Source organism: Pteronotus mesoamericanus, unplaced genomic scaffold, assembly GCF_021234165.1.
Source record: "Pteronotus mesoamericanus isolate MK-2021 breed Mesoamerican mustached bat unplaced genomic scaffold, CSHL_Meso_final contig_166, whole genome shotgun sequence".
NCBI classification, from domain to species: Eukaryota; Metazoa; Chordata; class Mammalia; order Chiroptera; family Mormoopidae; genus Pteronotus; species Pteronotus mesoamericanus.
In genome coordinates this window covers 2511034-2583122 of record NW_026555066.1, presented here as the reverse complement: position 1 = coordinate 2583122, position 72089 = coordinate 2511034, and the positions used below count along the sequence as shown (strand labels likewise).

Below are 72089 nucleotides of genomic sequence, written 5' to 3'. Positions count from 1 at the left end.
TTAAGACCTCCCTAGCATCTCTCTCAAAACACTCTGAAATGCATGTTCATGTTCAAAGATACTCCACAGTTACTAGAATGGTACTGCCTTGGAATAGCTGAGCATGAAGGAAATCCTTAGGCAAACCAAGCTATAGCCATTGATCGAATAGCATGTGGGCACAGTTAATCTCATCCAGGCTGAAATCTGAATACCTGGGTGGGGGGAGCCAATACTATAATGTGGAAAAGAGGAGAGCCCAATATATGGGTGGGCAAAAGTAAGTTTACAGTTTGTATGGAAAATAATATAATAGTTAATAAATAACACAAGAATAAACATTGTGTTTTGCATACTTACAACTGCAAGCCTACTTTTGCCCATCTCTCTATTTGTTAAAGGATGAAGTATCCTGAAGTGCTGGCCTTTTAAACGTGCTTTTCCTCTGCAAATTTTGTATAAAAGCCCCTTTTGCCGACTGCTCTGCTCTTCCCCAAGGGTTTTGGCAGGCCCTGAGGTCCTGTCTTCCTATAAATCTTTCCCTTTGCTGGTACTAAGGGTAAAACTGAGAATTCAGTAGTGCTGGTGTTAAACAACAACAAAAATGTCACAGCTGGAAGCTTTTCTGAAGAAAGGGTTAAAATGCTGGCTAGAAAAGACTAGGTCCTGGGGCACACAGACTGAACCAGCAGAAGCAGGGCTTGGTGAAAATGATAAATATGTCCTCTGTCCTGGAGTTCACGGGCACGTTCTTGCAAACAGTTTGGGGAAGAAATAGGTAAGTTGTTTTGAAAAAATTTACATTGGCTATAGAAGGGGAGTGAGAGAAAATGAAGGCTAGTTCTGGGATAGGTGCATAGTCCTTAAGGAAAACATTTTTGTTCCTTTGGATTGGCAATGGGCAACAGTCTGGAAAGTTCATGTGCAAGCAAGAAGTTGGGGTACATGTTGGTCAGTGGAGCTTGGTTATTCTCTTTAGATAATGGAGGAAATAGCCACCTGAAATTAATTCAAAACTCAACATACAGGGATGCAAGTAGGCTTTTGTTGGATCTGCCCTGCAGTTTCTAAATTGTAATTTCAATTACAGTTGACATTCATTATTATTTTATATTATTTTTGGTGCATAACATAATGGCTACACAATGATATACTTTACAAAGTGTTCCCACTCGTATTTCTAGTATCTACCTGGCACCACACATAGTTATTACAATATTAGTGACTATATTCCCAATGCTGTACTCAACATTCCCATGACTTTTTGTAATTACCAATTTGTTAATCTCTTCTTCACCTTTTCCACCCAGTCCCCCAACCTCCTTCCCCTCTTTCCATGCACTTTTTAACTGCTAACTTCTTGTTTCTTCCTTCCACCCTCTGGCCTGCTGTAATTTAATTTAGGACATCTTGAACTTTTCTCCTTATCACTTGGATGGTGGCTACCAGCACACTTCCACCAGGGAACCTGAACTTGGGTGAAATTTGGGCCTTCAATATGGGTAGGGATTACAAAATACCCTTAACAAAGGCAAAGCAGAATAGTATATACCTAAGAATGGGTGTTTTTAAAATAACAAGCTCCAAATTTTCACTGGGTATTTTGAAGAAGCACTTATGCCCAGAGTGAGGACTAATAAACTCACTCATATTCTGACTTTTCCTGGCTTTATTTTTTCAATTCAGAATCACTGAATTGAAAAAATAATGTGGCCCCTAGATTTGCCCCTGTTGAACAAAGTAAAAATGTCTGGAGGCTTTGCTGGAAATAAATGATACAATTTATTCAAGGGTTTTAGGGTTTGCAAACTGGAAACACTGCTAGGCTATAGTGAGAGTCTTATGGGGGAAAAAAGAGAAAAAACAAACAAGAAGAAAAGAAAAGCTAACAATTCTTATAGTAAAAAGTACGTGGTTGAGAAGTCAGTCCTGCATTATTAACCTCTGGATTGGTCCAAGATGGTAATTCTCTATATGACCAGCAGTCTGAATACTGGATGTTGTGTTGTCTGGACACATGAAAATTCTTTCCTTAATCCTTCAGGGGTTAACAGAGGGTCATCTAGAGGTGTGATACATATACAGGCATTGACACAGGACTGGAAAGTTTGTAACTAAGTTTTCAGCCTAGTTAAAACAAGAAAAGAATAGTTTCTTCATATCTTAACCTTCTTGAAGTTAGTAATTTAGGAGCTTGATTATAATGACTCCATTTTATTTCTTTACTCAGTTCCTAATTTCCCCTTTTTGATCAGAAATTTTTCTCTCGGAAATCATCACAGATCAAACAAAACATCTTTAAGTCCCTCTATGCCAAGGTGACAATGCCTTTCTTGGGTTCATTATGCCTCTTGGAGGAGGGATATAGGCAAGAGCTATACTTGCAGTGTATGAGTTTATGTTCAGCTCAATATTTGTGCCAATTTTCATGTTGAAACCTTAAGCCCAATTAGGACATATTATCATATATAAGTTTTAAAACCAGTCTCAGTCTTGAAATAGGTCAGTTCAGTTAAACAGTTGTCTCTCATTTCAAGAGGTGATGATGCAGGTGGTTCCCAAAGTTAGGCCTATTAATATAAGCAATCAGGTATTTACTCAGAGACATCCCTGTGGAAATGAAAAGATAAGCAATGGTTAATGATTGATGCAGACTATTATCCCAGTTTCTCATTTCTGAAGGCAGCCAGTTGAAAAGATTTCTAGGTGTCTGGGTTGAAGAATCTTCAGGTGGAGTAAAGGAAGAAAGCAACAATCTGATAGATTGCAGCTTGAGTGTGCCTGGTGATTATTTTTCTTCAAGAGGCATTGAGATTGTCCATATATGAGGTGTTGTGATTTCTCTGAAGTTTACATTAAGTTGTCCCACTTTAGCTTGCATGGCTTTTGGAAAAGGACAGTTTTAATTTTCATGATTGTAAGTCAGAAGTGTGGGGAAAAAATTGGAAATGTTAGTTTGGAGAGTCAGCCAGATGTTGTAGGAAACAAGAATAATTCTGGATCCAGTACAATTTACAGGTAGGAAAAATACCTCAAAAGATAATGAACACCACTAGAATTTAATATTCAATAAGGGTGTATTACTGAAACATATTTTTTTCCAAATTCACCCTCATTTTTTGCAAAAGATTAGCCAAATTAAAACTAAGCTGTTTTTGAAATAGGTCTATTTTTAATAAACTTTTTCTGCTATTTACATTGAACCAGCAAAATTAGTAATTATAGGCTTTTAAAAATCTGCTTTGCTGGAATTTTTCATGAAGTATCTTCATACTGAATTTTAAAAGGCTCCCTGAAGCCAGAAAAGTCAAGGCAAGGACTTGCTATTAGACTTTACCTGTAATACCTATAAATTTGGGTGAGTTCCTTTCCTCTCATGGTCCCAAAGTATCTTGAGTTTCCTGTACCTGCCAGGAAGTGGCCTTCCTTACTCAGCTGGTAAGACTGCTGGGGACCCTGTAAGGAAGGTACAGGCTGATATTTGCAAGGGTTCTACTGGCCTATGTAAGTCAAACCTAGTTCCTTACAGCTGTTTGGTCATATCTGAGTCTATACATGTCTCCTTTAAATATGACATTCCATTGTCAAAGCCTTTGTAATATATAACCAGTTTCCAATTGTGTCCTGTTACAAGGAAAATAGATTCTTATTGAACTTATATAAGTAACAATATTGCCATGAAAAGAAGAATACTCACATAGAGTTTCTTAATTCTGGAGGAATCAAGTAAGGAAAAGACTATAAATGTTTCAATTCTGCTCACAAAGGTATAATTTACCAAATTGCTCTAAGTCATAGGTAGCTTAAGAGAAAGGGTTTTCTAATATCTGGAAAACAAAGGATTAAATAATCAGTAATATTCCAAACAAAATTCAAAGAAATTATAACCATTCTTATCAATTCACTCAGTCCCTTGTTACTAATTTTTGTTCCTCTTGATATTTTTGTTAACAGCACTTTATGAATCCAGTTTTTCCATTAGTTCTCTTAAGCATACCTGATGATTGAGGATATTATGGCTAGTGAAAGATAATTTCAAGAAGTTTTGAAGGCTTACCATCAAGGTTTGTATGACTTGCTTAGTAAAATGGATGCCTTGAATGCTAGAGATTGTGGAAGGTGTACCCCAACTCAGAAACACATTTTCTAACAGTTTCTTTGCCACTGTGAGCGCATTAGCCTTTTGGCAGGGGGAGGCTTCAACCCATCTAGAAAACATACATATAACAAGAACATATCAATAAGCCATAAGGAGTGGCAGTTGAATGAAGTTCAGCTTAAATGCACTAGAGAGAATGAAGGAATGCAAAAAACAAATAAACAAAAAAAGGGCTTTGTCCAGGGAGGCTTGAAAAATGAAGTGGCTGTCTTGTTTTTTCCATAGTCCTATTTATTTAGTTTATAGGCATTGTTTACTCATCATAGTTTCTCTGGTTTAGGAGCAGACTGTTGCCATGTTACAAGGCAATTCAAGTTGGGTACTGTGGGATCATTTTTGCAGGAGCAGAATAGACTTTATCTACATGTGCCACAACCTTTAAAGATTTTGTCGCTGCTGTCTTTACATGAAAGGGCATTTACTTGATACTCAGATTTGGTCCTTTTAGAGTAGGCCTCAATTTTTAAGGCAGACAACATCTTATGCAAGAACATATTGGACTTCCAGGAATTTCACACATTTTCTGGAACACTTATACACCTATACAGATACAACATATAGAAGGCTTAATATAGATAATTATGAAACAATGCTTAATACATTGACCAAAGTAATAATAAAGTATTTTCAAGACAAATACAGAAGGTTAGCTCTTACTATTGAGATGATTCAGCTTTATTAAGTAATCAAAGACCTGATAAAGATAACATAAAACACTAAAAATGATTTTGATAGAACAGGGAATCATTGTTTTCTTGGCAGAGAACTTTTTACAAAATATAATTAGGAGCAGTCTGAAAAAGCTCTGTTCTTCTAGAAGATGAAATGGTATGCTCACCACTTCTATTAAACATATTAGTAAAAGTCCTAGACACAGCAATTAAGCAAACATATATTATTTAAATTGTGAAAAAAGAAGTAAAATGTCCCTGTTTGCAGATGACATGACTTCATATGTAGAAAATCCTAAAGATGCCACTTAAGAAATTGTTAAACCTAATAAACAAATTCAGTAATGTTGCAGGATACAAAATCAACACACCAAAGTCATACCAAAGTCACATTTTTATACACTAACAATGAACTATCTGAAAAAGGAATTAAGAAAACAGTGCTATCTACAGTAGCACCAAAAAATGGTAATAACTTAACCAAGACACTGAAAGATCTGTACAGTGAAATTTTTAAAACTGTGATGAAAGAAATTGATAAAGGCACAAGTAAATAAAAAGGTATCCCGTATTCTTGGATTGAAAAAATTAATATTGTTAAACTGTTCATATTACCCAAGTGATCTACAGATTCAATGCAATCCCTATCAAAATTCCAATGGCATTTTTCATGGAAATATAATAAACAATCCTAAAATACATATGGAAATGGAAAATACCCCAAATAACTCTAACAATTTTGAGAAAGAAGAGCAAAGCTAAAGGCTTCACATGTTCTGATTTTTAACTATATCACAAAACTATAGCCATCAAAAGAGTATGGTATTGGCATAAAAACAGGTGCACAGAGCGATGAAATTGAATAGAGAACACAGAAATAAACCCATGCATATATGGTCAACTATTTTTGACAAAAGTGCCAAAAACACACAATGGGGAAAGATAATATTTTCAGTAAATGTTTGATAAGCAGAGTATTCCCATACAAAGAATGAAATTTGACACATATTAAACTATACATAAAAATCAAATCAAAATGGGTTAAAACAAACATAATACCTGAAAACATAAAATTACTAGGAAAACACATAGGTGGAAAGTTCTTTGACATAAGTCTTGGCAATTTTTTTTAAATAAAATACAAAAAACACAGACAACAAAAGCAAAAACAAACAAGTGGGACTACATGAAACTAAAAAGTTTCCACACAGTACATGGAACAAGCAACAAAAAAATGAAAAGACAACCCACAGAATGAGAGAAAATATTTGTTAACTATACAAATAATAGGGATTAATATTCAAAATATATAAGAAACTCTTAAACTCAATATAATAATAATAATCCAAATTAAAAATGGGCAAAAAACCCAAGAAGACATTTTCCCAAAGACATAAAAATGACCGTTTATATCAAAAGATGTTTAACATTAATAATCATCAGAGAACTACATATCAAAACCACAGTGAGATATCACCTCTCACCTGGTAAAATGTTTATTAATAAAAATACAAAATTTAATAAGTGTTGATGGGATTGTGGAGAAAAGAGAACCCTTATACACTGTTGATAGAAATGTATAGTTATACAGCCATTTTAGAAAATGGTATCAGGTTCCATAAAAATTAAGAAAAAAAAAAAGAATCCCCTGTGATCCAGCAATCTCACTTCTGGGCATATATCCAAAAGAAATAAAATCACTATTGTGAAGTAATATCTGCACTTCCATCTTCATTGTAGCAATATTCACATTAGACAAAATATTGAAACAACCTAAATGTCTAATGATGAATAAATGTATAAATAGCATGTGAATATATATATATATATATATATAACGTTATTAACCCATAAGAACAAAATCCTACCATTTGCAACAACACAAAAGAAACTGGAGGACATTATAACAAATGATAAAAACCAACTCAGAAAGACAAATATTGCATGATCTCTCTTGTAGGTAGAAGGGATATACATATATATATATCACTTACAGTAACAGAGAGTAGAATATTGCTCATTAGCAGCTAAGTTGTGGGGGGAAAAGGGAGATGAAAAAAATTAGAATGATGGTTTTCTAGAGTCTAGGTGGGTGGAGCCAGGAACAGTTATTGAATGAGTACAGAGTTTCAGTTTTGCAAGTAAAAGTATTCTGCAGATAAATGGTGGTGATGGTTGCACAACCATATGAAATTTAATATCATTTAACTGTAACTTAAAGATGGTTAAGATAGTAAGTTCTGAGTATTTTACCACAATAACAAAATGTAACTATGTGAAGTAATAGATGTTAATTTATTTGATTGTGATAATTGTATAAGATGCATACATACATATATTAAATCATCATCATATATACATTTTGTCACTTTACCTCAATAAGCTGGAAAACCTAAAAAATACATTTTAAAGTAGATGTTCCTTTGAATATATTATTAAAATTTATAAGCTTCTAGCCAGGCTAATTGAGAAAAAAGGAAAGAGGACACAAATAACTAATATCAGAAATGAAAGAGAGGAAGTCACTACAGAGCCCACAGATATTACAGGGATAATAAAGGAATACTATGAACAACTCTACTCACATAAATTTGATAAATGAAGTTGACCAATGTCTTGAAAGGTACTATTTGCCAAAACTCACGCAAAAATAGACCATCTGAGTTGGCCTGTATCCATTAAAGAAATTTAAATAATAATTCATAATCTTCCAAAAGAGAAAGCACCATGTCCAGGTAGGCTCATTAGTGAAGTCTGCTAAATTTTTAAGAAAGGAATTATACCAGTTGTCTAAAAGCAGAATACTTTCCAACTCACTCTACAAGGCCAGCATTATCCTAATAATAACAGCAGACAATGACATTATCAGAAAGAGAATTACAGATCAATGTCTCTTGTAAACATGATGCAAAAATATTCAACAAATTATAAGCAAATTGAATACAACATATATTTAAAAATTTACACCAAGATCAAGCGGCATTTATCCCAGATATGCAAGTTGGTTCAACATTCAAAAATAAGTTAATGTAATCTATTACATCAACAGGCTCAAGAAAAATATATACATATTCATATCAATAAATTCAGAGATAAAGTATTTTACAGAGTCTAATACTCATTAAGAATGATAAACCTTCTCAATAAACTAGGAATAGGGAGGAAGTTCCTCAACTTGATAATGAATATCTATAAAAACAGACAGCTAACATCATGCTTAATGGTGAGACACTCAAAACTTACCCACTAGTATCAGGTTGACCCCTGTCACCTCTCCTTGTTAACACTGTACTGGGAAGTACTAGTTAATGTAATAAGACAAGAAAATGAATATATTATTTGGAATGAATACATAAAGCTGTCTTTGTTTGCAGAGGACATAATAGTCTATGCAGAAAATCTGAGAGAACTGACCAAAAAAATCCATCTGGAACTAAAAAGTGATTATAGCAAGTTGCAGGGTATAAAGTTAATATACAAAAGTCAACTCCTTTCCTATATATACCAGCAATGAACATGAGGAATTTAAAATTAAAAACAGAATACCATTTACAAGGCAGAAAAATTAAAATACTTATGTATGAATCTAACAAAATATGTCCAAGATCTATATGAAGTATACTACAAAACTCTAATAAAATCCAAGAACTAAATAAATGAAGAGATATTTCATGCTTATGGACAGGAAAACTCAATATTGTCAAGATGTCAGTTCTTCCTATCTTGACCTATAGACTCAATGCAATCCCAATCAAAATCCCAGGCACTTATTTTATGTATATCAACAAACTGATTCTAAAGTTTGTAAAGAGAAACACAATACCCAGTGTAGCCGACACAATTTTGAAGAAAAACAAAGTTGAAAGAATGATGCCACCTGGCTTCAAAACTTATAATAAAGCTACAATAATCAATACAGTGTGATATTGGCAAAGGAACAGACAAATGACTCAATGGAACAGAATAAAAAGCCAAGACATAAATCCACATAAATATAAGGAAGTGATCTTTGACAAAGGAACAAATACAATACAATGAATCAAGAAAGTTTCTTCAAAAAATGGTGCCAGAAAAACTGGACATCCACATGCAAAAAAATAAATGATTCTAGACACAGTACTTACACTCTTCAGAAAAGTTAAGTCAGCAAAGATCACAAACCTAAATGTAAAATGCAAAATTGTAAAATTCCTAGGAGATCATACAGGAGAAATGCTAGATGACCTTGGGTTTGACAATGATTTTTTAGATGCAATACTAAAAACATGATTCATGAAAGAGATAATTGATAGGCTGGACTTTGTTAATATTTAAAACATCTGCTTTGCAAAAGATAGTTTCAAGAGAATAAGAAGACAAGCAACAGATTGAGGAGAAAATATCCATAAAAGGACTGTTATTCAAAAATATACAAAGGATTTTTAAAATACAACAATAAGAAAAACACCAACCTGATTTTAAAAATGAGCCAAAGACCTTTACAGACACATCATTAAGATGATATACACAGCAAAGAAGCATGTGGAAAAATGCTCCACATCATGTCATCAAGGATATACAAATTCAAGCAACAATGAGATACCACCACACAACTATTAGAATGGCCAAAATCCAGAACACACAATAGCTAATGGTCAATGAATATGGAGCAAAAACTCCCATTCATTGCTGTTTAAAATGCAAAACGGTACAACCACTTTTGGAATACAGCTGGTGATTCCTTACAAAGGTAAACCAACTCTTACCCTACAGTCCAGCAATTGTGCACATATTTAAACAAAAAATATGAAAACATGTTCACACAAAAATCTGCACATGGATGTCTATAGCAGTTTTATTCATAATTGCCAAAACTTGGAAGCAAACAAGTTGTTTTTTAGTAGGTGAATGGATTTATAATTGTGGTACATTCATATAATGCAATGTTATTCAGCATTAAAAATAAATGAGCTATCAAGCCATGGAAAGATTAGGAGGAAGTTTAAATGCACATTACTAACTGAAAGAAGCTAATCTGAATAGGCTATGTACTGTATGATTCCAACTACATGGTATTCAGGAAAAGGCAAAACTATGGAGATAGTAAAAAAATCAGTGGTTTGGTTGCCAGCAGCTGGGGGTGAACAGTGGGGGAATGAATAGATGAAAGAGATGATTTTTAGTGCAGTGAATATATCCTGTATAATACTATAATCATGTTCATATGTCATTATACATTTGTCCAAACACTTAGAATATAAAACAACAGCTAGTGCAAATTGTGGAATTTGGGTGATTCCAATTGGTCAATGTAGGTTTATCAATTGTAATAGACTACTCTGGTGGGTGATGTTGATAGTGAGGGAGTCTATGCATATAAAGTACAGAACTCTGTAATTTACACTCAGTTTTTCTGTAAAATGTTTCTAAAAATATTTTTTAATTTTATTTATTATTTATTTTTAGAGAGAGGGTACCGAAGGGAAAAAGAGGGAGAGAAACATAGATTGTTTGCCTCTTGCACACCCTCAATGGGGGACCTCGCCTGCAGCCCAGGCATGTGCCCTGACTGGGAACTGAACCAGCGACCTTTCAGTTTGCAGGTCAGTGCTCAACCCCCTGAGACATACCAGACAAGGGCCTAAAAAATCTTTAAATAAGAAAATTCAAAAAGGGAGGAAAACCTATCACATGCTCCCTTGAGAACATTATGCTAAGTGAAATAGGACAATTACAAAACGACAAGTATCGTATGATTCTACTTATATGAATTATTAGAGTAGCCAAACTAAGAAACAGAAGGTAGAATGCTGTCTGCCAGTGGCTGGAGGGAGAAGGAAATGAGTAGCTTAATGCGTACAGAATTTTAGTTTTGCTAGATGAAAAGGGGATAGGTTGCACAGTATGAATCTACTTAACACTATTGAATTGTATAGTTAGAAATGGTTAATATAGTAAATTTATGCTGTGCATTTTAGTGAAAAGAATATTCTGGAAACAATTCTTTTTCAAATATTATCCCTTATCCTCCCACATACACTTTCCTGATATTTTCATACTACAAAGTATGAGTATATGGCCATTTGTAGGAAGATCATGTTTTGACACCAATTTTAGTAATATTTTATATTTATAGTTATTATGAGACATTTACTGAAAATTCACAATTTACTTGATAGTAGTTATACAAAACTAACACAGCAATGAGAGACAAATTTATTGTGACCATAATGGATTTATAGAAATTCAATTTCTATAGAAATTCAATTAGAATTAAAGAAATTCTAATACATCACTACAACACAAACACAGTTTGAAGATGCTATGCTAAGTAAAATAAGCTACACCCCCCAAATATTGTATAAATCCACTAATACAGGGTACTCAGAGTAGTTCAATTCATATAAACAGAAAGTAGATTGGTGGTATTTGGGAGATGGGGGAAGGAAGAAATGAGGAGTTGTTGATTAATGTGTACAGTTTCAGTTTGAAAAGATGAAAGTGTTGTGGAGATGGGTGATGGTGATGATGGTACATTACGTAATTGTGAATGTGCTCTTAAAAATGGTTAAAATGGTAAATTTTATTTTATGTATATTTTATTTTATATACAATAAAAAACCTTTGGTATAAAGTCTAAATTCTGTGACACAATTTTAACTATATCTCCTTATGATCTCCTGTACATATTTCTCCTGCTTGAGCTCTCACCACTCCATCTACTTTTTTAAATTTGTCAAATATATAATGTTTTCTCACCTTTGGGCTTTCACATGGCTGTTCTGATTGACACCCTCTTTCCCCTTCTGTTTGCCTAGTTACTATTTTTTAAAGATTTTATTTAGTTATTTTTAGAGAGAAAGGAGAAAGGGAGGGAGAGCAACTTCGATGTGAGAGAGAAACATCAATCAGTTGCCTCTTGTACATGTCCCTGACCGGGGACTGACCATACAACTTAGGCATGTGCCCTGACTGGGAATCTAACTGGCAACCTTAGCTTTGTGGGATGACGCCCAACCAACTTGAGTCACAGCAGTCAGGGCTGTCTAGCTATTATTCACCATTCTTTACCTTTATAGTGGACATATTACTTTGCAGTCTGTCCCATTTCCCTTCATTTTAGGAATTGTCCCTCTCTGATTCAGTATGACTCTTGTGAGGCTGTCAACCAAGGAGCCTCATCTTTCTCTCTCTTGTGATGAGCATACAGTCTTAGACTGTCCAATAGGAGCACCTACTCTGGTGGATAGTGATTCATCCATAAATTGATATATGATTCAAACAGAGTCAAATAAAGTATTTTTTGAGCCAGTTATATGTGGGGATGGAAAAGAGACCACCTCTCCTTCTAAATGTGTGAGCGTAATGTAATATAATTCTGAAGGTGCTGGGGTGCCATCTTTCTCAACATGAAAAGATGACCTAGCTAAAAATAAAGTAAGCAAAGGAAAGTTGACCTAGGAGGTAAGGAGAAATGTCTGAGGGCAACTTGAGCATGTGGATCCAGCCATACATTGTAACTTGTTTAATGATATGCTCTCCCTGATAGACTAAGTTATACTGATTGCTGTCTTACCATGATATTCCCAGTATTTGGTATAGCATTTGTCTCATCATAAATATTTAATCAATAAGTTTTGAAGGACTGAATTATTGTTATCTATGGGTTTATGTCCATTCCACAAATATTTATCAAAGTTTCCTTCTAATATTTTTGTGACTTGATGTCTCATTTAAATTTATGGTACAAGGAGGGAGATGTGATTTTTTCCCACATGATCAGCTAGATGTTCTTAACGCAATTTAATGAATGATTCAGCCCTTCCCCACTATTTTGAAATGTCATCTTTAAATTCTCAGATAAGCCTATATTTATTTCTGGATTTTTATATCTTGTTACACTGACTTCTGTACATATTGCTATCACAGGAATATACAGTTTAATTATTGTACTTCTACTGCATAATTTCATGTAAAGGTCCCCCCAAAATTAACTTTAATTCTTCATCACATTTCTGAAAAATTTTGAACTATATGAAATACTGAAAATTGCTGACTAAGGTTTTACGATTCTTGTATTTTCCACCATAATTTTTATTAATGCTTTTGATAGATATTCTATTTATCTGTTTTAGAAATGAAGTAGAAAATTACAAATAATAAGCATACCAACCATCTTGACCAGGAAAACAGTTAAGATGTAGAATAATGGATATCAAAGAACACATACATAAATATCATAGAAAAATTGACAGTAAAGTGAAAAGAATATTCTGGAAACAATTCTTTTTCAAATATTATCCCTTATCCTCCCACATACACTTTCCTGATATTTTCATACTACAAAGTATGAGTATATGGCCATTTGTAGGAAGATCATGTTTTGACACCAATTTTAGTAATATTTTATATTTATAGTTATTATGAAACATTTACTGAAAATTCACAATTTACTTGATAGTAGTTATACAAAACTAACACAGCAATGAGAGACAAATTTATTGTGACCATAATGGATTTATAGAAATTCAAAGTTATATAGTAAGGTCTGGGTGTCACCAAAAGAGAACACTGATAGGCTGCTGCAGGGCCATCTCACAGGCATTGTTTGCTTTGGTGAGTTCACCACGATCCAGGCCATGGTCTTCAATCTTAGAGGTCTACATATAGCCTGATCTTGGTCATGTCCCAGAATTCATCCAAATCAGGAAATGGTACTACACTGATTATATCATAATACTGAAAGATATAAAATGAGAAGGATAATTTATTTATCATATATTGAGAAATGCAATTATCATACATATCAGATATATCTGTTATGAGGATAACATCCCACTTTTTCTTCTAAGCAGATTACAATGGAAGCAAAATTACTAGAGCATTTCTTCTTAAACATAATCAGAGTCATAGTATGCTGATAACTGACTTCATGATTTATACTGATGTAGCTGCCCACACCATGAAGTTATATCTGTCATGTAGACCAGATATTTCCATCATCCTAGACATTGTTCACTGAGAAAAGTGTTGGTATGTCTACCTCTGTGTGTTGATATTTTTAGGCTTCCATAATTGGTCGCTAGTCTCATTCTGCTCCCATTAGCCCTGAACACATTATCATATTATTTACAACATCTATATTTACTTATATATACAAACAATACATGGGTATAACTTAACTGCATATAATCCAAACAACAGAGACAAAATTACTCTTGCCACCAATTCTGTCTTTCTTCAGTCATCCTATATCAAGAAGAAAACTCAAGTATCAGTTCTTTTTAGACCTTTTCCTATTTATTTATATCTATACAGAGAAAGTACTTAATATAGTTTTAGACAAAAGGTTTTTGAATATAAATTATATCATACCATATACACTATTCTGCAATGTTTTAAACCACTTAACAATGTTTTAAATTTTTCTATTTTAAAATAGATCTATCCTAATGTTTTAACTGCCTCATGACATTACATTGTATAACAGAATACATTTTCTCGAAAGTTCTGTTTTATTCATCTTTATGTTCTCAAACCTGAAGAATGCCTTTGTATCATAGCAGGTGTCCAATTAATAGTTGGTTAATTTAATAATTACTTTACTGAACATTCATTACAAACAAAACATTATTCTTGCCATTAAAGATAAAAAGAAACATAAACAATGCTCCGATTTCAGAAAGTTTGCAATCTGCTTTAAAATGCAAGGTACAGAAAATAATAATGACAAAACAACAGAAAACACTTATATAACAACATATACCAAGGGCCATTCTAAGTGATAGTTTATTTAGTTATTCCTTTGTTTAAAAGTATTCAGTAATCTTGCAATGTTTTTATTGCATACAAAGAAGCATTTGTGTTCATATATGGGAGTATGTCCATAGGTTCCATAAATCAAATATGCATCAAAGGGTACACACTTTACAAATTTCTAGAGAAATATAATCTTCCAAAACTGAATTGAGGAGAAGCAGAAAGCCTGAACAGACTGATTACAGCTAGTGAAATTGAAGTAGTAATCAGAAAAATCCCAGCACACAAAAGTCCTGGACAGATGGTTTCACAGGAGAACTTTACAAAACATTTAAGGAAGAGCTAACCCCTATCCTCCTCAGACTATTCCAAAATTTTAAAGAGGAAGGAAGACTCTCAAGCTCTTTTTATGAGGCCAGCATCATTCTAATCCCAAAACCAGATAAAGACACAACTAAGAAAGAAAACTACAGGCCAATATCGCTGATGAACATAGACTCTAAAATCCTCAATAGAATATGGCAAACCGCATCCAGCAATACATTAAAAAGATCATTCACCATGATCAAGTGGGATTCATTCCAGGGATGTAAGGATGGTACAATATTCACAAATCAATAAACATATCACATAAAAGGAAAAATAAAAATCACATCATCATATCAATAGATGAGGAAAAAGCATTTGATAAGGTACAGCATCCATTTATGATAAAAAACACTCAGCAAAGTGGGAATAGGGGGAGCTTACCTCAACATAATAAAGGCCATATATGAGTAACCTACAGCAAACATCATACTCAACAGGGAACAACTAAAGGCTTTCCCACTAAGATCAGAAACAAGACAAGGGTGACTGTTTTCACCACTACTATTCAACACAGTATTGCAAGTTCTAGCCACAACAATCAGACAAGAAAAATAAAAAGGCATACCAACTGGAAAGGAGGAAGTAAAACTGTGACTGTTTGCAGATGACACGATGGTATACATAGAAAACCTTATAGACTCCACCAAAAAAACTACTCGACCTAATGAGTGATTTTGGTAAAAGAGCCATATACAAAGTCAATATTAAAAAATCAAAGGCATTTTTGTACACCAACAATGAAATGTCAGAAACAGAAATCAGGAAAAAAAACGTCCTATTTGCTATAGCAACAAGAAAAATGAAGTACCTAGGAATAAACCTAACCAAGGAGGTAAAAGACCTGTACTCAGAAAACTACACAACACAAGAAAGAAATTAAGGAAGACACAAATAAATGGAAGCACATACTGTGTTCATGGATGGGAAGAATTAACATCATCAAAATGTCCATACTACCCAAAGAAATTTATAGATTCAACACAATCCCTATTAAAATACCAATGGCATATTTCACAGATATAGAACAAATATTTCAAAAATTTATATGGAAACATAAACAACCCCAAATAACCTCAGCAATTTTGAGAAAGAAGAACAAAGAAGGAATGAACCTAATACCTGATATGAAGCTATATTACAAGGCCACTGTCATCAAAACAGTCTGTTAGTGGCATAAGAACAGACACATAGATCAATGGAACAGAATAGAGAGTCCAGAAATAAACCCATGTCTCTATGGTCAATTAATATTTGACAAAGGGGGCAGAAGCATAAAATAGACTAAAAATTCCCTCTTCAACAAATTGTGCTGGGAGATATGGAAAGCTACATGCAAAAAAAATTAAACTCGGCTACCAACTTACACCATATACAAAAATAAACTCAAGTTGGATAGAAGACTTAAATATATATTGTGACACCATAGAAGTCCTACAGGAGAACATAGGCAGGAAAATTTTAGATATTTCACACAGCAATATTTTCACGAAATTTCCCCTAGAGCAAGGGACATAAAGGAAAGAATAAAAATATGGGACTTCATAAAATTAAAAAGCTTCTGCACCACTAAAGAAAACATCAGCAAAATGAAAAGGGAACCAACCTTTTGGGAAAATATATTTGCCAATATATTGATATGGAGATCAGACAAAGGTTTGATCTCCAAAACATATAAAGAACTCACACAACTCCACACCAGGGAGATAAACAATCTGATTAAAAAATGGGCAAAGGACCTGAACAGATACTACTCCAGGGAGGACATATAGAGGGCCCAGAGACAAATGAAAGGATGCTCAGCATCACTAGCCATCAGAGAGATGCAAATTAAAACCACAATGAGATACTACTTTACACCAGTCAGAGTGGCCATCATTAACAAATCAATAAACAACAAGTGCTGGTGAGGTTGTGGAGAAAAGGGAACCTAGTACACTGCTGGTGGGAATGCAGACTGGTGCTGTCACTGTGGAGAACAGTTTGGAATTTCCTCAAAAAGCTAAAAATGGGACTACCTTTTGATCTGGCAATTCCACTGCCAAGATTATGCTGTAAGAATCCTGAAAACACCAATTTAAAAGATCCTATGCACCCCAAGGTCCATAGCAGTACAATTTTCTATAGCCAAGTCCCGAAAACAGCCAAGGTGCACATCAGTGAATTAATGGATCAAAAAACTGTAGTACACTTATAGAGTTGAATACTACACAACAGAAAGAAAAAAGGAACTCCTACCCTTTGTGACAGTATGGATAGAACTGAGAGAATTATGCTAAGTGAAATAAGCCAGGAGATGAAAGATAAATACCATATGATCTCACCAATAAGTGGACCTAAGCAACAAAACAAGCGAGCAAAATAAAACAGGAGACATGGAAATAAACAACAAACTGACAACAACTACAGGGGAGTTGGAAGAGGGATAACGGGGCAAAGAAGGGGAAGGGTCATCAAAGAACATGTATAAAGGACCCATGGACAAAGACAATGCTGGGGGTGGATTGAATGTGGGAGGTGTGGGTGGGTGGGGTTGGGGAGAGTAATCAAGGAAAATGAGGACAACTGTCATTGCACAATAAAAAAAAGAAAAAAATAAAAAATAAAAGAGTGTATGCTTTAGAGTTTTGATACCGCTAAAATAATATAAAACTTTACAATGTCATAGACAGTGAATAATTCATTACAGCCTTCCTAAAATTGAAGATTATGGACTTTCAATTGTTGCAAATATAATTCACTAAAATTGCATCTCATACTGAATTATATTTCCATGATTAATAACGAAGTCAATTTATTATAATTATTGGCCATTTATATTATGTCTTATAAGAACTCTGTGTTTTGATCATCTTTCTATCAATATATTGTTTTTGTATTATTATATATGAATGTTTTATATATTCTAGAAACTAATAATTTATCCATTATAGGTCTTTTAAGTCTTATCACACCATTCATCAATTGTCTTCTAAGTATAGGTCTAATTTGTGTATGTCTTTCACCGTAAAAAATTAAGTGTTTTATATAAAAATATTTTATTTGCAAAGGTAATAGACATTGAAACAAAGAAAACCACATAAAATGTATACAGATGAAAGTCAATAATCTACGTTCCCAATCAACAGAGGTTAGATATTAATAGCCTGAGATTGTAGTGACATCAGCAAGATGGTGGTGTTTCCAGTGGTTCTCCCCAACAGAAACGTCAATTTGAACAACTATCCATGACAAAAATACCTTCTCAAGAGCTAACAATTGCAGTGGAGGGATTAAAGAACCTGGGTGGAGTATAGAAAAAAGAAAAGATGCACTTATAAAGGGAGTAAAGAGTTTCACATTACCCCTGTCACTCCTCCCCTAACTTCTGGCAGTGCAGCACAGAGAGCAACACATTCTTAGTGGGAGGAAGAGAGTTAAGTGAATACCCGACTTCATTATGGACCTCAGCACCAGACCCAAACTAGTGCCAGACCAACTCCCAGAGCCCCAGACTCCAGGCAGGCTCCCAAGGACCCAGGGATCAAACCTACCCCAGTGTCAAACTGGCCACAGTAGTAACAGATACAAGACAGGCTCCAAAAGAACAAGTCTCTTGCCCTACACCAGAACCTGGTTGGTCGCTGTGGATCCAGCCCCTGGGCCAGCTCCTGTGAAACCAGACACCAGGCTTGGCCCTGCACCTGATAAACTCCCATGGACTAGGCCCCTGACCTCCCCAGTGCCAGGCTGGACTCCCAATAATTCAGCCTAAAACCCTGCCCCAGAGGCAAGGTGGCCTCAAAGAATCAGCCTCCTCAGTGGCTCTTCTGGGCCCGGACTCCCAGCGTGCCATAATTGATAGGCCCTGGAAGACCCAGCCTCCATACCAAATGTGGATCCAGTCCCAGCACCATGCTGGTCCCTGCAGACCAAGCTTTCAAACTGGCACTCTGTGGCCCTAGTTTCCTGTTTGACCTTGTGGCTTCAGGGCAGACCTAGAATCAGGCTTATCCCAGCAGATCTAGGCTCCAGGCCATCTCCCACAGGCTCAGGCTCTGTGCCAAGCCAAATATCAAAAACCTGGCCTACAGGCTGGCTCTTGTGGACCACAGTTCCCAGCTGACTCTCACAAGCTCATCACCATGAACTCTGGCATCAGGCCCACACCTCTCACCCACGTCCTTTCTCCAGGGACACAGACTCCAGGTCAACCACTGTGGACACCAATGTAAGGCTACATGAACCACAGATAATCAAGGAAATATGAAATCAGAAAAGAAATAAAGATCTAAGAACTCTCTGACAAAGAATTCAGAAAAATCCTCTTAAAGAAATTCAATGAACTACAAGAGAACATAGAAAACTGAACAAAATTAGGAAAATAATGTACAAACAAACTGAGAATTTCAACAACAAAGCAGAAAACTTTCAAACAATAGGGGCCCTAGAGTTAAAGAATACAATAACTGAAAAAGAATTCAACAGAGAATTTCAGCATCAGACTCAACAAAACAAATTCTTGAACTTAAGTATAAGATATTTGAAATTATCCAGTGAGAGAAAAGAATGAAACTGAATGATGAAAGCCTATGAACTATGGAATACTATTAAAAGAAATAATCTAATTATTATTTGAGTCATAGAAGGAGAAGAGAAGAAGAATGAGGGAGAATGTTTATTTAAAGACATAATGACTGAGTACTCTCCAAATCTGGAAAAAGATGTGGACATCCAATTTCATAAAGCTCATATTACCCCCAAAGTTCCAACCTTAAAAGCAGAAACAGAAAAAAATGCCTCATATTCAAGGGAGCCACTGTAAGGTGATTATTATCCCACTCTCTCCTTGCAGGCCAGGAGAGAGTAGATTAATATATTCAAAGTGCTGAAATAAAAATACCCCAACAACCAAGAATACCAGCCAAAGCTGTCCTCCAGAAATGGAGAAATACTTTCCCAGACAAAGAAAAAACATGAGAGTTCTTTACAACTAAATTTGTTTTACAAGAAATGCTAAAGGAAGTTATTTAAGTTGAAATGAAAAAATGAAAATAAGATGATAACATATCAACAAATGAAAGTATAAAACTAAAAATAAAAGTAAGAATATACAGTCATGTGCCACATAATGACTTTCTGATCAACTACAAACTGCATATATAACACTGGTACTGTAAGATTATAATGGAACTGAAAAATTACTATTACAAATTAGTATCTGTAATGATATTGTAGTGTAACATAATAATGTGGTTGTGATGATGCTGGTGTAAACAAACCTACTGCCTTCACAGTCATATAAAAGTATAGCATGTAAAATTATGTACAGTACATAATACTTGATAATTTTATGTTCCTGGTTTATATATCTACTATACTATACTTTCATTACTATTGTAGAATGTACTATTTTCACTTATTAAAAAAGTTTGCTGTTAAGTAGTATACTCTATTATGCCAGCAGAGCCTCATATGTCCTGTGTTTACCATATCACTTAATTGCATCATTTGCTCTTATACTTAATTTAATCTTATATTGTTTTTATACATTAATATGCTATACAGATGTGTATACTAGGAACAATAGGCTATACAATATAACCTATGTGTGCAGGAGGCTATACTATCTACGTTTGTGTAAGTTCAATACAATCTATAATGTTCACACAATGGTGCCCAACACATTTTTCAGAAAGTATCCCCATTTTTAAGTGGTGCATGACTGTAGTCAAATTCAGAATACTCAAATACTGTAATGGTGGTACATAAATCAATTTTTTAATTTTAATTTTTATTTTTTATTGTTGTTCAAGTACAGTTCTCTCCTCCCCGTCCACCACTTTCTCCCACCCACCCACTCCCAACTCTCACCCTCAATCCTATCCCTTTGGCTTTGTCTATGGGTCCCTTATACATGTTCTTTGACGACCCTTCCCCTTCTTTCCCCCATTTCAATTTTAACTCTGGTATAAAGGTAAAATAAAAATGTATTATAAAGACAGCTACAATAATGCGTTACTGGATATGCCATATATAAAATACGCACATTGTGACATTAATAACACAAAATGTGGCCAGAGGAGAATTTAAATTGTTGAGTTTTTATATACAGTTGAATTTATCACCTTAAAATAGGCTTATGCTTTTAAGGTATTTTATTTAACTCACATGGTAATGACAACTAAAAAACTTGTAGTAGATAAAAAAGGTAAGAGAAAGGAATCAAAATATACCACTAAAAAAAAAAAACAGAAATAAAGCCACATGATAGAAACTACAAAATTCATAAAACAATTTTTAAAAATGATAATAGTAAATTCTTACCTATCAATAATTAGTCTTAATGTAAATGAAATGAGACATAAGACATTCCTCATGTATGTTCCACTGTGAAAAGAAAAAAATTCCACAAACATCTAGGGACAAAAGTGCCTTTAAGGGAGCTGTAGAGTCTACCACCTTAAGCAAAGGGACCTAGGATGCATCTCACCCACTCATGCATCTCAAAAAAGGCAGACAACTGCATTTCCAGCTGTGGAGGCTGCAGTGGTCTATGAACTGGCTCCAGCTCCTTTTAGCCACAATCAGGGACCCCCTGGAGAACACTGAATTAGACCATCACACATGGATGAGAAAGTCTTTGTGGATGACCAGGCATTGAGAGAAGTTCCAAATTATATTGGAACAAAAACAAATACAAGTTTATATGCACTGGAGTGGATAAGAAAAACAGTTATCTTTACCTGTGTCACCCCTTACCCAAGCAGCAAAGCTTAGGGAAAAGACAAACTTCATAATTCCATGAAATAGAGAGCTTGTGAGTGAACACCCAGGTTCCCTAGCTGTGCAGAATTTTGACAAGGGGATAATTTCTCTCTAACCCCTTCCAGAATACAGAGTCAGGAGCTATATGAAAGGGAGGGACAGGAAGAGACAAAGAGAGCAGCAAACAAGACACTTAAAGGGATGCACATCTTAGTAAATGAATTGACGATTACATAACATAGCCTGCCTGCTAGGAAAGCCTCATGCACACATCCTCTGAACTGGCCCACCCATGGGCACTGCAGTAACCCATGTGCTTCACAAACACACATCCCCTGCCCTGTGGATGGCTGCGATGAACAGGCCCAAACCACCCAGCACACACACTTTACACAGAAGCTGCTTTTATACAAGGCCACTTTTTCAAGACTTGGAGAGCTAACTTTTTCATATTTCATATAAACAAACACAGAAAGTCAACAAAATAAGAAGACAGAAGAAAATATCTCAAGTGAAAGAACAAGAAAAGTCTCCAGGGGGAAAAAACTAATGAAACAGAGGTAAGGAATTTGCCTGAAAAAGAATTCAAATAAATGGTCATACATACACATATGCACATTACAGAAATTCCAGAGGGGGAGAGAGGAGGGGGGAGAGAGAAAGAAGGGAAGGAAGGAAGGAAGGAAGGAAGGAAGGAAGGAAGGAAGGAAGGAAGGAAGGAAGGGGCAGAAAGTTTATTTGAAGAAATGATGACTGAAAATTTTCCTAGTTTAGGAAAAAGCATCCACATCCAGGAATCACAAAAAGTACCAAACAAAACCCAAAGAGACTTACACCAAGAATATTGTAATTAAAATGGCAAAAGTTAAAAAGAAAGGTAAAATCTTGAAGGCAAAAGGAGGAAAACAACTAGTTACATACCAGGCTATCAGCGGATATCTTGGCAGCAACCTAACAGGATAAAAGGGCATGGCAGCACATATTTAAAGTGTTGAAAGAATGGAAACTACACCTAGAATACTTCACTTAGCAAGGTTATCATTCAGAATAGAAGAAAAGACTTTTCCGGATAAGTAAAACAGCTTTACAAGAAATGTCAGAAGGTCTTCTTTAAGCAGAAAAGCAAAGCTCATAACCGGAAAAGAGAAAAAAAATGATAGGAAAAAAACTCACATGAAGGTACGTGCAAAACACAGCAAATCAACCATTTTAAAAGCTAATATGAGGTCAAAAGACAAAAGTGAAAACTAAGAAACAAAACAAAACCAACGTATTAGGTGATACAGAAAGCAAAAACTTCTAAAATATGACATAAAACATAAAGCATGGAGGGAAAAGTAAAAATGTAGTCCTTTTAGAATATATTCACATTAAATGCCTATCAACTTAAAACAGACTCTTACAGATATAACATGATGTACATAAACCTCATACTAACCACAAACAAAACCCCTAAAATATAGAGAAAGAAACCCAAAGAAAACACTAAAGAAAACTATCAAACCACTAGAGAAGAGATCAAGAGGAAAAAATGGAACAGAGAAGAACTACAAAGATGACCAAAAATCAATTGACAAAATGGTAATTACGACATACTTATCAATAATTACTTTACAAACAAATAAAATAAATGCTCCAATAAAAAAAATAGGGTGACTGAATGAATGAAAAAAACATGACCCATCTATATGCTGACTACAAGAGACACACTTCAAATTGAAAGACACATACAGACTGATAGTTAAGTGAAGAAAAAAGATATCCCACGCAAATAGAAACAAAAAGAAAGCTGGGGTAGCAATACTCAGATCAGACAAAATAGACTTTGAAACAAACAGTGTAAAATAAGACAAAGATGGGAATTACGTAGTTTTAAAAGGGTCAATCCAAGAAGAAGATATAAAAATCATAAATATCTATGCATACAACAGAGGAGCATCTAATTATGTAAAGCAAATATTAATGGAAATAAAAGGAGAAATCCACAGTATTACAATAATAGTAGGGAACTTTAATATCCTACTGCTATTAATGGGTAGATCATCCAGGCAGAAAATGCATACAGAAATAATGACCTTAAATGTCACATTAGACCCAATTGACTTATTAGACATGATAGAACACTTCATCCAAAAACTGCAGAATGCACATATTTTCCAAGTGCACAGAGAGCATCCCCCAGGATCAATTACATATTAAGCCACAAAACAAGCCTCAATAAATTCAAGGAGACTACAATCATAGCAGGTATCTTTTCTGACCACAATTTGTTTGAAACTAGTAATCAACAACAGGAAGACAATTGGAAAAAAAACCACATATATGTGGAGAATAAATAACACAGGATCAAGGAGGAAATCACACAAGAAATGAAAAAACTACCTTAAGACAAATGGAGGAATCGAGAAAAAAGGAAAACGACTCATGGACGTGGACAACAGTGTGGTGATTGCTGGGAGGAAGAGGATACAAGGGGACTAAATGGTAATGGAAAAAGTATAATAAAGATTAAATCTAAAAAACCCCACAAATTTCCAAAATTTATGAAATGCAGCACATGCAGTTCTAAGAAGGAAATTCATAAGTATATAGGCTTACATTAAGAAACAAGAAAAATTCCCCAAATAGCATAAATTTACACCTGAGAGATAAAAAAAGAAGAAAGAAACCCAAAGTTAATACCCATCCTTCTTAAACTATTCCAAAAAATTGAAGACAAAGGAACATTTAAAAACTCATTCTATAAAGCTACCACTACACTTGCCTGAAGCACACAGGCATTACTAAAAGAGAAAATTTCAGACCAACATCCTTAATGAACACAAATGCAAAATTTCTCAAAAAAAGATTGGCAAACAGAATTCAACAACACATTAAAAGAATTACATACCATGACCAAGTGGTTTTTATATATGGGATGGAAGGATGGATCAACTTCTGTATATCAATCAGAGTAATATATCAAGACATGAAGAATAAAAATCATATAATCACTTCAATAAGTGCAGAAAGGATGATAAAATTCAACATCCCTTTATGATAAAAAAAACTCTCAAAAAAGTGGGTACAGAGGAAACATACCTCAATATAATAAAGCCTATGTATGACAAACTATAGCCAGTAACATAGTCTATGGTCAAAGGCAGAAAACCCTTCTTCCAAAATCAGGGACAAGACATGGATGCCCACTGTAACTACTTCTATTCAACATAATATCAGAAGTCCGAAAAACAGCAATTAGCCAAAGAACCAAAGTCTGGTGCTTTGAAAAGATAAACAACATTGACAAACCTTTAACCAGACTCATCAAGAAAAAGAGAGGACTCAAATAAATAAAATCAGAAATAGGAGAAACAACAACTGACACCAAGAAATACAAAGGGTTGTAAGAATATATTATGAACAACTATATGCCAACAAATTCGACATCCTGGATGAAATGGACACATTCCTAGAAACATGCAATCTTCCAAAACTAAATCAGGAATAATCAGAGAATCTGAATAGATAGATTACACCTAGTGAAATTAAAGCAGTAATCAGAAACTCCAACAAAAGCCCTGGACCAGATGGCTTCACAGGTGAATTTTAACAGACTCCAAGAAGAACTAACACCTCTCCTTCTCAAACTATTTCATAAAATTCGTATTGGCCAGTGTGGCTCGGTGGATTGAACGTTGGCCTGACCTGCAAACCAAAAGGTCGATGGTTCGATCCCTGGTCAGGGCATATGCCTGGGTTGTGGGCCAGGTCCCAGGCTGGGGCTGTGAGGCAGCCGACTGATGTTTCTCTCCCATTCTCCCTCCCTTTCCTTTCCTCCAAAATAAACAGAAAATCATTAAAAAAAACTATTTCATAAAATTCAAGGGGATGGAATGCTCCCAAGCTCTTTTTACAAGGCCAGCATTATCCTAATTCCAAAACCAGGTAAAAGCATTACAAAGAAAGAAAATTATAGGCCAATATCTCTGATGAACATAAACTCTAAAGTCCTCAACAAAATATTAGAAAACTGAAAGCAGCAATGCACCAAAAAGATCATACACCATGATCAAGTGGGATTTACTACAGAATGCAGGGTTGGTACAACATCTACAAATCAATAAATGTGATTCACCACATAAACAAAAAGAAGAATAAAAACCAATAGGTGCAGCAAAAGCATATGGTAAAAATCCAGAACCCATATATGATAAAAACTCTCAGCAAAGTGAGATTAGAGGGAACAGACCTAAACATAATTAAGGCCATATGTGACAAACCTATTGCCAGCATAATACTCAATGGGCAAAACTACAAGCATTCACTGTAAGATTAGGAACAAGACAGGGATATGTGCTTTTACCTCTTTTACTCAACATAGTACGGGAAGTTCTAGCCATATCAATCAGACAAGAGGAAAAAAAAAGTGAAGAGGAAGAAGTAAAACTGCCTTTATTTGCAGATGACATGATACTGTACATAGAGAACCCCAAAGATTCCACAAAGAAACTACTAGAACTGATCAATTAATTCAGCAAAGTAGTAGGATACAAAATTAATATCCAGAAATCAGTTGCATTTTTATATGCCAACAATGAACTAACAGAAAGGCAAATTAAGAAAACAATCTTATTCACAATTGCTTCAAAAGAATAAAATACCTAGGAATAAACCTAACCAAGGGCGTAAAGGCCTTGTAATCAGAAAATTATAAGACACTGAGAAAGAAATTGAAGAAGATACAAATAAGTGGAAGCACATACCATGTTCATGGATAGGAAGAATTAACATTAAAATGTCCATATTATCCAAAGCAATCTATGGATTCAATGCAATTACTATCAAGATTCCAAAGACATACTTCACAGAACTAGAACAAATATTTCAAGAAATTATATGGAACCACAAAAGGCCCATAGAAAGAACAACAAAATTAGATGATTCACGCTACCTGATATCAAACTATAGTTTAAGGCTCTAGTAATCAAAACAACATGGTACTGGTGTAAAAACAGACACATGGATCAATGGAACAGAATAGAGAGCTCTGAAATAAACCCATGGATTTAACTCAATTAATATTAGACAGAGGAAACAAGCACATACACTGGGCTAAAGATAGTTTATTCAATAAATGGTGTTACAAAAATTGTACAGATATATGTAAAACAATGAAACTAGACTACATTACACCACGCACAAGAATAAATTCAGAATGGGCACGAGCTGGTATGGCTCAGTGGACTGAGTGTTGGACTGAGAATCAAAGGGTTCCTGTTTCGATTCCCAGTGCTGGGAACATGCCTGGGTTGCAGGCCAGATCCACAGCAGGAGGTGCGCGAAATGCAACCACACATTGATGTTTCTCTCCCTCTCTTCCCCTCTCTTAAAATAAATAGATTAAATCTTAAAAAAAAAAAGAATAGGAGAATCAGGATGGTGGAGGAGTGAGTGGAAGTCACACTGATCTCCTCACAGGACCAACCTGGTATTACAACTAAGCTGTGGAGAAATCACCTGGAACAAACAACTGAACAAGAGCGAGAGAGGAGCCTTATAATCTTGGAGATAGAAGAATCAGCTTTAGCACAACCTAACTGGGAAGGAGTGCAGTAGAGACTCGAGAAGGTGGGCGGGGAACCCACAGATGGCATCACCAGAAGGATATTGAAACGGACAACTGGATCCCCTTGAGAAGAGTGGAGTCTAAACCAAAAGTGGGGATCTCCAGCCTACAGCAACAAAGCCAAAAAAGTACACAGAAAACAGCCAGCTGTGAAAAGTGGCAGAGTTGTTCTCTGCCAGAGACAGGCAGTTAGAGACACAAAGAGCTGTTTAAAGGGCCAATGCATACATTTTTTTGCAGCCTCTTACCCCGGTCTCCAGCAAGGGCAGGGGCAGGGTGGGCTAGAGACGCCTGAGGAGACTGGGGAAGGAAGCTTTGTGGAGAGAACTGAGAAAGTAGCCAGTGGGATCTCGGGGGTGACTCATTCCCCATGTGGCAGCAGCCATCTTGCTCAGAGAGACAGACCAAGCCCCCTGAGTGGCAGCAGCATCAGAGAACCCAATAGCTCTGCCCCAAGGTGGGATTCCACCCCACCCTGTTCTGTCTAAGCTGCCTGCTGAATTCAGAGTGGCAGTCACAGATAGTAGATCCTTGGCTGAAGGGGGTGCAGAGTGGTCTGGAGACACTTAAGGAGAGACTGGGAATGGAGCCTTTGGGCAGAGAACAGAGAGAGTGTTTGGTGGGATGCCAGTCCTGGCTCCTCCAACATTAGGCAGCAACCAATTGGTCAGGCAGAGACCACTCCCCTGAGCATCAACAGCATCAGAGGACACAATAACCCGGCCCCCAGGAGAGACTCTGCCCCACCCTAAGCTGTCTAAGGCTCCCTGCCAAGTGCAGAGTGAATAGATTAACAGCTGAAGGAGACAGCAACAGACAGTAGGTTTCTGAAGGTCTCAGTCAGAGGGTCTAAGGTCAGACAGGGACATCTGACATCATAAGAAACAGATTCAGACAGATAAAACAAGTCTCCTATCATAGAAGTTCACACTACAAAGTCAGGAAATCAAGACAGATCAACTTAAGAAGCAGAAGCAAAAGAGAAGAGTCTCACAAATAATGGGAAGAAAAAGAAACACCCCCTAGTCAAAGGGAAAGGAGGAATCCCCAGAAAGAGAACTAAATGAAATAGAGGCAAGTAAACTGTCAGATATTGCATTCAAAACAACGGTTCTAAGGAATCTCAAAGAGCTCAGAGAGAATTACCAAAAACTACAGGGAAACTTCGAAGAACTTATTACAAATTATATCAGCATAAAAAAACATAGAAACTATCAATAAGAGGCAAGAGGAAATGAAGAATACAATTTCTGAATTGAAGAACACAGTAGAAGGAATAAAAAGCAGGCTAGATGAAGCTGAGGACTGAATCAGCGAGCTGGAAGACCAGGTAGAAAAAAGATTCCAGAAAGAGCAAGAAAATGAAAAAAAGACTCAAAAGAATGAAGAGGCACTGAGGGAAATGTAGGACAACCTGAAACGTAATAATATCCATATAATAGGGATACCAGAAGGAGAAGAGGATGAGGAAGGGATAGAGAACCTGTTTGAAAAAATAATGATGCAAAACTTTCCTAACTGGAGGAGAGAAAAAGTCACACAAGTCCAGGAAGCACAGAGGGTCCAATTCAAGAGGAACCCCAAGAGGCCCATTCCAAGACACATCATCATTAACATGGCAAATATCAAAGACAAACAGAGACTCCTAAAGGCAACAAGGGACAAACAGGTAGTTACATATAAGGGAACCCCAGTTCAGCAAGCAGCTGACTTCTCAACAGAAACACTGCAAGCCAGAAGGGAATGGCAAGAAATATTCCAAGTCATGAAAAGCAAAGGCCTGCAACCAAGATTGCTCTACCCAGCAAGGTTCTCCATTAAAATGTAAGGTGAAATAAGGAGTTTCCCAGACGAAAGAAGGCTAAAAGAATATACCTCCACCAAACAAGCACTACAAAATATGCTAAATGGACTGCTTTAAGATGAAGAAAGAGAGTCTATGAACACCCAGTTCCTATTACAGTTGCCAATATTTGATATTACCAATATTTTTATATTTATTAATCTGATTGTGACAATGATGTGTAATTTTATTTTATTTTTTCCTTTAATTATTTGTTCAAATATATGATGTTATTTTAATTGTTCCTTTATTATTTGTTTAAACTAAACCTGTTTTTATATATTTCTTGCTTATTTCTATTATTTTTAAAAAGCTTTAAATGACTTTTTGGTATTCTTTATTCATTTATCAATTAAAGGTTTGTAGAATTTTTCCCTGAAAAAAAAAAAAAAACAGAAGAAAAAACAACTGTTAACCCTTTTTTAGATGTGTGGCAAATACTTTCCAATTCTATTACTTGTCTTTTAACTTTTTTATATGTATATTACTATATAGTCTTAAATGTTTAATATAGTCATATTGCCCATATTTTACTTTAGAGCTTCTGGGTTTGGATATGTTACTTCAGGGTAAGAAAAATATCAGTTTGTATTTTCTCCTAAAACTTAGATTCTACATATTGATTTTTAACTCACCTGACTATTTCTTGTATAATGTGTGAGATAGGGCTCTATATATTTTTTATTTCAAGTAGTAGCAGTCCATGCATGTTGTTTGTTGAATAAGTATTATTTTACCCATTTATTTGAAGTATCAATTTAAACATATATTAAATTGTTAGACAGATATATATGTTTTTTCTAGAATGCTCATTATATTTCACTGATGTACTTGATTACTTCTGTGCTGGTGTCATGTTGTTTTAATTGCTGAGACTTTATAATGGTTTTAAATCTTTCACTATTTTATAATTGACTTTGAAATTTAAAAAATAAATAAAATCAACCTGCATTTAAGAAAGAAAGAAATAAAAAAAGAAAGAAAAAGGCCAAACTCCTACCTTTTGTTACAACATGTATGGAACTGGAGAATATTATGCTAAATAAAATAAGCCAGTTGGTGAAAGACAAATACCACAGGATCTCACCTAGAAATGCAATCTATTCAACAAAATAAACTAATGAACAAAATAAACCACAGGCATGGAAACATGGAGAAGACTGAAAGTGACCATAGGGGATGGGTAAAAGGACAATGGTGGAAAGAAGGGGAAGGGACTACATAAATAACATGTATGAATGACCCATGGACATGGACAACAGAGTGGGAATTGACTGTGGGAGCAGGGGGTGGGGGTAGGATGGGTGGTGAGGGTTAAAGGGGTAAAAATTGAGACAACAGTAATAGAATAAACATGATTTAAAAATTCAAAAAAGAAGACTGAAGAAAAAGAATATATTCAGAATGGATTAAAGACTTAAATGTTAAAATCAAAACCATAAAACTCATAGAAGTAAACATTAGCAGCAAATCTTGGTCATTGCTCATAGCAATATTTTATCAGATATATCTCTCCAGGCAAGGGAAACAAAAGAAAAAATAAACAAATAGGACTACATCAAACTAAACATCAACACAATAAAAAGACAACCTACATAATGGGAGAAGATACTCACTGATACATCTGATAAGGAGTTAATATCCAAAATTTATAGAGTACTTAGAACACTAAACACCAAAAAAGACAAACAACCCAATTAAAAAATGGGCATAGGATCTGAATAGACACTTCTCTAAAGAGGATATACAGATGGCCGATAGACATATGAAAAGATGCTCAATGGCATTAATCATCAGAGCAATGCAAATTAAAACCACAATGGGATATCACCTCACACATGTCAGAATGGCTATTACAATAAATCAACAAACAACAAGTGCTGGCAAGGGTGTGGAGAAAGGGGAACCCTTTTTGTACTGTTTGTGGGTGTGCAGATTGGTGCAGCCACAGTGGAAAGCAGAATGGAGATACCTCAAAAAATTAAAAATGGATAAGCCTTTCACCCAGCTATCCCACTTCTTGGAATATATCTGAAGGAACCCCCAAACTAATTATTAATAACAAGCACCCCAATGTTCATTGCAGTGTTATTTGCAATTGCCAATATATGGAAGTAGCCTAAGTGTCCATCAGTAGATGAGTGGATAAAACAAGTATGGGCCATTTACACAATGGAATACTACTTAGCCATAAAAAAGAAGAAAATTGTGCCCTTTGTGACTGTATGGATGGACCCAGAGAACATTATGTTAAGTGAAATAAGCCAGTCAGAGAAAGAAAAATACCATATGATTTCACACATATGTGGATTCCAATGAACAAACTGAACTAACAAGTAAAATAGGGACAGGCTCATAGATGGAGAGCAGATGACAGCTAATGAGAAGAAGGAGGTGAGGGGATGGAGGGATTGAGCAAAAATGAAAAAGGACTCATGAACATTGACAACAGTTGGTGATAACTGGTGGGAGGGGAATGTAAGGGGACTAAATAGTAATGGAGAGAAATACAATAAAAGTTAAATAAAAAAATAAAAAAGAACCAAACAGAGATGATGGAGCTAAAGAATGCAATGAATAAAATTGAATAATGCTATAGAGAACATGAACATCAGAATTGATTAAGCAAAGGATAGACTCTTACATGTAGAAGAAAGGTTCTTCCAAATTTCAAGTCAGAGGAGCACTAAAAATATAAAGAACAACAGTAGAGAATGCCTATATGACCTATCAAATACAATTAAAAGGATCCTTTTGTGAAATATTAGTGTTTCAGAATGAGAAGTGGGGAAGAAGAGGTTAGAAAGCACGTGAAAAGAAATAATGGCAACGTATTTTCCAAATCTGAGGAAGGATGTGAATATCCAAATTCATGAAGCTAAAAGATCACCAAAGAAAATCAACTTAAAATATTCTTCTCCAAACAATATTGTACTAACACTATCAAAAATCAAAGATAGAAAATCTTAGGACCAGCAAGAGAAAAGAGGTTTTTAACTTACAAGGGAATCCACATTAAGTCATCAGTAGATTATATATTTAAAGTGCTGAATGAAAAAAAAATCTTCCATCTATGAATATTTAACTTAACAAGCTGTCCTTCAGAAATGAAGGAGAGATAAAGACTCTGAGAAACAAACAAACACTGAGAGAATTCACCACTAGATCTGCCATACAATAAAAGCTGAAAGGAGTTCTTCAAACTATAAAGAATATTAATTAGTACCATGGAAACATGAAAATGTACAACACACTGGTAAAGACATGCATGGTGTAAAACTCAGACTACTCAAATACTGTAACAGTGGGATGTTATTAGCACTTAAATCTAATAATCAAAAACAAGGCTACAAAAATAACTATAGCTACAATAATTATTATTCAATATGCAATAGAAAAAAGTTTTTGTGTATGATAGAAGTTTTTATCTTCATAAAAGAGTGTTAAATGTATAAGATGCTTTATATAATTCACATAAAAACCACAGAGCAAAAGACTATGGTAGATTCAAAAAGAATAAAGAGAATGGAATCAAATAATACCATTACAAAAAAATCATAAATTCAAAAAAGAAGGCAGTGATTAAGGCAAATGGAACATTGGAAATACAAAACAGCCAATAAGTAATGAAATGCCAATAAATTCATATCCATCAATAGTTACTTTAAATGTAAATGAACTAAATTTTCTAAGAAAAAGAAAAGGAGTGCCTAAATGGATTAAAAAACAAGACTAAAGTATATGCTGCCAACAAGAGATGTATTTCAGTTTTAAAGAAACAGACTGAAAGTGAAAGTATATAATTAGATGTTCCATGCAAATGGAATCAAAGAAAGCTGAAAAAGTTATATTATTAAAAATATAGACTTTAAGAAAAAGGCATTCATAACAAACAAAGAAAGTCATTATATCATGGTAAAGGGTTCAATCTAACAGGCGGATATAACGTTTGTAAATATTAATGTAGCCAACACAGGAACAAATAACTATATAATGCAATGTTAGCAGACATAAAGTGATAAATAGTCTACAGTAAGATTAGGAGATTCCAATAACCCAACTTTAACAAAGAATAAATCATCCAGACAGAAAGTTAATAATGAAACATTTGAGGACTTTCAACATGGGGGCAGAGTAGGTAGATCTTATACTCACCTCCTCCCAGGACCAAACTGGAAATACAACTAAATTAAATAATAATTACCCTGGATATCCAACTAAAGACTAGCTGTAGAGTCTTATAACCAAAGATTTACAGAAGCCTCATTGAGGCTGGATTTGCACAGCAGTTTACAAGCCATGGTCAGGGTTGAGCCTCACATTCAGACAGCCTGAGGGTTGCTTGCACATTGAATCAAGACTCAATTACAACAGAAGGGCCCACATAATCCACACAAGAGCCATTCTTAGAGCCCCCAGTTCAGGAGATCAAGGAGATTGCACCACGGGATGTCTACTACTACCATGCCATGAAGATGGGGAGTCACAGCAGATCTACCTAATACATAGAAACAAACACAAAAAGACAGCCAACATAGGGATACAAAGAAATACACCCAAAATATAAGAACAGGAGGAATCTCGAGAAAAAGAGCTAAATGAAATGGAGGTGAGCAATTGATAAGATATGCAGTTCAAAGTAATGGTTATAAAGATGCTCAAGAACTCATTGAGAACTACAACTGCATAAAACAGGACATAGAACAAGAAAAAGAACCAGTCTGAAATGAAAAATGCCTTATCTGACATCAAGAATACACTGGAAGGAACAAAAAGTAGGTTGAATGAAGCAGAGGATCAAATTAGCAATTTGAAAGATAAGGAAGAAAAAAACACCCATTGAGAGTAGCAAAAAGAAAAAAGAATTAAAAAGAATGAGGATAGTTTAAGGGAACTTTGGGACAACATGAAGTGTAACAACATCCACATCATAGGCATATTAGAAGGAGCAAGGAGCATGCAAATAGAGAAACTATTTGAAGAAATAATGACCAATAATTTCCCCAACCTGGTAATGGAAAAAAAGACACAAAAGTCCAGGAAGCACAGACAAACCCAAACAAGATGAATGCAAATAGGCCTACACAAAGACACATCATAATTAAAATGGCAAAGGTTAAAGACAAAGAGAGAATCTTCAAAGCCACAAGAGAAAAGCAGTTAATTACCTACAAGGGAGCTCCTGTAAAACTGTCAGCCAATTTCTCAACAGAGACATCTAAACCCAGAAGAGACTGGCATGAAATATTCAAAGTGATGAAAAGCAAAGACCTACAACCAAGACTACTTTATCCAGCCAGGTTATCATTTATAATTGAAGGAAAAAAATTCAATTTTTTGAAATTGAAAATGCTTAAGGGAGTTTGTTACCACCAAACCGGTATTACAAAAGATATTAAAGGGCCTGCTTGAAGAAGAAAAAAGGAGGCAGAGAAGAGAGAGGAGGAGGATGAGGGGAAAGGAGGAGAGGAGAGGGGAGGAAGAAGAGGAGAAGGAGAAGAAGAGGAAGGGGGAAGAGAATACAAGGAAGGAGAAAGAGAAGAGGAGGAAGAAGAAACAAAAAACAAAATAAAAAACAGAGAAACAGAGTTAAAAAATAAATGGCAATAAATATGTACCTATCAGTAATCTCTTTAAATATAAATATCTTAAATGCTCCATTCAAAAGACATTGGGTAGCTGAATGGATAAGAAAGCAAGATCCATACATATATGTTGTCTACAAGAGACCCACTTCAGAAAGAAAGACACATAAACTAAAAGTAGAGGCATGGAAAAAAAGATATTCCATGCAAATTGAAATGGAAAAAAAGCTGGGGAAGCAATACTTTTTTCTGACAAATTATCCTTTAATATAAAGGTTATAAGATATAGCAAGAGACAAAAAAGAGATCCTATATAATGATAAAAGGAGTGATCCAACCAGAGGGTATAGCTGTGGTAAACATTTATGCACTTAACATAGGAGCACCTAAATGTGTAAAGAAAATCTTGATGGACATAAAAGGAGAGACTGACAGTAATAAAGTCACAGTAGGGGATTTTAACACCCCATTGACATCAATGGATAGATCTTCCAGGCAGAAAAATCAAAAAGGAAATGGTGATCTTAAATGACACACTAGATCACATGGATTTAATTAATATTTTCAGAGCATTTCACACTAAAGCAGCAAAATATACATTCTTTTCAAGTGCACGTGGGACATTTTTTTAGCAAAGACCACATGTGAAGAAATAATATGAGCCTCAATAAATTTAAGAAGATTGAACTCATATCAAGCATCTTCTCTGACCACAATGGTATGACACTAGAGATCAATCACAAGAAGAAAAACTGAAAAACAAACAAAGACATGGAAGTGAAATAACATGCTACTAAACAACGAATGGGTTAAAAATGAGATCAGGGATGCAATCAAAAGTTACCTTAAAACATATTAAAGTAAACACAAAACAACTCAGAAGCTATGCGACACAACGAAAGCAGTCTTAAGAAGGAAATTCATAGAGTTACAGGCCTACTTCAGAAAACAATAAAAATCTCAAATAAACAATCTAACTTTACACTTAAAAGAACTGAAAAAAAGTAAGGCCCAAAGTGAATAGAAGGAAGACAACAATAAACATCTGAGCAAAAATAAAGTGGTGTCTAAAAATAAAACAATACAAAAGATCAATGAAATCACAAGCTGGTTCTTTGAAAATATGAACAAGTTCAACAATCCTTTAATCAGATCCATGTAGAAAAAAAGAGAGGACCCAAATAAATAAAATCAGATGAAAGAGGAGAAATAACAACTAACACTAAAGAAATACAAAGGATTTTAAGAAAATATTATGGACAACAATATGTCAACATATTGGACAAACTAGAAAAAAATGGATAAATTCCTAAAAAATCTACAATCTTCCAAAACTGAATTAAGAAGAATCAGAGAATCTGAATAGACAGATTACAACTAGTGAAATTGAAGCAGTCATGCAAAAACTCCCAATAAATAAATGTCCTGGATCAGATGGCTTCACAGATGAATTTTACCAAGCATTCAAGAAGAACTAACACCTATTCTCCTCAAACAATTCCAAAAATTCAAGATGAGAGAAGACTCCCAAGCTCATTTTATGAGGCCAGCATTATCCTAATTGCAAAACCAGAAAAATACATACCAAGAAAGAAAATCATGGGCCAATATCCTTGATGAACATAGGTGCTAAAATCCTCAAAAAATATTTGCTAACCAGATCCAGCAATACAGTATAAAGGTCATACACTTTGATCAAGTGGGATTTATTCTGGGGATTGAAAGTTGGTACAATATCCTCAAATCAATAAATGTGATATACCACATTAAAAAAATAAATGATAAAAACCACATAATCGTGTCAAGAGAACCAGAAAAGCACATGATAAAATCCAAAGCCTATTTAAGATAAAAACTCTCAGTAAAGTGGAATTAGAGAGAACATACCTCAACATAATAAAGGCCAGGTATGAAAAAAACACAGCCAAATTATACTCAATGGGACAAAACTAAACATGTTTCTCTTAAGATCAGGAACAAAAAGGGATGTCTGCTTTCACCATTCATTCAACATAGTACTGGAAGTACTAGCCACAGCAATCAGAATAGAAGAAGGAATAAAAGGCATCCAAATTGTATAGGAGCAAGTAAAACTATCATTATCTGCCGTTGACATGAAGTTGCACATAGAAAAGCCTAAAGACTCTATTAAAAATTACTAGATCTAATAAATGAATTTGGCAAAGTAGCAGGATATAAAATCAATATTCAGATATCAGGGACATTTTCATACACCAATAATGAACTATCAGAAAGCAAAACTAAGAAAACAATCCCATTTACAATTAAAACAACAATAACAAAAATAAGGTACCTAGGAATAAATTTAATGAAGGATGTAAAAGACTTGAGCTTGGAAAATTATAGGACATTGAAGCAAAAAATTGAGGAAGATATAAATGAGTAGAAACACATACCATGTTCATGGATAGGAAGAACTAACATCATTAAAATGTTCATACCACCCAAAGTAATCTATAGTTTCAATGCAATTCCTATTAGAATACCAATGACGTATCTCACAGTTCTAGAACAAGTATTCCAAAAATTTATATGGAACCAAAAAAAAGACCTCAAACAACCTCTGCAATCTTGAGTAAGAAGAACAAATTTGGAGGTATCACAATACCTGGTGTGAAACTGTACTACAAGGCGACTGCAATCAAAACAGCCTGGAACTGGCATAAGAACAGGTATATGGTATAAATCTATACCATATAGATCAATGGTATAGAACAAAGAGCCAGAAATCAACCCATGCCTATAGACAATTAATATTTGACAAAGGAGGCAACAGCATACAAGAGAGTAAAGAGTCTCTTCAAAAAATGGTGTTGGGAATATTAGACAGGTACATACAATAAAATCAACTTATACCCTACACAGGAATAAACTCAAAATGGATAAAACACTTAAATGTAAGTCATGGAACTATGAAAATCCTAGAAGAAAACATAGGCAGTATAATCTAATACACTGACATGGCAATATTTTTGCCATTATGTCTCCAAGGGCAAGGGAATCAAAGGAAAAATTAAACAAATGGGACTGCCTCAAAGTAAAAACCTTCTGCACAGCTAAAAAAAACCCCAACAAAATGAAAAGAGGACCCACTGTATGGGTGAACATATTCGCTAATGATACATCTGATAAAGGGTTAATTGCCAAAATATAAAACGAACATATACAACTCAACACCAGGAAGACAAACAATCCAATGAAATAAGTGGACAAAGGCCCTAAATGGACACTTCTCCAAAGAGGACATGCAGATTGTCAATAGACATGTTAAAAAATGCTGAATGTCACTAGTCATCAGAGAGATGCAAATTAAAACCACAATAAGATATAACTTCACACTTGCCAGAATGGCTACCATCAATAAATCAAAAAACAAGTGCTGGTGACGATGAGGAGAAAAAGGAACCCAAGTGCACTGTTGATGAGAATGCAGACCAGTGCAGACATTGTGTAAAACAGCCTGGGGTTTCCTCAAAAAATTAAAAACATAACTGCCTTTTGACCCAGAGATTCCACTTCTGCAAATATTTCCAAAGAATCCCAAAATACCAATTTGAAAAATATATGTACTCCTATGTTCATAGCAGCATTATTTATAATAGCCAAGATCTGAAAATAGCTCAAGTGTACATCAGTGAATGAGTGGATACAAAAGTAGTGGTAAGCCATGGCAGGTAGCTCAGCTAGTTGGAGTGTCAACCTTACACAAAGAGGTTGCAGGTTCAATTCCTGGACATGACACATACCTAGCTTGTGGGTTCAATTCCCTGTTGGGGTGCATACAGGAGGCAACTGATTGATATTTTTCCCTCTCCTTTCTACTCTCTCTAAAATGAATAAAACATATCCTCAGGTGAGGATTTAAAAAAAGGCAGCGGTAAATTTACACAATGGAATACTACAAGGCCATAAGAAAGCAGGAAATCTTACCTTTTGTGACAACATAGATGGACCTGGAGATTATCATACTAAGATAAATAAGCAGTAAGACAAAGAGAAATACAATATGATCATACTTATATGTGAAGTCTAATGAACAAAATAAACTGTTGAACAGAATAGAAACACAGGTATGGATTCATGGAACAGACTGACAGCTGTAAGAGAGGAGGTGGAAGTGGAGAGTGGATGAAAAAGGTGAAGATACTAGAAAAATAACCTATATACATAACCCAGAGACACAGAAAACAGTGTGGTGATGGCCAGAGGGAAGAGGGGGTAGGGACTGGGTAGAGGTGAACAAAGGGAGGAAAAGGAGGATATCTGTAATAGTGTCAATGAACATAGAGTAAAAACATTTTAAAATAATAGTGAAACATTTGATTTAAATAACACAAGATCAGATTATCAGACATTTACAAGATATTTCATCCAAAACCAGAATACACATTTTTTCTTGAGAACACATGGACTATTCTCTAAGACAGACCATATTTTAGAACTGAAAACAATAATTAATAATTGAAGGAAATTGAAATCAACAATCTTTTTAGACAATAATGGTAAGAAAGTACAAAGCAATTACAAAAAGAACAGTGGAAAATCCACAAATATCCAGAGTTTAATAACATGCTACTAAAAATTCAATGGGTCAAACCGTTAAGTCAAAAGAGAAATTTTTAAAAATATCAAGACAAACGAAATTTGAAATAAGATAGACTAAATTTTATGGTATGTGTAAAAGAGTTTTGTTTTTTTGTCAGTCTTTATTTTATTTTTTTTACTTTTTCATTCAAATATATTTGTCTCCATTTTCCCGCCACCACTTTCCCCTGCCCTACCCACACTAATCTCCCTTCCTCAATCCTTCCCTACTTTGACTTTGTCCATGGGTCCTTTATACATGTTCCTTGTTTTGACCCTTCCCCTTCTTTTCCCCGTTACCCCCATCACTCCTCCCCTCTCATTACTGTCGGTTTCTTTTTTCTTTCAATGTTTCTGGTTATATTTTTCTTGTTTGTTGGTTTTGTTGGTTAGGTTCCACTTATACGTGAGATCATATGGTATTTGTCTTTCACTGCCTGGTTTACTTCACTTAGCATAATGCTCTCCAGTTTAATACATGCTATTGCAAAGGGTAGTAGCTCTTTCCTTCTGCTGCAAAGTATTCCATTGTGTAAATGTACCATAGTTTTTTGATCCACTTATTTACTGATGGGCACTTAGGTTGTTTCCAGCACTTGGCTATTGTAAATTGTGCTGCTAGGAACATTGGGGTGCATAGGTTCTTTACAATTAGTGTTTCAGGATTCTTAGGGTATAATCCCAGCAGTGGAATTGCTGGGTCAAAAGGCAGTTCCATTTGTAGCTTTTTGTGAAAATTCCATACTGTTTTCCACAGTGGGTGCACCACTCTGCATTCCCATAACAGTGTACTAGGTTTCCCTTTTTCCCACAACCTCACCAGCACTTCTTGTTTGTTGATTTGTTTATGACAGCCACCCTCACCAGTGCGAAGTGGTATCTCATTGTGGTTTTAATTTGCATTTCTCTAATGGCTACTGATGATGAACATCCTTTCATGTCTCTGGACCCTCTGTATCTCCTCCTGGAGAACTATCTCTTCAGGTTACTTGCCCATTTTTTAATGGGATTGTTTGTCTTTCTGCAGTAGAGTCACGTGAGTTCTTCATATATTTTGGAGATCAAACCCTTGTCGAGGTATCATTGGCGAATATATTTCCCCATTCAGTTTTTTTTCCTCTCATTTTGAAGATGTTTTCTTTAGCTGTGCAAAAGCTTCTTATTTTGATGAAGTCTTATTTCTTTATTCTTTCCTTTATGTCCCTTGCTCTAGGGAACCTATCAGTGAAAATATTGCTGTGTGGAATATCTGAGAATTTCCTGTCTATGTTCTTCTCTAGGACTTTTATGGTGTCACAACTTATGTTTAAGTCTTTTATCCATCTTGACTTTATTTTTGTGTATGGTGTAAGTTGGTGGTTGAATTTCATGTTTTTGCATGTAGCTGTCCATCTCCCCACACCATTTGTTGAAGAATCTATTTTTACTCCATTTTATGCTTCTGCCCACTTTGTCAAATATTAATTGACCATAGAGACATGGGTTTATTTCTGGACTCTCTATTCTGTTCCATTGATCTACGTGTCTGCTCTTATGCCAGTACCAGACTGTTTTGATTGCATTGGCCTTGTAGTATAGTTTGATGCCCGGTATTGTGATCCTTCCTACTTTGTATTTCTTTCTCAAAATTGCTGCAGCTATTCGGGGTCATTCATGGTTCCATATAAATTTTTAAAATGTTTGTTCTATATCTGTGAAATATGTCATTGGTATTTTAATAGGGATTACATTAAATCTATAAGTTGCTTTGGGTAATATGGATATTTTGATGATGTTAATTCTTCCAATCCATGAACACATTATATGCTTTCATTTATTTGTGTCTTCCTTAATTTCTTTCTTAAGTGTTGTATAGTTTTCTAAGTACAGGTCTTTTACCTCCTTGGTTAAGTTAATTCCTAGGTATTTTGTTTTTCTTGTTGCTATAGAAGATGGGATTTTTTTCCTGATTTCAGATTCTGAGATGTCATTGTTGGTGTACAAAAATGCCTTCGATATTGAATATTGACTTTGTATCCCACTGTTTTGTCAAATTCGCTTATTAGGTTGAGTAATTTTTGGGGGGGTCAATATAGGGTTTTCTATGTACACTATCATGTCATCTGCAAACAGTGAGTTTTACTTTCTCCTTTCCAATTTGAGTGCCTTTCATTTCATTTTCTTCTCTGATCACTGTGGCTAGGACTTCCAATACTACGTTGAATAAAAGTCCTGAAAGCAAACAACCTTGTCTTGTCCCCAATACTATTGGGAAACCTTTTAGTTTTTGTCTGTTAACCATGATGTTGGCTGTAGGTTTTTCAAATATGGCTTTTATTATGTTGAGGAATGCCCCATTTACTCCCCCTTTGCTGACTGTTTTTTATCATAAATGGGTGCTGTACATTATCAAATGCTTTTCCTGCATCTATTCATTTGATCATGTGGTTTTTGTCTTTCTTTTTGTTTATGTGATATATTACTTTTATTGATTTGCATATATTGTACCATCCTTGCATCCCTGGGATGAATCCCACTTGATTCTGGTATATGGTCTTCTTTTTCTTTAAAAAAAATATAAATCATGTTTATTCTATTGTAGTTGTCTCAGTATTTACCCTTTTACCTGCTCCACCCATCCCACCCCCATGCCCTACTCCAGCAGTCAATTCCCACAGTCGTCCATGTCCATGGGTCATTCATACATGTTCCTTGTCTAGTTCCTTCTCCTTTCCACCATTGTACTCTTTCTGCATCTCCTCTGGTCACTTTCAGTCTGCTCCATGTTTCCATGCCTGTGGTTTACTTTGTTAGTTTATTTTCTTGATAGAGTCCACTTATAGGTGAGATCATATGGTATTTGTCTCTAATCAACTGGCTTATTTCACTTAGTTTAATATTCTCCCGTTCCATCCATGTTGTCACAAAAGGCAGGAGTTCCATCTCTCTCTTTCTTTTTTCTTAAATGCAGATTGATTTTATTTAATTTTTAAATACCAAAGTTAATTATAAAATATTTAAAAAAATTTAAAACCATTATAAAGTCTCAGCAATTAAACCAACATGACACCTGCACCAAAATAATCAAGTAGATCAATAAAATATAATGAGCATTCTAGAGACAAACGTATATATCTGTTTGACAAGGTAATATATGATTAAGTTGATATTTCAAGTCAATGGGTAAAATAAGGCTTATTCAACAATAAGGTGCATAGACCATTATTACTTGAAATAAAACAAATATAGAGCTCTATTTCACACACTATACAAGAAATATTCAGAGGAGTTAAAAAAAAATCAATATGTAGAATCTAAGGAGTTTTAAAAGAAAATAGAACTAATATATTTCATGACCCGAAGTAAAATATTCAACCCCAGAAGCTATAAAGTAAATATTTACAATATGACTATATTAAACATTTAACTATATAGTAATACATATAAAAAAGTTAAAAGACAAGGAATAGAATAGAAAAGTATTTGCAACACATCCAAAACATGGATAATAGGTTTTTTTCTTTTCTTTTCTGTTTGTTTGTTGGTTGGTTTTTAGGGAAAAAACTTCTACAAACCTTTAATGAATAAATGGATAAAGAATACCAAAAAGTCAGTTAAAGCATTTAAAAAAATAATAGAAATAGGCAAGAAATATACTAAAATAGGTTTAGTTTCAACAAATAGTAAAGAAACAATTAAAATAACATCATTGTCACATCAGATGAATGAGTATTAAAAATATTGGTAATATCAAGTATTGGCAACTCTGAAAGGAATGGGGTATTCATAAAAACTTTTTCTTCATCTTAAAGCAGTCTCTTTAGCGTATTTTGCAGTGCTGGTTTGGTGGAGGTGTAGTCTTTTAGCCTTCTTTTGTCTGGGAAACTCCTTATTTTGCCTTCTGTTTTAATTGAGAGCCTTGCTGGGTAGAGCAGTCTTAGTTGCAGGCCTTTGCTTTTCATGACTTGGAATATTTCTTGCCATTCCCTTCTGGCTTGTAGTGTTTCTGTTGAGAAGTCAGCTTTTAGCCATATCAGAGCTCCCTTATATGTTACTACCTCTTTCTCCCTTGCTTGCTTTAGGATTCTCTTTTTGTCTTTGACATTTGACATTTTAATGATGATGTGTCTTGGAATGGGCCTCATTGGGTTCCTCTTGAATGGGACCCTCTGTGCTTCCTGGACTTGTATGCATTTTTCTCTCCTCCAATTCGGGAAGTTTTCCATCATGACTTTTTCAAACAGGTTCTCTATCCCTTGTTCCTCTTCTCCTTCTGGTATCCCTACTATACGGATATTATTACTTTTCAGGTTGTCCTGCATTTCCCTAAATGCCTCTTCGTTCTTTTTGAGTCTTTTTTCATTTTCTTTCTCTTTCCGGGACCTTTTTTCTAACTTGTCCTCCAGCTCGCTGATTCAGTCCTCAGCTTCATCTAGCCTGCCTTTGATTCCTTCTGCTGTATCCTTCAATTTAGAAGTTGTATTCTTCATTTCCTTTTGCCTCTTACTGATAATTTCTATGTCCTTTTTCATGCTGATGTAGGTTTCAGTAAGTTCCTGATGGTTTCCGTGTAGTTTTTGGTAATTCTGTCTGAGCTCACTGAGCTCATTGAGCTTCCTTAGAATCGTAGTTTTGAACGCAATATCTGACAGTTTACTTGCCTCTATTTCATTTAGTTCTCTTTTTGGGGATTCCTCCTTTCTCTTCAACTAGGCCATATTTCTTTTTCTTCCCATTATTTGTGAGACTCTTCTCTTTTGCTTGTGCTTCTTAAATGTATCTGTCTTGATTTCCTGGCTTTGTGGGGTGAACTTCTATGGTTGGAGACCACTGTGTTCTCTTTCTCCATCTGCCTCTGATGATGTTAGATGTCATCCCTGTCTGATCTTAGGCAGTCTGTTTGAGACTTCCAGGAATCTACTGTCTGTGACTGTCTCCTTCAGCTATTAATCTATTCACTGTGCACTTGGCAGGGTGCCCTAAACAGCTCAGGGCAGGACGGAGTCCTTCCTGAGGGCGGGTTTATTGGGTCCTCTCTAGGTGCAGCCATATGGGGAAGGAGTCAGCACTGGGATCCTGCCAGTAACTCTCTCCATTCTGTCCCCAAAGCCTCCATCTCCAGTCTCTCCTCAAGTGTCTCCAGACCTCTGTGCACCCCCTTTAGTGAGGGATCTACTATGTGTGGCTGCCACTCTGCACTCAGCAGGCAGCTTAGACAGCACAGAGCTGGGTGGAATCTCCCCTGGGGGTGCGGCTATTATGTCCTTTGACACTAGTGCCACTCAGGGGGCGAGGTCTCTCCCAGACCAAGATGGGAGGTGCTGCATGGGGGATGAGTCAGCACTGAGATCCCACTGGCTACTCTCTCAGTTCTCTCCCCAAAGCCTCCTTCCCCAGTATCTCCTCAGGTGTCTCTAGCCCACTCTGCCCCTGCCTTTGCTAGAGACCAGGGTAAGTGGCTGCAAATAAAAATTTATGCATTGGCCCTTTAAGCAGTTCTTTGCGTCTCCAGCTTCCTGTCTCTGGCTGAGAGCAACCCTGCCGCTTTTCGAAGCTGGCTGTTTTCTGTGTATGTTTTGCACTCTGGTGCTGTGGGGTAGAGATCCCAATTTTTTATTTAGACCCCATTCTTCTCAGGGGGGATCTAACTGGCCGTTTCAATATCCTTCTGGTGCTGCCGCCTATGGGCGCCCCACCTGCTTTCTCAGGTCTGTACCGCACTCCTTACCAGTTAGTTGTGCTAAAGCCAATTCTTCTGTCTCAGAGGTTACAAGGCTCCTCTCTTAGCATTATTTAGTTGTTTGTTCCAGGAGATTTCTCCCCAATTTTGTTGTAATTCCAGGTTGGTCCTGGGAGGAGGTCATTGTGACTTCCACTCACTCTTTCGTCATCTTGGTTCCAGTATATGGTCTTCTTAATGCATTGCTGGATAGGGTTTGCCAATATTTTGTTGAGGATTTTAGTGTCTATGTTCATCAGCGATATTGGCCTGTAGTTCTCTTTCTTTGCTGTGCCTTTATCTGGTTTTGGGATTAGGATGATGCTGGCCTCATAAAAAATGTTTGGGAGTCTTCCCTTTTCTTAGATTTTTTGGCATAGTCTGAGAAGGATAGGGGTTAGCTCTTCCTTAAATGTTTTGTAAAATTCTCCTGTGAGACTGTTTGATCCAGGGCTTTTGTGTGCCAGGGGTTTTTTGATTACTGCTTCAATTTCCCCAGCTGTTATTAGTTTGTTCAGGCTTTCTGCTCCTCCTTCATTCAGTGTTGGAAGGTCATATTTTTCTAGAAATTTGTCCATTTCATTGATGTTTTCAAGTTTCAAAAGCAGTTTTTTAATTTTAATTTTTTATTTATTGATTTGGGGAGGGAGAGAGAGAGAGAGGGAGAAATATTCATTTGTTGTTCCACTTATTTCTGTCTTCACTGGTTGTTTCTTGTATGTGCCCTGGTGAAAACTGCAACCTTGGTGTATCAGGATGATGCTCTAATCAGCTGTCCTACCCGGCCAAGGCCAACAAAAGCAGTTTTATAAGGGAGGAACATATCAATAAATGCTGCTGTTAAGAAACAAGAAAGATCTCAAATTCACAAGCTAAACTTATCCCTCAAGGAACTAGAAAATGTGCAAACTGAGTCTTCTTAGAATGAAGGGAATAAGAAAGATTAGAGTGAAATAAATCAAATAGACACTAAAAAGAAAATAGAAAAAATAAATTTAACTAATTGCTTATTCTTTAAAGAGAAAAATAGACTAGACAAGCCTTTAGCAAGGCTCACAAACAGAGAGGGCTCAAATAATAAAATCAGAACTTAAAGAGGACACATTACAGCAGATACACAGAAATACAAAGAAACATAAGAGGCTACTATGAACAATTATAAACCAAAAAAATTGAAAAAAAAGGTAGAAATTGGTAAGACCTCTAAACATACAAACTTCCAAGACTGAATGAGGAAAAAATACAAACCTTGAACAATTCAATTACTATGGAAGAGATGGAAACAGTAACAGTAAGCTTCCCAACAAAAGTTCAAGATATGATGTCTTCATTGCTGAACTCTATCAAACATTAAAAGATGAATTAATACACGTCCTTCCTAAACTTTTCTAAAAAATTGAAGAGGAAGGAACGCTTCCAAACTCACTTTGCAAAGCCAGGATTACCCTGATGCCAAAACCAGGAAAGGAAAACACAAGAGAAATAAATTACAGGCCAAATATCCTTGATGAAATACACACAAAAATCCTCAACAAAATATTAGGAAAGTGAATTCAACAGCACATGATCTCTTTTGATCATACGGTAAGATTAAGAGAGACATTTCATGGGTGCAACAGGGTTCAACATCCACAAAAGAACCAATATGGAACATCACAAAAAAAAGGATAAAAATAATTTAATCTTCTTAATAGATGCAAAAACCCCAATTAGACAAAGCAAATCATCCATTTATGAAAAGAGAAAAACTCCCAACAAAGTAGACATAATAAGAATGTACTACAACATAATAAATGCTATATATGACAAGCCCACAGCTAACATTATACTCAGCTGTGAAAATCTAAGCTCTTCAACAAACAACAAGTGCTGGTGAGAATGTGGAGAAAAGGAAACCCTAGTGCACTGGGGGTGGGAATGCAGACTGGTTATAGCCACTGTGAAAACAGTATCGAATTTCCTCAAAAAATTAAAAATGGGACCATCTTATGACCCAGCAATTCTACTGCTGGGAATATACCCTAAGAATCCTGAAACACCTATTCAAAAGAACTTATGCAATCCTATGCTCATAGCAGTGCTATCTACAATAGCTAAGTGTTAGAGACAGCCCAAGTGCCTATCAGTAGATGAGTGGACTAAAAAACTGTAGTACATTTACACAATGGAATATGACACAGCAGAAAGAAAGAAGGAAGTTCTACATTTTGCAATAGCATGGATGGAACTGGAGAGTATTATAATAAGTGAAATAAGCCGGGCAGTGAAAGAGAAATACAATATGACCTTATTTACAACTGGAATCTAAAGAACAAAATAAACTAATGAGAAAAATAGAACCAGAGACACAGAAACATGGAGCAGACTGAAAGCTGTAAGGGAGGAGGGAGAGGGAGAATGGTAGAAGGGGAAGGAGTAACCAAAGAACATGTATTAATGACACATGGAGATGGACAACAGGGAGGGGATTATCTGTGGGCAAGAGGGATGGGCTGGGTGGAGGGGAACAAAAAGGATAAAAAGAAATTGCAATAACTGTAATGGAATAAATAATAAAAAATGAATAAAATCTCTCTATAGGATCAAAAAAAGAAAAAGAAAATCTAAACTTTTCCTCTAAGATCAGGGGCAATAGAAGGATGCCCACTCTTTGCCACTTTTATTTAACATACTACCATAAGACCTATCTAGACCAATTAGGCAAGGGAAAGAAAAAAAGATACTCAAATTGGAAAGGAAGAAGTAAAACTATCTCTATTTGTAGATTACATGATATTATATATAAGAAATCCTAAATATTCAAAATCTGCAAATCAATCAATGTGATACATATTAACAAAACAAAGGATAAAAATCATATGCTCATATCAAGAGATGCTGAAAATTTCTACATCCATTTATGATAAAAACTTTCAACAAAGTGGTAATAGAAGAAACATACCTTAATATAATAAAGGCCATATATGACAAACCCACAACTTACATCAAACTCAATGATGAAAGGTTGAAAGCTTTTCCTCTAATGTCAGGAAGAAGACAAGGATATCCACTATTGACACTTTTATTTATGATAGTATTGTAAGTCCTAGCGATAGCAATTAGTTAAAAAAAATTAATAAATGGCATCCAAATGGGAAACAAAGAAGTAAAACTCACTGTTTGCAGATGACCTGGATACTTTATATAGAAAACCTTGAAGACTTCACTATAAACTATTAAAACCAATAAATGAATTCAGTAAAATTACAGGATACAAAATTAATATACAGAAATTGGCTCCCTCTCTATACAATAATGAACTACCAGAAAGAGAATTTTAAAAATTCCATTTAAAAGTGCATCAAAATGAACACCTGGAGATTAACCTAGCAGGTGAAATCTCTATTATGAAAACTATAAGCCATTGAAGAAAGAAATTAAAGATGGCAGAAATAACTGGAAATACATACTATACTCATGGGTTGGAAGCTTTATTATTGTTAAAATGTCCACACTGCCCAAAAGATTCCATAGATTTAATGCAATCCCCATTAAAACACCAATGGTATTTTTCACAAAACTAGAACAAAGAGTCTTAAAATTTGTATTGACTTACACACACCCCTGAGTATCAAAGAAATCCAGAGGGGAGAAAAACAGAACAAGGCTGGGCATATCACAATCCCTGATATGAAACTATACTACAAAGCTACAATAATCAAAATAATATGTTGCTGGTATGAAAAAGGACATCTAGAACAATGGGATAAAACTGAGAATGCAGAAAGAAACCCACACATATATGGTCATTTAATCTGTGACAAAGGAGGCAAGAATGTACACTGGGGCAAAAGCAGGCTCTTCAATAAATATACGTGGAAAAACTGGACCAATATATGCAAAAAAAAAAACCCAACAAAACAAACCCTGGACTATTATCTTACACTATGTATGAAAACAAATTCAAAATAAAGACATGAATGTAAGAACTGAAACCATAAAACTCCTAGAAAAAAATATAGACAGTATGCTATTTGACATTGGTCATAGTAATATGTTTCTGGACTAGTCTGCTTAGACAAGGGTAACAACAGCAAAAATAAACAAATGAGATTACATCAAAATGAAAACCTTTAGCACATTAAAAAAACACTAACAAAATTAAAAAGTAATCTAATAAGTGGTAAAATATATTTGGAAATCATATATCCTATAAGGGGTTAATATCCAAAATATTTATGGAACTTACACACCTTAATATCAAAAACCACCAAACAACCCAATTAAAATAAAAGAAGGTTAGAGGACTTCAATAGACATTTGTCCTGAGAAGACATACAAATGGCCAACAGGCACATGAAAATATGCTCAGCATCACTAATCATCAGCAAAATGAAAATCAAAACCACATTGAAATATCACTTCAAATCTGTCAGAATAGCTCCTATCAAAAAGAGAAAAAATAACCAGTATTGGCAATGATATGGAGAAAAGGGAACCCTCATTCGTTGCTGGGAATGTAAAATGGTGCAGCCACTATGAAACAAAGTATGGAGAGTCTCCAAAAATGAAAAATGAGACTCCTATACAACCCACCAATTCCACTTTTGGATATTTATGAAAAGAAAAAAACACAAATTCAAAGAGATAAATGCACCCCTATGTTCATTGCAACATTATTTACAATTGCAAAGATATGGAGGCAACCTAAGTGTTCATAAATACACTAATGGATAAGGAAGATAAATATATTAAATGAAATATTACTTAGCCATATAAAGAATGAAATCTTGCCATTTGTGGTATCAAGGATGGGCACAGAGGGTATTATACTAAGTGAAGTAAGTCAGACAGATAGAGACAAATACTGTATGATTTAAAAAACTAGAAATATCCTCACAGATACCAAGAAACAAACTGGTAGCTGCCAGAGAGGAGAGAGGTTGCGGAATGAGTGAAACAGGTGAAGAGACTAAGAGGTACAAACTACCAGTTATAAAATACATAAGTCATGGAAATGTAAAGCACAGCATAAGGAATATAGTCAATAATACTCTAATAACTTTGTACAGTTAGAGATAACTAGACTTACCATGGGGATCATTACAGACTGTATATAAATAATCACTATGCTGTACACCTGAAACAAATAGGATATTATATGTCAATTATGTGTTAATAACAAAATAAAATATCCTAAAAACTACACCCAAAACTTTTAGAAAACATGATCAAATTTAATAATGTTGCAGAAAACAAAATTGGTATACAAAAATCTGCTGTTTCTATACACTAATAATGACACATCAGGAAGGAAAATAATAGAATAATACCATTACAAAATAAAACATCTAGGAATAAAAAATAAATATATATCATTAAAAATAATAAAACATCTAGGGATAAAATTAATTGAGGAGAAAGACATGTACACTAAAAACTGTAAGACATTATTGAGAGAAATTGAAGGCAAAAATAAAAAAATCCATGCTCATGGATGGAAAGAATAAATATTATGAAAATATCCCTACTACAAAAGCAACCTACAGATTCCATGCAATTCTTAGCAAAAATTAAATGGCATTTTTCACAGAAAGAGAAGGAAATCCTAAAATTTGTATGAAACAATGAAACACACCCAATAGTCAAAGCAATCTGCACAAAGAGGAACAAAGCTGGAGGCATCTCACTTCTTGATTTCAAACTTTATCATGAAGAGATAGTAATCAAAAAAGTATGGCCTTGCCATTAAAACAGATACATAGGCCTTGGATGGTGTGACTCGGTTGGAGCATCATCCTATAAACTGAAACGCTGCGGGTTCGATTCCCAGTCAGGTCACATGCCTGGATGGTGGGTGCAGTTGTTGGTTGGGGCATGTACAGGAGGCAACCAATTGATGTTTCTCTCTCCCCCTCCCTTGCTTCCCTTCTCTAAAATCAATAAGCATGTTCTTGGGTGAGGCTAAGAAAAAAAACACATGCATAGATCAGTGGAATGGAATACAGAGTTCAGAAATAAAACCATGCATATATGTTGAATTAATTTCCAACAAAGGAGCCAAGAATATGCAATGAGGAAAGAAAAAATGGTGTGGAGAAAACTGGACAGCCACATGCTAAAGAGTGAACCTGGGCCACTGTCTTACACCATGCACACATTAAAAAACAAACTCAAAATAGATTAAAATATTTAATAGAAGGACTGAAACCATAAAACACATAGAAGAAAACACAGACAGTAAGCTTCTTGACATCAGTCTCAGGAATGCCCTTTTGGATTCGACTCCAAAGGCAAAAATAACAAAGTAGGACTATATCAAACTAAAAAGCTTCTGCCCAGAAAAGGAGACTAGTAACAAAATGAAAAGGCCATCTAGGAAATAGAAGAAGATCTTTGCAAACCATATATCCAATAAGGGGTTAATATCCAAAATATAAAAAGAAATCATATATCTCAACAACAACAACAAAAAAACCCAAACAGCTTTATTGAAAATGGGCAGATGGCCTTGGCTGGTGTGGCTCACTGGATTCAGCACCAGCTTGCGAACCAAAGTTCGCTGGTTTGATTCTCAGTCAGGGCACATGCCTGGGTTGTGGGCCAGGTCCCTGGCTGGGTAACAACTGATCAGTGTTTCTCAGATATGATGTTTCTCTCCTTCTCTTTTCTCCCTACTTTCCCCTCTACATAAATAAATAAATAAAATTGGGCAGATGATCTGAAGAGAAATATTTCTAAAAAAGACATACAGGTGGCCAACAAGCACATGAAAAGATGTTCAACATCACTAATTATTTGGAAAATGCAAATCCAAACCATGGTGAGATATCACCTCACAAGTTAGTATGGCTACCATCAAAAAGACAAGAAACAAGTGATGGAGAGGATGTGATGAAGAGAAATGGGAAACTTTGTATACTGTTGGGGGAATGTAAATTAGTACAACCACTATGAAAAACTATAGAAAGATTGCTCAAAAAAAAAAAAAAGACTAAAACTACCATATGATCCAGCTATCCCACTTCTGGGTATTTATCAGATTATGAAAACATATATGCTCCTCTATGTTCATTGCAGCATTATTTGCAATAGCCAAGATATGGAGACAAACAAATAAAAATATGGTGTGCACACACACTATTAGGCCATAAAAATTAACAATATCCTGCCATTTGTGAAAATATGTGCAGTCCTTGAGAATATCATGTTAAGTGGCATAAGTCAGAGAGAAAAAAATAAATACCATATGACTGCACTCATATGTAGAATATAAAAAACCAAACTCACGGAGGCAGACAACAGATCTTTCTTTAGCAGAGGTGAAAAGGATAAAAAAAGTCAATTTTATGGTGAAGATTGGAAATAATACTTTCGGTGGTTAGCACTATGTAATAAATACAGATGTTGAATTATAATGTTGCACACATGAAATTTACATAATGTTATAAACCAATATTATCTATATTTTTAAAAACATTAATTCTCACCTTTATTAGAGGGTATGAGGTATATATAGTCCACTTGTAGAAAAATGTCTGCATCTATTATCCTTGCATGTGTACCCTTATATACACTCTTTATGGTTGAGGGTAATAGTCACAAAACTAGCTTTCATTCACTTTTTGCAGGTCAAGTGTGCTGTATCATGGCTCAATTTGCGAGCTTGGAGGAGAGGATACATACTGATTTGAGAGTTCTGCCAAAACTAAAATTGCAAGATTTATCTCAATATATTACATGCACATAGTTCTTTTATTTTACTTATATAACTTGACCTTCATAACACCCTATGAGTCAAATGTTACAGATATTTATTACCCTCATTTACAGAGATGAAAATTGGACTCAGAAGTTCAATAGCTTGCTTCAGGTAATATAATCAGAAAATGAAAAAATATATTTGAACCCAGATTATAGCTACAATAAGTAATTAAGGGATACAGAAAACAAAAAAAAATTAAAATTTGACATAAAAAACGTAAAGTATGGAGTGGGAGTAAAAATGTAGTTCTGTTAAAATGTGCCCGAACTTAAATGTTAGTAAATACAGATTGATACATATGAACCTCATGGTAACCACCAACAAAAAACTACAATAAACACATCAAAAAAAAAAAGGTAGGAACTCCTTTTAAAGAAACTAAATAAAACCAACAAACTACAAAGGAAGATATCAAGAAAAGAAAGGACCTGAGAACAACAAAAACAACCAAAAAACAATGAACAAAATGGCAGTAAGCACACATCTATAAATAATTACTTTAAATGTAAATTGACCAAATATTCCAATTAATAGACACAGGGTGGTAGAATGGATAAAAATACAAGACCCATCTGAATACTGCCTACAAGAGACTCACTTTGTGTCAAAATACACAAACAAAGTGGAAGCGAAGGAATGGAAATAGATATTCCATGCAAACAGAAACGAAAAGAATAGGGGAGCAATATTTATATCAGATGAAATGTGCTTTAAAAAATAATGTAAAAAGAGACAAATAATGACTTCCCATATGATAAATAGTCAATTCAAGAGGATGATATAACAATTATAAATATCTATGGACCCAATATAGGAGCACCCAATTGTATAAAGCTAGAATTAGTAGACTTAAAGAGAGAAAACAAAAAAGTAATACAGTAGGAGTTGAGGACTTTAATACCTTACTTACTACAATGGATGGATCATTCAGACAGAAAATTAATAAGGAAATAGGAAATCAAGATGGCAGAGGAGTGAATGGAAGGCACAGTGACCTCCTCCCAGGACCAATCTGGAATTACAACTAAATTGGGGAGATCACCTAGAACAAACAACTGAACAAAGGCAGAGAGGAGCCTTATAACCTTGGACAGACAGAAGAATCAGCTTTATCACAACCTAACTGGTAAGGAGTGTGGTAGAGACTTGAGAAGGCAGGCAGGGCTCCCACAGGCAGCAGCGCCAGAACGATAATGAAACAGCCAGTTGGATCCCCCTGAGAAGAGCGAGGTCTAAACCATAAGCGGGGATCTCCAGCCTACAGCACCAGAGCCCAAAAAGTAAATGGGTAACAACCAGCTGCAAAATGTGGCAGGGTTGTTCTCTGCCAGAGACAGGTGGCTGGAGGTATAAAGAGCCTTTCAAAGAGCCAAAGCATAAATTATTATTTGTAGCGACTTACCCTGGTCTCTAGCAAAGGTGGGGGCAGAGTGAGCTAGAAATGCTGGAAGAGACACTGGAGAAGGAGGCTTTGGGGAGAAAAATGAGAAAGTAGCTTGTGGGACCATGGTGCTGACTCAAATGTATGGCAGCAGCCATCTTGCTCAGGCATATCACTACCCTAAAGCGGCAAAAGTGTGAGAGGATACAATCTTCCCGCCCCGAGGATGGACTCTGCCCCACCCTGAGCTGTCTAAGGCGCCCTTCTGATTGCAGAGTGACTAGATTAACACCTGAAGGAGACAGCCACAGACAGTAGATTCCAGGAAGTCTCAAACAGATGGCCTAAGATCAAAGAGGGTCAACATCTGACATCATCAGAGGGAGATCCAGAGAGAAAAAAAGACAGTGGTCTCCTACCATATAAGTTCACACCACAAAGTCAGGAAATCAAGACAGATCAATTTAAGAAGCAGAAGCAAAAAAAAGAGTATCATATATAATGGGAAGACAAAGAAATACTCCCCAGTCGAAGGGAAAGGAGGAATCCCCAGAAAGAGAACTAAATGAAATAGAAGCAAGTAAACTATCAGATACTGAGTTCAAAACAACGGTTCTAAGGAAGCTCAATGAGCTCAGTCAGCCCAGAGAGAATTACCAAAAACTACAGGGAAACTACAAGGAACTTACTGCAAACTATATCAGCATGAAAAAGGACATAGAAACTATAGATAAGAGACAAAAGGAAATGAAGAATACAACTTCTGAATTGAAGAAGACAGTAGAAGGAATCAAAAACAGGCTACATGAAGCAGAGGAATGATTCAGCAAGCTGGAGGACAAGGTAGAAAAAAGCTCCCGGAAAGAGCAAGAAAATGAAAAAAAGACTCAAAGAATGAAGAGGCATTGTGGGAAATGCAGTACAACCTGAAATGTAATAATATCCATATAATAGGGATACCAGAAGGAGAAGAGGAACAAGGGATAGAGAACCTGTTTGAAAAAGTCATGATGGAAACCTTCTCTAATTGGAGGAGAGAAAAATGCATACAAGTCCAGGAAGCACAGAGGGTCCCATTCAAGAGGAACCCAATGAGGCCCATTCCAAGACACATCATCATTAAAATGTCAAATGTCAAAGAAAAAGAAAGAATCCTAAAGGAAGCAATGGAGAAAGAGTTAGTAACATACAAAGGAGCCCCAATACGGCTAGAAGCTGACTTCTAAACAGAAACACTACAAGCCAGAGGGAATGGCAAGAAATATTCCAAGTAATGAAAAGCAGAGGCTGGCAACCAAGACAGCTCTACCCAGCAAGGCTCCCAATTAAAATGGAAGGTGAAATAAGGAGTTTCCCAGAAAAAAGACAGCTAAATGAATACACCTCCACCAGACCAGCATTGCAAGATATGCTAAAGGGACTGCTTTAAGAAGATGAAGAAAAAGAGTTCTTTAGTACACAGTTCCTCTCAGTCACCAATACTTGGAATTACCAATATTTTTAATATTTTTTAATTTGATGGTGACAATGGCATGGTATTTTAATAGTTACTTTATTATATATTTGTTGAAACTAAACCTGTTTTTGTATATTTCTTGTGTATTTCTATTATTTTTAAACAGCTTTAAATGACTTTTTGGTATTCTTTATCCATTTTTTGATTAAATGTTTGTAGAATTTTTTCTCTAAAAAACAAACAGACAAATTAACCCTTTTTTAGATCATTCTAAATCATTCCTGTTTTATTACTTGTTGTTTCACATTTTTATATGTATCTTACCGTAGAGTCCTAAATGTTTAATATAGTCATACTGTTAACATTTTACTTCATAGCTTCTGGGTTTGAATATTTTACTCCAGGGTAAGAAAAATATTATTTGGTATTTTCTCTTAAAACTTCTTAGATTTTACATATTGACTTTTAACTCACCTGAATATTTTATCTTTAATATGTGAAATAGGGCTCTATATTTGGTTTTTTTTTCAAGTAATAGTGGCCCATGCACTTTATTTGTTGAATAAGCCTTATTATCCCCATTTATTAGAAATATCAATTTAATCAGATATTACATTGTTAGATATATATGTGTTTGTTTTTAGAATGCTCATTTTTTAATTGATTTACTTGATTATTTCTGTGGTAGTGTCATGTTGTTTTAATTGCTGAAGCTTTATAAAGGATTTAAATTTTTTAATATTTTATAATGGATATTGACATTTAAAAAATAAATAAATAAAATCAGTCTGCATTTAAAAAAATAAGAAGGAACTCCTACCTTTTGCGACAACAGGGATGGAACTGGAGAATATTATGCTAAGGGAACTAAGCCAGCTGGTAAAAGACAAATACTATATGATTTCACTTATAAGCAAAATCTATTCCACAAAGTAAACTAATGAACAAAATTAACTACAGGCATGGAAACATGGAACAGTCTGAAAGTGACCAGAATGGATGGGGAAGAAGGACAATGGAGGAAAGAAGGAGAAGGGACTAGACGAAGAACATGTATGAATGATCCATGGACATGGACAACACTGTGGGAATTGACTGTGGGAGTGGGGGGTGGGTCGGATGGGTGGAGGAGGGCAAAGGGGTAATAATTGAGACAACTGTAATAGAATAAACATGATTTAAAAATAAAAATAATAAAAAAAGAAAGTTCCTAGGAAGTTTCTAGTTGCTTTTCCCTGAGTACATATTACTTTGGGCCACTTATATGCAGGGTTATGGGGATGATAATAATCTAAGGTTTCTCTAATAAAGCATTAATGTGATTGATCCAAGAGACACAAAAAAAGAAAATTAATAAGGAAAGAATGGTCTTAAATGCCACATTAGAGCAGATTGACTTAACAGATGTTCATAAAAAATTTCATCTCTAAACTGCAGATTACACGTTTTTCTCAAGTGCACATGGAACATTTTCTAGGTTGGATTACACGTTAGGCCACAAAATCAAGTCTCAATAAACTGAAGAAGACTGAAATTTTATTGTGCATATTTTATGACCACAAAGGCATTAAACTAGAAATCAACTACAGGAGGAAAACAAAAAAACAAAAAATTTGCGGATGCCTTAGCCAGCATGGCTTAATTGGTTGGAGCATTTCCCCATAAACTGAAAGGTCATGGGTTCAATTCCCTGTCAGGGTACATGTGTATGTTGCAGGTTCAGTTACCCATAGGGGCAATATGGGAGACAACTAACCAACTGCTGTTTCTCTCACACTGAAGTCTCTCTCTCTCTCTCTCTCTCTCTCTCTCTCTCTCTCTCTCTCTCTGAAATCAATAAATATATCATCAGGTGAGGATTTTTTTAAAAAGGCAAAAAGCACAAATATGTGCAGCTCAAACAACATGGTACTAAACAAATGATGAATAACAGGGGAAATCAAACAGGAAATCAAAACTACCTTGAGTCAAATTAAAATGAAAACACAGCGTTTCAAAATTCATGGGATGCAGCAAAAGTAGTTATAAGAAGAAAATTTATAGCTATACAGGCCTACCTCAATAAGCAGGAAAAATCCCAAATGAACAATGTGACTTTACACCCAAGAAAACTAGAAAAAGAAAAAAAAAACCCAAATACATAGAAGGAAGTAATAAAATTTAGAGAAGAAATAAACAAAATAGACTAAAAAGCAATGGAACATCTGGTCAAGATGGCAGCAGGCAGACGTGGCTCACCTCTTTGCACAACCACAACAAAATTACAACTAAAATATAGAACAACCATCACTTAGAACGGTCAAAAATCGAGCTGAACGGACCCCTGACACCTATGGAATTAAAGAAGCCACATCCATCCAGACTGGTAGGAAGGGCGCAGATGCAGAACTGGCTGGTCCCACCACCACACGTGGTGGATAAAAATTCTGGAGGGATATCTTGGGAGCAAGGAGTCCCAGCCCCACACCAGGCCCCCTAACCCAGGATTCCAGTGCCAGGAAGATAAGTCCCCACATCTTCCAGCTGCAAAAACCAGCAGAGACTGAATCAGTGGAAGAAAATTCTGGAGCCCAAAGCAGCTCCTCTTAAAGAATCCATACATGGACTAACCTGCTCAGAGTCAGTCCCTCTGAGCTCCAGCACTAGGGTAGCATCTTGAAAGGCACCAGTGGCATACTGGGAGAAACTGAAGTGTCTAGCATCAAGGCGAGCAGAGGTCATAGTCCCTTTTCTAAACCCTCCTCCAGCAGACCCACGGAGCAGCAAGCTGGTGCCATATCTGAAACTCAATCAGCCTGGCTAACACTGTTTGACTCGCCATGGAGATCCCCAGAGACTCTTCCCCACCCAACTTATAGGCCCACCCAAGCCACTTTCCCATATGAATGGCTGGTTTTGGCTCATATTGTACAACTTACTAAATTCTCTCAAACAAGCAACAGCTGGCCTTAGTGAGCCCCAGGCAAGCACTAGCAGCAGCCAGCCTAGATTCACAGCTTGGCTTCACCTGGGAATCTCCAAGCCCAGCACAAGTAACAGCCATCTCAGATTGCTTTATAGCTCAGGCAGGGTGCCCTGGGCAAAACACAGGTCGGGGCTGACCTTGGCTTTCACCACCCAGGAAACCCTAGGGACAGTGCACCCAGTGGACAGCTACAGACCATGTGGGAGCATCAAGACCCTGCCCCTGCACAGCTGATCCTCCACAGAGGGCAGAGGTTGGTGGTAAGTGGTCATAGCCATTCCTTGCAGCTGACTGGCCTGTGTAAATCCCTCCTACTGATCTGCCAACAGCAACCAAGGCTTAACTACAAGAGGAGGATGTACTCAGCCCACAAAAATGGAGCACCTCAAGTACCCAGCTGAGGTGATAGGGGAGGCTATGCCACTGGACCCTACAAGACAGCTACTACATTAGGCCACACTACCAAGACACAGATTCAAAGCAGCTCTACCTAGTACATAGAAACAAACAAAGGGCAGTTGCCAAAATGAGGAGACAAAGAAACATGGTCCAAATTAAGGAACAGATTAAAACTCCAGAAAAAGAGCTAAATGAAATGGAGGTAAGCAATCAACCTATCAGATACAGAGTTCAAAACACTAGTTATAAGGATGCTCAAGAAACTTAGTGAGGAACTCAACACCATATAAAAATCCAGTCAGAAACAAAGGATACACTAATTGAAATAAAGAACAATTTACATGGAAACAACAGGAGAATGGATGAAGCTGAGAATCAAATCAATGATTTGGAACATAAGGAAGCAAAAAACAACCAATCAGAGCAACAAGAAAGAAGAATCCAAAAAAATGAGGACCATATAAGCAGCCTCTGGGACAACTTGAAAAGGTCCAACATTTGCATCATAGAGGTGCCAGAAGAAGAAGAGAAAGAGCAAGAAATTGGAAATCTATTTGAAAAAATAGTGAAAGAAAACATCCCTAATTTGGTGAAGGAAATAGACATCTAAGTTCAGGAAGCACAGAGTCCCAAAGAAGATGTATAGAAAGAGGCCCACTCCAAGACATATCCTAATTAAAACTCCAAAGCTTAAAGATAAAGAGATGGTATGGGGGTGTGGGAGAATGGGCAAGAGATGAGGTAATTAAGAATTATAAATAGGTAGTTACAGAATAGCATGGGGATGTAAAATATAGTATAGGAAAGGGAGTAGGCAAAGAACTTATATGAATGACCTGTGGACATGAACAAGAGGGGCAAGACTGCCTGAGGGAGTCGGGGGTGCTGGGTAGGGGGGAGCAAAGGGGGAAAAATCAGGACAACTGTAATAGCATAATCAGTAAAATATAATTTAAAAAAGCAATGGAGAAGATTAATGAATTGGAAAGCTAGATATTTGAAAAGATAAATAAGATTGACAAACCTCTACCAACACTCATCAAGAAATGAGAGCCCAATAAATAAAATCAGAAATGAAAGAGGGAAGATTACAAACAACACCACAAAAACAAAGGATCTTTAAAGAATATGATGAATTATATGCCAACAAATTAGACAGTCTAAAAGAAATACATTGATCTCTAGAAACATAAAACCTGCTAAGAATAAGCCATGCAGAAACAGAGAATCTATACAGACCAATTACTAGGAATGGAATTGAAGTGGTAAACAAAACTTCCCCAAAAATAAAAGCTCAGGGCCAGATGGCTTCACAGGTGAATTCTACCAAATATTTAAGGAAGAATTTATACATATTCTCCTCAAATTATTCCAAAAACTTGAAGTGGAAGGAATGCTTCCACACTTACTGTAAGAGGCCAGGATTATTCTTTACCAAAACCAGAAAAAGACAATACAGAAAAAAAGAGAATTACACGCCAATATTCTTGATGAATACAGATGTCAAAATTCTCAACAAAATACTGGCAAACCAAATTCAACATTAAGAGAATTATAAGCTATAATCAAATGGGATATATTCTAGAGATGCAAGAGTGGATAAATGTCCACAAAACAATGTGATTGACCACATCAACCAAAAAAGGATAAAAATAATAAGACCATCTCAATACATGCAAAAAAGCATTTCTCAAAATTCAACATGCATCTGTGATAAAAACTCTCAAAAAAGTTGGCATATAAGGGACTCGTCTCAGTGTGATAAAGGCTGTCTATGAGAAGTCCATAGTTAATATCATTCTCTACAGTGAAAACCTTAAAGCTTTTCCTCCAGGACTAGGAGCAAGATAAGGATGCCCATTCTTACCACAGTTACTCAATATAGTACTAGAAGTTCTAGCCACAGTAATCAAGACAATAAAAAGAAATAAAAGGCATCCAAAGTGGACAGGAAGAGGTAAAACTGTCACTATTTGCAGATGATATTACACTATATATAGAAAACCCTAATGAATCCAATAAAAATTAATTAATAAATGAATTCAGTTATGTAGGAGGAGACAAAAATCAATATACAGATTCATCACATTTCTGTACACTTAAAACAAATGATCAGAGGAGAAATTTTAAAAAATCCTATTTACAATAGTACCAAAAAGAATGAAATTTAGGAATAAATTTAATTCCTAGGAATTAATTTAACCAAGGAGATGATTTGAAAATTATGATATTGAAGAAAGAAAAAGAGGACACAAATAAATAGGATACAATGTTAAAAGGACCATACTACCAAAACAACCTACAGATTCAATGTAATCCTTATAAAAATACATATGACGTTCTTCTCATTACTAGAAAAAATAATCCTAACATTTATATTGAACCAGAAAGAAGTACAAATAGCCAAAGCAATCTTGAGAAAGAAGAACATAGTTGGTGGTATCACATTCCCTGATTTCAAACTGTACTAGAAAGCTATAATAATCAAAACAGTATGATACTGGCAAAAAAGCAGATACATACTTCAATAGAACACAACAGCCCCAAAATAAACCCATGCTTATATGGTCAACTAACCTGAGACAAAGGAGGCAGGAATATACAATGGAGAAATGACAGTATCTCCAACAAGTGGTGATGGGAAACTGGACAGATACATGCAAAAAAAGAAAAGGAACTGCACACCTCTCTTATATCATAAACAAATATAAACTCAAAATTAAAGACTTAAATGTAAGACCAGAAATCATAAAATTTCTAATATAAAACATAGGTAATATAATATTTGACATCATTCTTAGTAATATATTTTTGGATATGTCCCCTAAAGCTAGGTAAAAAAAGGAAAAAAAGAAACAAGTGGAATTTTGTAAAACTGAAAACGTTTTGCACAGCAAAAGAAACCATGACAAAACAAAAAGACAACCTATTGAATGGGAGAAGATATGCACAAATGACATCTCTAATAAGGAGTTGATATCCAAAATATATTAGGAACTCATACAACTCAATTACAAAAAAGATAAAAGACCCAATCAAAAAATGGGCTGAAGACATGAAGAGACATTCTCCAGAGCAGACATACAGATGGCCAATAGACATGAAAGATGCTCAGCATCACTAATCATCATGGAAATGCAAATCAAAACCACAATAAGATATTACCTCACATATGTCAGAATGGCTATCATTAATAAATCAACAAATAATATAACAAGTGCTGGCAAGGATGAGGAGAAAAGGGAACTGAAGTGCAATTTTGGTGGAATTTTAAGTTGGTGTACCCTATGTGGAAAACAGTTTGGAGATTCCTCAAAAAATTAAAAATAAAACTATCATACAACCCAGCAATTCTATTTCGGAGTATTTACCAAATAAAAATGAAAACACCAATTTTAACATACATATGCACCTCCCTGCGTATTACAGCATTATTCACAATATCCAAGGTATGAATGCAACCTAGGTGTCCATTGACAGATGAATGGATAAAGATGTTTTACAGCCCTGGCTGGTGTGGCTCAGGGGATTGAGTGAGGGCCTGAGAACTGAAAGTTCACCGGTTTGATTCCCAGTCAGGGTACATGCCTGGGTTGTTTGACAGGTCCCCAGCTGGGGGCATGCAAGAGGCAACCAATTGATGTATCTCTTGCACATCGATGTTTTTCTCCCCCTCTTTCTCCCTTCCTCCCCCTCTCTAAAAATAAATAAATAAAATCTTTAAAAAAGAAGATGTGATACACGCGTGATGGAATAATAGTGATAAAAAGTGAAATTTTGCCATTTGCTATGACATGAATGGATCTAGAGAGTGTTGTGCTAAGTAAAATACAGAGAAACACAAAATGCCTTATGCTTTCACATATATGGAGAATCTAAAAAATAAAACGAATAAAACAAAACAAAAACAGACTCATAGATACAGAAAATAAACTAATGGTTGCTAGAGGGGTGGGTGGTTGGGAAGCAGGTGAAAATATAAAGGGGAATAAGAGGTACAAAATTTCAGGGGTAAAATAATGAGCCATGGGGATATAGTATACAACACAGAATATAATTAATAACACTGTAATAAGTTGATATGGTAACAGACGGTTACTAGTCATAGTATGGTGATCACATCATAAGGTATATACATGTTGAATCATTATATCGTACATCTGAAACTAATACAATATTTTATGGCTACTATACTTTAACAAAAATTTATTAAAAAAGAACAGTATGGTACAGGCATAAAAAAAGACCAATAGAACAGAATCGAATGCCCAAAAATATACCCCTATATATATGGTCACCTAATATTTGAAAAGGAAGTTAAGAGTACTCAATGGAGAAAACACAGTCTGTTTAATAAATGATGCTGGAAAACAATGGGTGCTGGCAAGGTTGTAAAGAAAAGGGAACCCAAGTACACTGTTGGTGGGAATGCAGACTGGTGCAGCCACTGTGGAAAACAGTATGGAATTTCCTCAAAAAGCTAAAAATGGGACTGCCTTTTGACTACACTAAGAATCATAAAACACCCATTCAAAAGAACCTATGCACCCCAATGTTCATAGCAGCACAATTTACAATAGCCAAGTGCTGGAAACAACCTAAGTGTCCATCAGTAAATGAATGGATCAAAAAACTATGGTACATTTACACAATGGAATACTACACAGCAGGAAGGAAGGGAGGGAGGGAGGGAGGGAAGGAGGGAGGAAGGAAGGAAGGAGAAAGAAAGAAGAAAAGAGCTACTACTCTTTGCGACAGCATGGATGGAACTAGAGAGCATTATGCTAAGTGAAATAAGCCAGGTGGTAAAAGACAACTACTATATGATCTCACCTATAAGTGGAACCTAAGCAATAAAGCAAGCACGCAAGGAAGATATGACCAGCAACATTGAAAGAAGAAACTGAAAAGGACGGGAAGGAGGGGGGTAGCGGGAAGGGGAAGGGTCAGATCAAGGAAGATGTGTGAAGGACACATGGACGAAGCCAAGGAGGGGAGAGTGGTGGTGGGGTAAATGGAGATAAATGTACTGGAATAATAAAAAAAATAAAGATTAAAAAAATGATGCTGGAAAAACTGGATATTCACATGAAAAAGAATGAAATGGGAGCCCAATCTTACACCACTCACAAAAATTTTTTCACCTCAATGAATTAAAGACTTAAGGTAAGACCAGAAAACATAAAAGTCTTAGAAAAAACATAGTGAAAAAGATTCTTACGTTGGTCTTTGCAATGAATTTATGGGTATAACACCCAAAGGAAAAGCAATAAAAGAAAAAAAAATAAACAAGTGGGACTACATTAAACTAAAAAGCTTCTGCACAGCAAAAGAAATGATCAACAGATTGTAAGGAAAACCTATGTAATGAGAGAAGATAATCACAAGCCACATATCTGATAGGAAATTAATATCTAAAATGTAAGTATCTTATACAACGCAATGGGAGAAAACTAAGTAATCCAATTTAAAAAGGTGCATAGGGCCTGAATAGACATTTTGCCAAAGACATTCAAATGGCCAAAAGGTACATGAAAATTTGCTCAGCATCACTAATTGTCAGGAAAATGCAAGTCAAAACTACAATGAGATATGTCACATGATAGAATAAAAAGATGAGATAATGCTGGCATGGATATGGAGAAAAGGGAACCATTGTATACTGTTGGTGGGCATGTAAATTATTACATGTATTATGGAAAACAGTATGGAGGTTCCTCAAAGAATTAAAAATAGGAATATCATGAGATTCAGCAATTCTACTTCTGGGAATACAGCTGAAGGAAATGAAATTACTATTGCCAAAAGATATCTGCATCCCAATATTCACTGCATCATTATTTATAATAACCAAGACATTGAAACAAACTAAATGTCTACAAAGAGGTGACTGGACAAAGAAAATGTGGTGTATATATATATACACAATGGAATATTATTCAGCCATAAAAAGGTAGTACTGCCATTTCTGACATAATAGATAAACTTAGAGAACCTTAAGCTAAGTGAAATAATTCAGAGAAAGACAAATTCTGTTTAATCTCACTTATGCATAAAATCTTAAAAAGCCTAATTTCTAGACAGAGTACATTAGTGGTTTCCTAGGGTGGGATGCTAGGGGAATTGCAGTTGATTAAAAGGTATAAACCTTCAACTATAACAATTTCTCAGGATCTAATATATAGCATAATGTACATTTTACTATAGTATAATTATATATAGTTACATAACTATAGTTTATACTATGGAACAGTGACCATAGTTAGCAATACTGTATTACATATTTAAAAGTTGCTAAGAGTAGATCTTAAAAGTTCTAACCACACACGAAAAATGGTAATAATGGGAGATGACTAATGTGTTAACTAACCATATTGTGCTAATCATTCTGTAATACATATGTATAACAAATAATCATAGTAAACTTACAAAAATGTTAACTATATTTCAATAAAGCTGGAAAGAAGAACACAGCTTATGTTGTCCATTTGAAATATATGCTTTCCCAAACTCATCCTTTTCAGTAAGCATGAGTGTGTAATCTTGACCATAAACATTATGGAACAATATCAAATTTTTATTTTGCTACAAGTACTGAGGTTTGTGTAAGAGAAAGACATTGTTTTGAGGATATATACACTGAAGTATTTATATGTAAAGAAGCATGAATGATGTCTGCCAAGTTACTCTCAAATAGTTCAGAGAGAGGATATGGGAGAGAGAGAAAGAACGAGGAGAGAGGAAGAGGGGGAGGTGGAGGAAAGAAACAGGTGGGGGAGGAGAAGAGGAAAAAAGGGAAGGGAGAGGGAAGTGGAATGATAAAAAATGATAAAGAATACTTTAGAAATAGAGAATGATAAAGCAAACATGGTAATGAGTTAATTGGTGAATTTGGGTAAAGTGTATATGGTAGTTTGTTGTACTATTCTTACAAATTTTCTTTCTGTGTAGAATTAGATCAAAAGTAAAAAGTTTAAAAACACAAGCATAAATATCAGCAATAATTCTACCACTGAATAATATAATCACTCTCTTCCTACATATTTAATGAAAGAAAAAGTTTTATATTTTCAAAATCTATTGGGATGAGGAGCCAGTGTATATATTTTTTGTTACCTGAAAGATAAAAAACATTAAACACTTTAGAGCAGAAAATAAGATAAAGTTCATCTGTAATTGAACTGATTTCACAGTATGATTTTTAAAAAAGACACACGTGTTTGTAAATTTTAAAAAAAAAGTAACTCATGAGTCAAAAAGAAATCATAACAGAAAAATAATAACTGAATGATAATAAATTAGCTGCATATAAAAACCTGTGAAATTCTTTTAAAGTGGTACATAGTGAAAAATTTATAGTCATAAATTATTTTAGAAAAGAAAATTGAAAATTACTGGTCTATAGGTCCAAATAAATAAATCGGAAGAGCAAACAGAAAGTAAAGAAGAAAGATAAAAGCAAAAATTACTAAAATAAAAAACAAAATATTCAACGGTGAGACCTGATGAAGCCAAAAACAGGAGATGTATTAGAAATTATCATAATTTATCATAGTCACACTGGCATATTAATGGAGAAAAATCCCATATGATCATGGCAATAAATATTTACAAAGTATCTGGAGGAAATACTCCATACTCATCCATAAGAAAAACTCTCAGCAAATTAAGAATAGAAGGGAACTTCCTTAAGCTGAAAAATAAAATCTACTAAAAATAATGAAACATTTGTAATTTCCCTTGTAAGTTCAGTAGCAAGACTAGGAAATCCTCCATCACTTCTACTATTTTTTTGTTGTACTGAAGAGCATAGCTAACAGAGAAAACAAGCCAAAAATTTTCTAGACATATTGGATGAGCTAAAAAATATTGGACAGGAATAAATTGCCATTATTCCTAATATAATTAACAGAGAATCCATAAATTATTAGAAAAAATAGAATTTTAAAAGGTTGCAGCATATAAAATCAGTATGTAATATATCAATCATATTTCCACTTACCAGAAATAATCAGAAAATGTGATTTAAAATATACATTTCATAGTAATAACAGAAACTATAAAGTAATTAGGAGTTAATCTAACAAAACAGATTATAGATAACATTATTAGTTGGTATATATGGTTTCATATAGTGTAGAAAATGGTTTCAACTTTATCATTTGGTGATAGCTTTTTGCTTGGCTAGTCATTTGTAATGTCATAATTAATTCAGTGTCATAATCAACTCTTGCTTTTCTTCCCCCCTTAATTTTTGGTTAAAAAAAATTACCTTAAAAATCACAACTTCCCAGTGCAGGACAACAGGAAAAGCAGGTCAGCATTGTCAATAATCTTCGTTGTCTTCACTGAATAAACTATTTTGTGACTGCACCAAGAAAATGGAGTCATACTGAAATCCCTCAAAGACTGAAAAATAGTAAATAAGGTAAAATAATTTTTTCTATTACTGTTTATCTCTTTCCCCTGGTCTCCTCAAGTCCTTATGCTCCACCATTCTCCCATTTCAATTATAATTCATGTAAAAGAGTTATATGTATATATCATATTAGAAAAGGTTTATTGCATAGCATTAATAATGATAGCATAATTAACTAAGCATAGACTATGGAAACCCTTTAGAATAGTATCTGGCACATAAAAATGTTCAGTAAATATTTACTATTACTACAATTTTCAATGATTTGAATCACTTGAGGGAATTATGTAGCTTTCACACTTCCTGTCCTATGCTACCTCCTTTGTTTTCTATCTGAACACTGCTATTCCTATATTCTCTTACCTACCACCACTACCTGTTTGGACACAGAAGTAAAGTTAAGGGAATTCAGGCTGTAAGGAATGACCTGGCAATGCTTTCAAGTAAACTAGAGCTTATTCATTTTCTATGCAATACCACCAAGCCCTAAATTCAGAACCCGCTTAGTTGCCACTGTTATCCTATCATTTGTTTATTTATTCAAATGTCTGTTTCACTCCTACTATGTAGCAGGCTTTATACTATGCCTTGGTCATCACCCCTTCTAGCTGCCAGCACAATGCCTAGTCCATTTTAAGGGCTTCATAGGGAGGTTTATTGCATAAATGAAGAAAGAAAAAGCCCTGTCTCCTTTGGATGACAAGGATCTGTGAAAATTACACCAGATTTGGTTTTATGTTTTGCATTCTATAAGCTCATGTAAATAGAAGATTTGTTTTTCTGATAGTAAAAAACTAGATTCCTAAAATACATCACTTGCTTGAAAATCATCAATGGTTGCCATGCTTACGGATTAAACTGCGTAATACTTAGCATAACATTCAGGGCCCTGCACTATTCTGTCTCACCTCCTAGTCCTTCTCATAGATTTCAGAGTTACAGCCAACCTCTTCGCAGAACAAACCTGTCTTGGGGCTTTTGTTCTAGAAACACTAGACCTGAAAAACATTCTGTCCCCCTCCCCAAGGGAGATGTAACTCACCCGTTAAGGCTCACCCAAATTTCCCTTTTCCTCTCTGAAAGTTCATGATTACTACCAGCCAGAATGACTGGGTCCATCCTAGCTCCAACAAGCAAACATTGTGGCACTTGGTTTTGACAAGCCACATTGTAACTTTGTTTTTACTTATTCATTTCTCACAGCATACAAAGGGAAATGATCATACACTTCTATAGCTCACCTTATAAATACCTTCTCTTCGCACAGTGCTAGGTATGGGAATTAGGCCTTGAATACATTGTAATTGATCTTAAAGCATTTTTAAACTGAAATGTTTCAAATGTACACAGAAGTAGTGAGAACATTATAATGAATCCCCATAAATACATCACCTACCTTTAATAGTTATCAAATTATGAACGTTTTGTTTGTAACCCCCACCTCGATCCCATTAAATTACAATACTTTCAAGTATATCAAAACATTTAAGAGTACTCCTTAATATAACCCACAATTATCACAACTAATATACTAAAAATAATTACTTAATGTCATTAAATATGCAAAATTTCACCCAAGCATATTTTGTGGAAGAACTATTTAATGCCTGTATATTCTTTCTTCAATTTTAAAATCGTGGAGAGATCAGGGAAAACGGGAAGGCAATGTAGGAAACGCGTAGTTAACTTTCAGAGAGCCAGAATGTCCCAGATGAGAAAGAATCTGACCTGGTTTAGGGTGGGAGAAGTATATTCTACTACTTCTCCGGAGGAGGAGGGTGCGACTTCAGGCCGGGTGATGGAGGAGGAGGTGCGGATGGGAGAGGGGTACTACCTCCGTTGGGGGTCCCTTCTGGATAATCCCACCGTGGAGCTAGGAGACAGCGCTTTTTTGGAGGCTTTGTTTCCCGCGTGTTTCCAGGAGGGAGTGTGGATCTCCCAGAGGTGCAAGGTTGGTCCCCCATAAGGATTATAGGACCTACGCGTCAGCTTTCTCTGGTGGGCCCTACCGAGGCAAAGAGACCTGAGATGGCGGCGGGTCCCCTCCAGACACAGAGCTTCCTCCCGGTTTCTCTCTCTTACCGTATTTCCTGTATCCTGAGACGTATATCCCCTCTCCGCCTCCGCCCCATCTTCCTACCCTACCCCATTTTCACGTTTCTATGAGGATGGGTCTTAAACGATACGTTTATGTAATATGCTTTTCCATCGTTTCTCTCCATAGTGTAGCTAAATCTATGGGCGGTCTTATACAATCTATGCAATTTTATGAATAGAAGAAATTCAGGCTTACTCCTGAATGATAAACTCTGCGTGGATAGCGGAATGGCACGGAGTGTGAGGGGCGGGGCGGGCGAACAAAGAAATTATTGAAGAGCTAAGTGCTTTAGGATTGAGTTGCAGATGCAGAACACAAAGCTGCGGAACTACCTCCACCGTTTAAAACACAATGCACAAACGTGTTAGCTGACTGAAGTGCAGAATAGCAAACTAGCACTGACCTTGGAAATTGAATGTGGGCAATAAATTTACCGTATGTCATAGAATTTAAGATCATGCTTTTCTTCATATTGTAACAAATTAGAAACTTCTGAAAGCTTACCTTTTTAAAAATGTTTCAGCATCTAGGAAATCTTGGACAATTGATGGACGTCATACTTTAATTGGTAATGTTTATTTTTTCCTAGAGTTATGGAAAATAATCATTCATCTTCATGTCGAAGTGTTTTATGTTCTATAACATATGGCAAGGAACCAGGAGAGGGTGCAAATTGGCCTGGAAGAAAAGGCCACTGGAACTTCACCATTCATAACCATCTCAATTTGGCTATGCACAAACTAGACCGCACATTTCCAGCACTGTCCTCAAGTGTTTAATAGTTCATTTTATTGTATTTTCCATTGCCGTTTATCCCCCCTATATCCTCTTTCACCTGCACCTCCCGCCCCCAATCACCACAATGAGTTCTTTCTCTTTTTTGCTGGATCCCTCCACACGTTCACCACCCCCTCCAGCCTGCTCTCTATCTATGAGTCTGTCTCTATTTTGCTCGTTAACTCAGTTTATTCATTAGATTCCACATATGAGTGAAATCATATGGTATTTGTCTTTCTCTGACTGGCTTATTTAATTTAGCATAATGTTCTCCAAGTCCATCCGTGCTTTCACAAAGGGTAAAATTTTCTTCTTTTTTACAGCCCAGTACTATTCCATTGTGTAAATGTCCCACAGTTGTTGTTAGGTAAGCTGAGGTGGCTAAGAAAGGATCTGGAGCCACAAAAGTCCAATTAAGGGCTTTTATTTGAGGTGGGACACTACTTTCAGGCAGGGGTCATAACGGACTGCAGACCCAAGGGAAAGGGGAGAAGGGCTTTTGTGGTGTGTAGCAGACCCCTGGGGAATGTTGAGTCGCCCTGCCCATCTGCTCCCGATGTCCTGGGATCAGGGAGGGCTGATTCTGTAGAAAGCTGGAGGAAGAGGGGAGGGGAGGGATATGGGGAATCTTGTGGTCAGGTATTTAGCTGGAGACTATACCTTCTTTGTTCCAGCATAGGCGATGGCTTAGGTCCATGTCCCAGTACATTCTAACAGTTGTTTTATCCACTCATCTACAGATGGACACTTGGGCTGCTCCCATATCTTGGCGATTGTAAAAAATGCTGCAATAAACATAGGGGTACTTATATTCTTTCAAATTAGTGTTTTGGGTTTCTTGGGATAAATTCCCAGAAGTAGAATCGCTGGGTCATAAGTGTCCTCATTTTTTTAAATTTTAAAAACAGAAATAGTTCAATCTTTAATATCAAAATATAACTGACTTTCAAAACCCTCTTCTAAATGCAAGCTTTGTGATATTTAAATAGCTGATTAAACACTTCGAGATTTAGCTTCCAAGTGGTAATGATTTTTCTCCTTGCAGAAATATTGCCATAATCAGGGATAATGCAATTAAAGTGCTTACTAACCATGATTGCCTCTCACCTCCACCATTACTACCTTCCTCAAGGTACCAGCACAGCTCTTTATGCAAACTAGATACTCAGGAAATGTTTGGAATATAAATGACCCTGTGGTTTTCTATCAGATGCTACTAATAAAGACAGGAAATGTAACAGTAGGTTAATAGAAATGTGTGATGGGGAAATCAAGAGAAACAAGGCTCTAGGGCTAGAAGGGTGGATGGAACTAAATATGTAGATGTGGGAATCAATAACATAGATGTGGTAGTTGAAGTCATGGGAAGGGATTTTATCCCCAAAAGAAAATACAGAGAAAAGAGAGGTTGGCTAAAGACAAAATAGTGAGTAATAAAGAAACGAAGTCTGTAACAAAGACTAAAATACTGGCCAAAGTCAGAGGAAAGAACTCCAACCCAGGGTTCTCATTCTTGACACATTTGAGGCCAGATCATCCTTGGGAGGGAGGGGGAACTGTCTGTGCATTGCAAGATGGTTAGCAGTATTACAACCCAGGCCAGTCGCACTCCATTTGTTCCTTTTCTAGTGTTTTTCATCTCAATTAATGTCATGCTTTCAACCCAATAGAAGCCAAACCTTGGAGTCTTTATTTTTTTTATATTGCAGAATATTTTAATATTTCCTAAAGTAAATGAAGTGACATTTTTACAGTCTTTTACATGGGTCTCTAAATCTGCAAGACTAAACACTTTAAAAATTGAAATGAAGTTGTTTTTTAGCTATAGTTTTAATAAATTAAGAGAAATGT

General features: G+C 35.5%; 1 protein-coding gene across 2 annotated transcripts; it reads right to left on the bottom strand.

Moving 5' to 3' along the window:
• Positions 1-13324: 13324 nt before the first annotated feature.
• NBDY (negative regulator of P-body association) lies at positions 13325-69401 on the bottom strand. Of its 2 annotated transcripts, XR_008528507.1 has the most exons (3): positions 69092-69401; positions 67217-67353; positions 13325-13527 (listed from the first exon to the last, which is right to left on the bottom strand). XR_008528507.1 is itself a non-coding variant. In XM_054565751.1 (2 exons), exon 1 carries the CDS (start codon positions 69325-69327, stop codon positions 69121-69123), a length of 207 nt encoding a protein of 68 aa, XP_054421726.1. In that variant the 5' UTR covers positions 69328-69401; the 3' UTR covers positions 67193-67353; positions 69092-69120. The 2 variants fall into 2 exon arrangements, 1 of the variants encoding a protein (XP_054421726.1); XM_054565751.1 differs by lacking the exon at positions 13325-13527 and having other exon boundaries at positions 67193-67353.
• Positions 69402-72089: the final 2688 nt, after the last annotated feature.

What these genes read in the sequence shown, in the direction of transcription:
- NBDY (XM_054565751.1), bottom strand. Translation starts at nt 69,327, where the DNA reads ATGGGGGACCAACCTTGCACCTCTGGGAGATCCACACTCCCTCCTGGA.